The sequence below is a fragment of the Watersipora subatra genome, chromosome 3 (assembly GCF_963576615.1).
Source record: "Watersipora subatra chromosome 3, tzWatSuba1.1, whole genome shotgun sequence".
In the NCBI taxonomy this organism is placed as follows: domain Eukaryota; kingdom Metazoa; phylum Bryozoa; class Gymnolaemata; order Cheilostomatida; family Watersiporidae; genus Watersipora; species Watersipora subatra.
The window spans coordinates 23,674,569-23,746,657 of record NC_088710.1 but is presented as its reverse complement, the minus strand read 5'-3'; the positions used below and the strand labels follow the sequence as shown (position 1 = coordinate 23,746,657).

Sequence of the window (72,089 nt, the reverse complement as noted above, 5' to 3'; positions counted from 1 at the left end):
ACCAGTCCCTCTGACGTGTAGATCAGTTTTAGAATAAAATAATTACATGCATCTATTATTTCGCAACATTCTGCTATCACTTTCTACAAATTATATTAGTTACATCATTTATTCTATACGCAGTTATATTATTATTTTGTATAGTATGCATCATGATTATTATATTAATCATAAAAAATAATCATAGATAAGATAATAGATCAATAGAAAAATCAAATCAAAAGTTATCGTTTTCTTTTCTTACAGCAAGAGCAGCACGGTCAAGTTATTCTTTTTTAAGATTATGGCTGTAGTGAACTTACAGTCTGTTAATAGTGACGATAATCATAAAAATCAACTAAATGCTGCAGTAGATACACAATAGAAAAATGATGAATGAACAAAAATTCACATTCTCATTTCTTATTCTAAACGAACTGCAATCGCGGATGTCGCATATAGACTATACACGCGCCGTTCGTTGAACAGAGGATCTTCGGAGCATATCCATGGAGATCGAGTTAAAATTTGAAGCACAATAGTCAAAATCTGCTCTTCTGTTTTGAAAAATCACGGCGAGGGGTTGTGGGCGAATGCCTTTACCACACAATGTTTGCTTGATTTTCCTGAGAAACCAGAGCTAGTCTGTAAATTATTTACTATCGCGAGAAGCGTTTCACATCTCGTAGCCAAAACAATCATTATACGTAATGGCAGTAAGAGTGCACAACTCCGGCACATGAACATTAAGTCGATTTTATACGTCAGTTTTCGGGATTTTCGAAGGGTTTTCTTCTGATTCTTCATTAGGTAGACCTGTGTTTGGCTGGCTATACCTCAGCTTCTATAGAGGGTCAATCTTCTTGATTCTTTTTTTAGAGCATCAGTCAACACCTCAAGACAACTAATAAAACATAATAATATTATGCTTCCTCTATTCTTTAAAAAAGAAAATACAACATAAAATCAAAATGAAATAAATAAGACATAAAATGTATTGAATAAAGCATGAACAAAATGCCACACAAAGAAGATAAATTATGATATGCATTGTACAGTAATGTTTTTATGTAACAGTTCACATCGGTAAATTAACAATTAACACTTTTATGCCACTGTAGGTTTTTATGTCTCTTCTACATCCCGTGTATCGTTTTCAACTCATTCAAGTCGTCAGTCGTAAGTTTCTCCTTGTGCTTGCTTTAAAGAATGTCTTATTTTTAATAATTGGAGTTTTGTTGATTGGTGGCGAACATATTCCTTAGCAATATTAACAATACAGGCGTCTTCTTCCTATTTATTTACGACCTCCAACTCTGTTGTCATGGAAATCATTTTTCCTTTGTCTTGTAGAGGGATTATAACGCTGAAATCGAATACTCGCCCTCGATTATGTGCTTTTCACAAAATTTCGTGTGGTGAGTTAGTGCTATTTTTTATCTTTCCCTGTTGGCTGAGCTCATTCATCATTTGCTCTCAAAATGAGTTTACCTAGTCAGTTTAGATCTGCTCAGGTGAACCCAGGTATAGTAAAACGCCTGAGTGTATCCAGTGCTTTTACCATCACTGAGGTCATGATATCTGGCATGGATAGGGCATCTTGTCATCTCATGACAAGGTCAGAGAGTATCAGCACCCACCACCTCTCGGAGTGGTGAGAATGAGTCAGACTCAGTGAACGGCTGCTTTTTGCCAGGGCTGTCCAGCATGTAGCCTTTACTTTTCAACAGCTGTCCTGGTTCCATCATGCTTAGCAGCCTGGATCACTTTCCAACTCTTTACTAGCCACCTATTCATTGGTTGCTGTCAGGCCGGGCCAGAACCACAAGAGTTGGAGGCGACTCCTTGTTCTTATCACTCAAGAGTGGGGCAGGATGTGTGTCGGCCATGTGGTAAACTCCTTATAGCATTTTTAGTGACAGCGCACCATCTTGGCTAATTTTGAGGGCCGCCTGGTCTTCCAACATGTTGGCAAGCCTATTGCTCAGAAAATTCTGCATCTTGGACAGTATCCTGATCTCTTAGCCGCCCAGCTCCAGCTGCTCCAGAGTTACCTTCGTCTCATTGCTAACCGCTTCCTTATATAGTGGAAATGAGTCTACCCAACTGCCTGTAGTTAGGCAAGCTCTCCTTTCTTTGCATCTCACATAGTTACTTGAGCAAGGTCAAAAGGTGCCAGGGTGGCTTTGGCTCGTCCTGGTTCAATATCTACATCTGCCACTTTTAAGTCAGGGAGTTTACCTGAATAGCGCACTATCTCGTGCAGTTCTGGTGAGTCTGCTAGCTGAGCCTATCTGCATCTTTGTGCCTTTAACCGGCATGGTGCTTCAGATTGTAGCAGAACCTGGCCAGGATCTCCAGCCAATGTGTCAGCTGGTGGAAGAGTTCTTTTGATTTTTTCAAAGACTGGCTGAAGGAACTCGTAGCCATAAAGGTGGGGCCTAAAGTGAGTTGCCGCTTTTATGACTACCAGCAGTTCTTTTCACATAAGCAGTAGTTTTTTTGGCGAGTGTTCCACTATGGTACACGAATACCTATTCTCTCCACCTCGCTTACTGTTCTCACATCTTGTTTGCAAGCATGCGAGTCTAGAATTACAGTCTAGAATTATCGTCTCTGGAATTACAGATATTCCAATGCAGGGGTTATGTGACAGGTCATGAGCTGGTTGAATGCTGACTGCTCTTCCTAGTACCACATCCATGATTTTTTCTTTCTGACCAACCTATGGTGAGAGCTTGCCATGGTGGTGACCTCCGAGTTGTACTGCTGGTGATAATCGACTGTACCCAGAAATTCTTGCGGTTCCCAAACTCTGTTTTTGCTAAATTGGTGGTTTTTGCTTTCCTTTTTGACCATGTTGTCCGAGTAACTGACCTTGATCTCAGCAGTTTTTCCTTGGATAGCTTTGACTTCAATGTGGCTCTTGCCATCTCTCGAAAACCTTTTCTAGATCCTGAAAGCGCATCTCAGGATTCGTCGCGATAAAGAGTCATATAGGCACAACAGGAGTGTTTACCAATGGTGGCAGTCAGCCTCTTAAAATTCTTCGACGTGAAAGTCACCCCAAAAGAAAGGACTTTCCACTTCTAGAGAAAATAATGGGTAGCAAATACAAACTTCTTTTGAACGTGGTCATCCAGGAGGGTCTGAAAGTAGCCACTGACCAGGATTAGGTTCATGCTGAAAAACAGATCCAATATGTTGTTGATTTAGGGAAGTAAGTAGTCATCCTGTTGGGTAACTGTTTTGAGTCTGCTGTAGTCTACATCAAATGCCACTTTCTTGCCTAGCAGGTCACATACTTTCTTTCAGTCTCCGCCTTCTTTTCGATTCCGAGGTGATGTGGGGTATAGGGAGGAGATAGGGGTAACAAATGAGCTTAGTACATTCCTCACTGGAATGGATGCTCTACCACGAAACTCATCCTATATTGCTTGCACCTGCACTTGAGATGGTGACGCACTGGTGCAACAGCTCTGCCACTCTTCCTGCTCGACTGAACTTGACCTAGACAGTTTTACTATGTTGTCTTGAACAATATGTCAAGATGTTCGGTACCCTACCTTATTTCCATTCGCAACACTGGGACCATGGCATCCTCGTCAGACAAAGGCTGCATGGAGTTCAGCTGGTTATCTTTCATACCAGTGTGTGAACCGATTGTTGTACTGGACTTCAGCAACAGGGGTTTCATCATCAGATTGATGTACTTTGCCAACACTTGTCCTTCTGATTCTGTGCTGCCTAATACAGTCAAACATGGATAACTCGAACTTTACGGGACCGAGCAAAAGTGTTCGAATTATCAGAGCGTTCAAGTTATCAGAGCACTGTCACAAGTCCATGTATTTACTTATTTATTAGTAGATACATATGTACATATACAAACTATAATATAAATCAAAAGCACAAATGGCTTGTTTCAAATTAAATGCTTCTAATGTAAAGTTTAAAACGTTTTTATCAAAAAGTATAGAGATTTTTCTATCACTTGAGATTGGTTCATTGTTTGAGGTGATGTTATTGCCAGGACGTTTTTAGATTGACATTGGCAAAACTTGCTCGTTGTTGAAATGCTCAAAAGAAAAGACATTTTTTTCTTTTGGGGGTTTATCCACGATCAATTTTGCCGTTTTTTCTTGAATTTTATGCAAAGATTATTTTACTTTACCTGGGATTCGTTAAGAGCAACACTACGAGGCAGTTCAATTAGAAGTTTTACGAGGTTTTACGTACATTCTATATCACTCACGCTTTTTTAATAGATACTTATTGAATGTACACACGTATTCTGTGTTTAGGTCAAACGATGAATAGTGTTTTGTAGCTAAGACAACGTATAATTTTAATTACAACAATTTTTAAGACGTTTTAAACATTCAATATTCCAACGTTCATTCAACATGGAATCAACGTAGGAAAACTATTCATCACGGGCTAGCTGGGTTACGCCATGCACTCAAGGATTTTCGCCACGCACATACAAAACAACATGCGATTTTTGTTTTGTATGTGCGTGGCGAAAATCCTTGCACGCGTGACCCGGCTAGCCCGTGCTATTCATCGTATAGCAGTATAAATCAAATTTCACCAAACCTTTAGAAAAGTCGTTGACAAAAATATTTTGCCGATGGTGGTAATAACGACGATCATGAGTTACGAAAAGATGAGGTTTAGCTCTATGGCTTTGAATAAAGTGATTTTCTAAAGCGATAACAACCGTTTCGGTAGCCGTTGGGCAAAAAAACAGTTCGAATTAACAGTGTTGAGTTCGAGTTATATATAGCAATTTATCATTACGTGGGAACGGACCAAAGAAACCGTTCGAATTAACCATGTGTTCGAGCTACTCGTGGGCGAGTTATCCATGTTTGACTGTAGTATGGTTTCTCGCCGTTCCTGTATTAGCCACAGTGGGCAGTGGTTCTTGTATATTAAATGACAAAGTCAGGACAACCAGCTACTAGAATTCCAAGGAGCACTGCTGCGTTTCCAAATACAGCAACACAGAGTGGCTTCTTCGATGATACAACTCACCACAAAACATTTTGTTGTGATAAATCTTAGCATCATTAGGATTACCTCATAAAAAAACAGTTAGGTTCTATTGAGCAACATCTTATCCACATCACTTTTGTCAAGTTGGTCATACAACCCCAGAAAGTTGATTGACCACTTGCTTACTTAACATCTTAGTGTTGCAACCCCGTATCCAGCAGGAACTGCACACACCAACCCTCCAGCTTTCTGGAAAAAATGGCTTAAATTGGCCCAGCTGACAGTTTGTGCCTAGATCGAACCATACTCCTGCTCCAGTGGTGACTGAATAGATGGCTATATTATCTTGTCCAACTTTTCTGTTGGTCTGGCCAGATCTCTTGAACTGGGGTAGAGTCCGCCACTTGGAAGCAGAATCTTGAGGTGTTCATGCTTCAGCTTGGCTATTGTAAGTGGAGATTGGTTCTGCGACTTTTATAGCAGGTACCATCACCCTCTCCAAATTCTCATTGATGCTCTTGAAGACCCGGAAACAGGGCCCTCAGTTTCCTTTTTGCGCTTTCAGCCTCACTTGAAGAAAAGGACTCGGGTGTGTCAATGTGTTTGTTCTCTTGTGCCGGCTCAGGTGCTACTTTCTCTACAGGTAAAAAGAAGTGATTGAGCCTTTGGTTTTGCTGTCTTGCGAGGTGATTTTCAGGGATGACTGCTTGGGTAGGTTCTTCCCAGTCCACTGCTGCAGCCCCACTGATTTACAAAACTGGGCTTTTTATAGCTGGGGCTGCTTCAGCAGACATGCCTCTTCTAAATCCTAAAAAAATTGTCTTTGGCTTTGCCATATACCAGTGTGGGCGTGAGCACCGCCTTGGCAAAAGTTGTAAGTTTTTCTGCTGCTTAAGACAAAGGAAAGTCAACCAGCCAGAGCATGTGTCAGAACTGGTTGAGAGGAACTGAGCTTGGTCAGAACTTGTCTCTTGCTGTTTGGTGACTGGGCCAGTCTTGAGTCTGCTCGATTAGTTCGGCCAACTGCTTCACAATCAGAGTAAGCGAGTAAGCTGATGACTACCGTTGGAACCTCTCAACCAGTTTTGACACAGGCTCTGGCCGGTTGTCTTTCCTTTGTCTTAAGCAGCAGAAAACTGGTTACTTTTGCAAAGGAGGTGCCTACGTCCGCACTGGCAACATTATATCAGTTTGCTAGTGATGGCGTGAGCACGGCCAAAACGTGTCTCTGCAGAATGAGGTGGTTCAAGGAATTGCAAAACATCTTGGCCATTGTTGGCTGGTATTGTGCCAGCAGGTCTGCATATATGATACATATTAGTCGTTCTACCTTTACAGCGTGTCTTTGCATTAAGGTCTGGTTGCTTTTCAGGGCATTCAGGTTGATTTTGGTTTGCCTTGCGCACAGTTCGAATTCAGCCCACACAACATCAAATACAGCTTTCATTTAATTGGTTTTCATTGGTATACCTAGTTAGAATCTCGAGGTCTCGTCATCGGCAACTAGAGAGCTTTAAGGTTTGATCAATACACTAGTTGAATTGTCAAACATAACCTTATTCAATATATAGAGACCATTTTCATTGCTTTTTATATAATTTTTAAAAAAGCATTTCATATATTTTAATGCACTAGTTTGGCAACAATCACTAATTCTTGAAAACAGCTGCTTCATCTAATCATCATTGTAATTAAATTTTTTTTACTGTCAAATATTTACAGACACAAACATTTACTTCCACATCAACGTCCCCATGCATAATTTTACCAACGCTCAATTGCTTATGCATACTTTTACCGATGCACAAGCACTTATGCATACATGCACAAATGCATAAACATACTCATGGATATTTGCAATATATAATGGACACTCATGTGTGAAGAAAGTCTGAACAACTCCTTTACAGCACCACACCAAAATGGTGGTAAAATATATATGTATACATTTGTAAATATAAGTATACAATGAAGCCATATGTAGAGAAGGCACAAAAGTGCTCAGCTCATTGCTTGCATTGCTTCTTTTTATAGACGCTCTGGTACAACAAGGTTAACCTTGCTTTACCAGAGTGCCTCTAAAAATAAGCTGACTCAGGCAAAAGCTGACACAAGCTGACTAACATTTAAACACCTAGTTTAACTGAGTCAAACTTAATCAAGAGTATCCAAGTCAAGAGCTAGCCTGTATACAGGGCCTGATGGATCTCACATCGGAAGTACCATTCTCCAATTAGACTTTAGATGGGAGAGCCAGCAGAACCCAGGCTCCAAACAGCTGATTTCCTCAGCCCTTGCTTGGTGAAGTTAGTGTCACTGTTAGCAGCAATACCGGGCATAGCCAAATCTGTGTCACCTCAGGCATCTCCATGCTGGTGAAGTCGCCTAATTATTCTGATGGAAATGGTTAGGTATCGACTGGAAAATCGCACCCAGGATCTTGCTTGCTGATCAATACCCTGGTTAAAACCCCTTGTCTAAGAAAGCTGTCAGCCACCAATCCTTTTTATTTCTTCTTTTGTTTATTTTATGGCTACTCTTGTGAGTATATGATACCACCTACAGCTTCTTTGTTGTTTTTGTTAGTTGAACCAGCTGGTCTCTTTTTGCATTAGACCTTCTGGGTTGATAACTGCAGCATAATTCAATTCCTCTGGACATGCTTGAAAAGGTTTTCACACTTTTACACATGGTGGAGGACTGTCCTTGTTTTTTCACCAAGTACATATGATTGGTCCAGGATCTTTATGACCAATTATAGCCCTATGTATTTGGTGAGCAGTTTTGGTTGTTCCCTTTTCCGTTGTTATTATAATTGTCTTACTAAATTCAAACACCTTTCATGTTGTTTCATTTTCTCTCAAATTTGGCTTGAACTGTACAAAACACTTTTATAATATAAAGTTTTAGGGCATTCATATTTTTTATTTTTATATAACAAAATTTGTGTACAGCAATCAAATTCTTCAGATATTACAAATAATATAAATTTTTAGTGGTTGATATACCTACTGGGTATAACAACACCCTAAAAATGGGCAATGCCCCAACTGTCTATTTTCTAGGTTGTGCGGAAATGACAAAAGTAGGTCAGCAAAAGTAAGTGTCAGCCAGCTCCAACATGGTAGTCAAATACAAAAATCAAATATATAAATAAAACACTTGAAATGACATACACTTTATTGTATTTATTTAGACTAAACTTAGTTAGTCAAATACTCTGATAATCATTCAATATATTCAGTAAAGTCAATAGCTTTAAATACCTTAACACTACAAACAGCAGGTGATGAATGTTATATAGCACTAGTGAAGTATCAATCATTGAACTTTCATCTCCTAATTGTTTTTACAGCACTTCCACTACCCATACAGTAACTTTATGATGAAACCTAACTTTCACCAGCTGTTCGTAAAGAAGGAAAATGGGCAACGATTATAGTCGAAAATTTGGAGCTTCCCATAGCAAGGCTAATGCCCCCAGTGAAAAGAGTGCAGGATGTGATTATTTTGAGGAGCATTCAGATTTCAAGAAATCTAGTGAGTAAAGTAGTTAACTTTTAATGTAATATAAACAAATGAAAACAAAAACCTCAAATATTTGTTATTCAATAAATTAGAAGCTGAAATTAAATATCTGACATACTAATTTGAAATCACAATGAATGAAATATCGATAGGATTACCAAAAAATTTACATGTTCAAATACACCGTCAGTTTGTTATTTCATCGATGAGTATTTGGTAAATGGATGTCTATTGTTAGTATATAGATGGTTTTTCTTTTATGAAAGCCAGCATTGATTTCATAATTTGACCAAGTTAACACAACTTATTGTTCATTATGCATAATTAATCAAAATTGAATCATGATGACCACATCTTTCAAAAATACACATTAAAATGTTTCCTAAAAATTAATGCAGAAAAAATAAAGTCGAGTGACTTTTAACTGATATGTGTTTATTCATGAGAAGCTCAGTTAAATTTCTTTGAAATTTGTTTTTAAGTGTCATTTTTACTAAAAAAGGAAGTTACTTAACATTCATATAGATTGAGTTCATTATTTGTTCAATTATCGAGCTCATATGCCAATTCACTCTCTAAAATCAAATTTTCCCTTTTAAATTGACAAATTAAAAAGTCATCTGTTCTCATCTGAAAAGAAACTACCTACAAACAGGACAATACAACAGATAAACATGTTTTAACTGTTCTTATTCACCACCAACGCTCACATACTAAAAATCATCCATTTATCTGATGTGATCTGCAATGAATTGTCACATTATCACGTATAGTAATGTAGTGAGTATCTTCGAGAGACTGTGTGAGAGAGACATGGGGACAAAACAATCTGTTACAATACCCTTTTGTGACACTATTTAACATAAACTTTTAATATTATGTGAATAAACTTACTTTACACAGAATTTAGTCGCAAGTTTATTTCTATTTATAATTTTCCACATTTCCTTTTTTGGCTGCTTAGTTTTTAACTCGTTTATTTTACACTTTTAGCCGACTTTTAAAATTTCAAAGACCAAAGATGTGTTTTTTTGTAAACAATCTTTTGGATACTTGGTCACATAGATGCCTCATTAAAGAATAGAGAAAGCATAATATTATTATGCTTTATTATTTATCTTGAGGTGTTGACTGATGTTCTAAAACAAGAATCAAGAAGATTGACAAACCGGAAGCTGAGATATAGCCAGCCAAACACAGGTCTACCAAAAAACATAAGTGTTTTGGTAATCATCAATATATGACGTATGAAATCGACTTGTGTGTCATTGGTCAATCAAGCCAACAAATGCGCTCTCCTATAACAATCACAGCGTTTTAATTGGTTTAATCCCTGGAAGTATAGAACAATCAAATTGGGCCTAACAATCATTGCTCTGAGAATTCCGAACCAGTCCCTTTGACGTGCAGATTAGTTTTAGCATAAAATAATTACACGCATCTATTATTTCGCAACATTCCGCTATCTTGCTAGTTCAGCTCAGTTTTGTTGTTCCCCTACTTAGTTTCCCTATTCAGACTCATCTTTAGCGTTGTTCTGATTTTTTTAACTAATATCAATGAACTAACCCAATAATTTTTTAACTAACTTTTAGCTAATAAATGGAATCAATTACATCAATCATCAATCTCGGTTATCATTAGGAATTTTCTACAAATTATATTAGTTATATAATTTATTTTATACGCAGTTATATTATTATTTTGTATAATTGCATTATGATTATTATATTAATCATAAAAAATAATCATAGAAAAGATAATAGATAAATAGAAAAATCAAATCAAAAGTGTTCGTTTTCATTTCTTACAGCAAGAGCAGCACGGTCAAGTTATTCTTTTTAAAACTATGGCTGTAGTGAACTTACAGTCTGTTAATAGTGACGATAATCATGAAAATCAACTGAATGCTGCAGTAGATACACAGTAGAAAAATGATGAATGAACAAAAATTCACATTCTCATTTCTTATTCTAAACGAACTGCAATTGCGGATGTCACATATAGACTATACAAGCGCCGTTCGTTGAACAGAGGATCTTCGGAGCATATTCGTGAAGATCGAGTTAAAATTTGAAGCACAATAGTCAAAATCTGCTCTTCTGTTTTGAAAAGTCATGGCGAGGGGTTGTGGGCAAATGCCTTTATCACACAATGTTTGCTTGATTTTCCTGAGAAACCAGAACTAGTCTGTAAATCATTTACTATCGCGAGAAGCGTTTCACATCTCGTAGCCAAAACAATCATTATACGTAACGGCGGTAAGGGTGCGCAACTCCGGCACATGAACATTAAGTCGATTTCATACGTCACAGTTTTTGGGATTTTCGATGGGTTTTCCTCTGATTCTTTATTAGGTAGACCTGTGTTTGGCTGGCTATATCTCAGCTTCTAGTGGGTCAATCTCCTTGATTATTTTTTTAGAACATCAGTCAATACTTCAAGATAAGTAATAAAGCATATTAATATTATGCTTTCTCTATTCTTTAAGAACCATCTCACACTCTTGCATTTCAACTCCGCCATATCATACCGGTTTCCCTATCTCAAAGGCCAAAGTTTGCTAATAATTTGTATACTTGGTAAACATTTCAGTCATTTTACAAATTAACTGAATTTCAACAATGGGTGTAAAAGATAAATCAGAGAGTTTTTAATGGCCCTAGGAGCATGGTATTGCAAATATTTCAAAACCTTTTGCAAAATTGCTTATCATAATAAAATAGGTCTTTCTCTGCAAATCAACAAAAGTAGCAACAAATCTGTGAGAACATTACATGGACAGTATTTTAACAACTTACCAGTATTATTATAATACCAACTGTTCTCTGGACTGAATGTAAAAATTGTGTAATTTTTTAATATATTTTTGTCATGACACTTTTAGAGATGTAGTTGCCCCAAATTTTAGTTTATTCTATCAGAAGAAATAGGTGTTATTCTATCATTTGTGGTTGTTTTTGATGTTTGAGGTGGCCTTGTTGCTAAGATGTTTCAAAACTAAAAAATATATTGCTGTTAAAACACTCAGCAGAAAAAGATGTGCCCAGATTTGCCTGTTACAGCTGCGAGACTACCTGTCTCTCACATGTACTTACATTGGCTATTGCTATTAAAATCGAGTGCTTCAGGGCTCTACTGGCATATATTTTAATTTGTATTTGCTCATAAATTTCAACATAAAATAAATAATTTAGTTACATGTATATTGCTATAGGTGTGTCAAACGTCTCAATTAAGGTAATTAAAATTTTGTTCCATTAGTTTCCTCTAAATGCTGTGTAAACATTTGAGTACCGACTACGATTCTGCTAGTGTAATGATGTAGTGATGTCATCGATTAAACTTAGTTCATCAGGGCCTTTGTATCAGCGAAATTTTCAATTGCTACCAACACTAGAAAGTAGCTACTAGATAAAAATAAGCAACCCACATCTTCAAAAAGAATATGTTCAAATATAAGGTGAAACCAACTGTATCCCTATTAAGTACGTTATCAGTATCAATTTGTAGGAAAAAGTTTCCTGGTCACATGTGGTTAGTTGATTAAAGTTCAGAACAAATGGTTTTTGTGAGTTGACCAAAATGGCGAACGCAAAACAATATCGATTTCCTTTGAATGAATTAACCTATTGATTCTAGCAAAGGGTTAATAAAGCTCTTCCTGTACCTGATTTTTGGTGTGGACTCACCTGTTCTCACTTAGTAACATTGAGCATAAAATCTTTTGAGTAACTCTTAATATTTAATCTGTCTGAATTGAGTTGAGCTGTGCAAAATTACCTGCCGATACAGCTCTGATTAAACTTCACAATTCCATCAATCAGAGAAGACTTTAGCACAGGTGGCAATGGGGCTATGATGTATTCAATATGTTGTGCAAATAATTTTTGCTTTATCTTTAGCATTACTATTTTTTGTATAGTTTTCACAAGCCAAAAAAGTTTCATCTCAGCAAAAAGTTTCATGAAGTAGAATCGACCAAGTTGTGGCCACTCACATAGTTTTAATTCATAATAGGAAAAGTTACTCTACTGCAGTAAACTCAAACTCTGTATGCATTGTAACCGGATATTCCTCTTCATATTTTGTCCTAAGATATGTAGCTTTCACTATGTTGCATTCGTGGGTTGGCAGTGATCACCACTCTGTTTTTGTAATTCTTTCTGGGTATGTCCAAGATTCCCATGATCTGTAGGGGAAACTCCCTCTGTGTTTACATACCATGCTGTACATATCATGTTTCGTCAGCCTTTCAGATAATTTCAATCACTTCACATCAGAATCTTTAGGTACTAACAAAATATTAAACCTTCATTATCTTTGGATAACTTATTGAATGTCGCATGGAAGTGAAAATGGAATCTAGTAAAATTATCAGCAACAAAAATCCAATAGGGACCAGTCTGAGGAACAGAATGCCACATATCATTTTTTGTGCAGCAAACATTCATGTCTAGCAGTTTCCACATTAGCACAACTGCTCTACTGGTGGCGCCACCTAAACATCATGTAATTAATAAAACAAATTTATTAAATAAATGTCATTCTTAGATATGTCCTGCTAATGGGTATCTACTCTAAGCTTTCAGTTTGGGAGTTAGATAGATCGAGAGCATAAAATTACAAAATGAACATACGTTTAACAAAAGCATAAGTATGCCAAGCCAACAATTCAAAGCTTTATGTCTGGAAGTTAAAGATGAGCATTGATCAATTGATTTTCTTCAGTCGCTACAGATGATAAGTGGAGGAATTAGATTTAAGATTAGAACTTAAATTCTAATCCTAAATCTAATTGTCTATCTTAAACCACCAAAAAAAAATTGAAGCAAATTTTATAGTTAGGTGAACCCATAAAAAGTATATGAAACAAGGATTGGTAATAGCAAAAAAGTTATTATTTTATTAGCTAGTATATGTATTCATGACTAGTAAACTTATTACTATTACTTCAGTATATATTAGAGACTCAAAGTTAAAAATAGATTCACTTCTCTTCTCATATCGTCCTCTGCCCCATAATGCTGCTGATGCCAGTTAACTCTATAGGCTGTCTGCCATAATCTTTAATCACCTGATGCTCAGAAAACTCTGAGTCACCTTCGCTGGAACTTGGACCATTGTTAAAATTCTGCTGTTCATCAATAAAATGTGTAGATTCAGCATGTGTGATTCAATAATTAAGTAATTTCCCTAATGATGAGAACCTTCAAGATCACAGACAATGAGTATGTTAGCCATAACGTCTATTATGACCTATATAAAATTTTTGTGTTGATGATTTGCTAAAGAAAAGATCGTTTATTTGTTGTTCCCGTACTCTTTTTATTTATGCTGACTATATGTGTCACGAATAAAGCACTCGCTTGAATCTGAGCTTTCTAAAATATGATCCCATTCGAACGCTGATATCTCTGGACAGGGGTAGTTTACAAAGACAAAAATGACATCAAATTGTAGCTGAACTTTTAGCCTTATATTTGTCTTAATTTCATTTAAATGTCTTCAATGATGCAATTACCTCTGTGAAAATATTTTATAATTACTTTTTTATTACTTTTAGCAACTAAATTAGGCTACAGACACTCTGGGGAGCCAGAATGGAATGGTGAGCTTAAAGACCTTGTGTGTAAACATAGCGATGACGAGCAAGAAATTAAAACAGATATTGGAGAGCATCATATAACTCACCTAACAATTGATGGAGATGGCCACCTGTCACTAGTTGAAATTACCCCTCACGTGACACATTTACGTTTCCAAAACACTTCTACAAAAAGGGGGTAGGATCTGAGAGTTGTGCAATAAAAGGCATATATACATTTCGGTATAGCTTATGCTCACAGTGTTTTCACCGGTTTAAATGGGTGTTTGCAATGTATTTTAGTCTGGAAACATTTACCAGCCTCAAGAAGTTGGAACTTTGTCGGATTAACCTCTCACTAGCATGGCCAGTTTTCTTTGCAAACTCTCTTGAAGAGCTTCATATTATTGACTGCGAACGGGATCCTATTTTTGGCTGGTAACTACGTTAATTAATTTAATATGATTCCACTACAACGCATTAGATACTCATTAACGGTAAACACTGCATTATTATGTTTAAGAATATTATTGACTAAAAGTTTGATATTAGTAATATTCTGCCAGAAAGTTGTGACAGATGTGAGTTTACCTTATCATAATTAATTCATATATATATATATATATATATATATATATACATACATATATATATAAAAAATAAAAAAATTGTTTCCTCAGCCCGAATACCCCGTATGGGTGGTAAATGCTGCTCTAACTCGGGTCTCCTACCAGCGACCTGGGAGTTTGAGCACTCGCCTCAAGATCTTAGCTGTTCTCAAAAGCGCACTTTTCTGCAACTCACCTGAGTTGATTGTTGTTGGTATTTGGGCAAGCCACATTTTATGCGCCGGTGTTATTGCGCCCAGTGCTCCCAGAGACCTGGGAGTCTCCTACCAGAGACTGTAGGAGGTCTGTGGTAGGAGACCCAAGTTAGAGCAGAAACTACCACCCATACGGGTTAATGGGGTGAGGAAACAATTTAATATATATATATATATATATATATACATACATTTATTTCTCATAGCTTGTCTGCGTGTTTGTCCGGCTATAGCTTGTTAAAGTCTAAAATAAATAAATTGTATGGTTCGTAAATTAAATAAAATTGGGGTCGAGGATATGAATGTTTTATGATAGCTAAATTTGTTCATCATATTTTATTTGTAGGTGGAGCTTTCCGAAGTCGCTGAGAAAATTAATTCTCTCTGGTAGCCGTATCTGGGAGATTCCTGAGGATATCACTGCATTGAGTTCACTAGAAGAGCTGAACCTGTCAGGTTGCAATATAAGCCAATTCCCTAAGAAGTAATTATGCTTATAGTTTATATGAATTCCTTACGAGAACAATGTTTACTACCTATTGATGAACAATTACTTTAACTTGCTGGTGCATGGTTGTAAAAAAAGAAATGCAATATTGGCCAATATTAGAAGTAAAATGCACTGATATTATTAGAATAACCAATATTATTTATATAGTAATAATAAAAAACCAATGCACAATTTTGTTTACATTTCAAAACGACATAGCTAACAATATCACGAAGTTGTGATATTTATATAGATTTTTAGAAAGTCTGTACTACGTAGTCATTGTTCTGTAGTCATCCAAACTTATAATCAATTATTGTAATAATCTCATAAGAAACGTTAAAAAATATCATCGTCATTTGCTTTATTTATACTGCTTTGGACATCAGTTAGAATGGGAAAGTATTCAAATGTGTCGGCAAATGAAAATGAAAAAATTGAAATCAACAAAAATGAAACGATTTCTGTACTCCTATGTTAATTGCCAAAACCTTCGGCAATTCGACAATATTAGACTGGTGAAAAGTGCACGTTATTTTTTTGTGAAATGCGCAAGACTTCATCGTTCTATTATCTGTCCCTCGGCGTTTCAATTTTTGGTCTTAAAGGTTGACTTGCAACAAAATTCACATTACAGTTATTTGGTATCAAAAGATTCGCCATGTCTTACTCTGTAGTGTGGTAGGTGCCAAATATGTGGAAATGTGATTAAAAGCTCTTAAAAGCTCAAAAACAAAAAGCCGCCGTAGATTGGAATCTCTTGATTTCGATGACGTATCCACGCTGTATGGTTATTGTCTTGTCACGTGATGTTCTCGCGTGAATTGAAAGGCCAATAAAAAGCTCAATATCAAACTTATCGTAGCAATAGTTTATGATAAACACTTCGGGTTTTACCTAAGACTCCGTATCAAATATAGATGCTCGCTACTTTACAGTTTCGGCTTGGCCATTCCGTTCGACTATTCATGTCTGAGTTGCGTTCATAAAAAATGTCAAATTCTGAAAAGTTAAGACCCTGGCGTTTCGAGCCTGACGCTCTATCTGAAGAAGATCCTCAACAGAATCAAACCTCCCAGCAAGTAAGCACCGCCATTAGCCAGCTCTTATTTGCCGAGCTAGCTAGTAGTAATAGTTTTAGCTTGAGAGTGATAGAACGAATATTATTATATATGATTTTAATGATGATAATTATCGCTTCAATATTGCGAAAAAATAATTACAGATTTTTCTCGAATGACAACATTAACAATTTTAATATTTAAATCTAGTGCTGCACTGATATACTGTTGGATAACATCGACCTGATGTATTAGCTATGGTTGCATAGACATATCTGTTCATTTCTTTAGGAGCTAATACCACCGGCTACAGAGTGGTGTGCCTGCAAGCGTTGTCAAGACATGCCATCTCTTCCTGAATGTTTGTGCTGCCATTATGCTGAGTTTGCGCATTGTCTCCTTGACCGAGGGGAGCATGAATGCCTGTGTATGCATCCTGGTGTAAACGAATTTGTGGCGTCTGCACCCCTTGAGTTGAGGTGGAATAATTACCTGCGATATCATAGTGAGTTGGATATTCATTTAATGCCAACAACACCAAGGCTATGCTAATGTGTCAAGCATTATCTAAAATTCTTGTGTTACACATTTAATGCATCAGTTGAACACACATATTCTGAACTCGTGGAACACAAGGAGAACTGGTATATTTGGTTTGTACACTTACTACAGTAGAGAGTGTATTAGTTTTATGATTTTATTATATAAAGATCGAGATTATTTTGATGATCAGCAATTATTGTTTTTCAATAATTATTTTGGTAGATAATCTATTCCCATTTGGAGAGCCATCGCCAAATGCTCGGAAAAGGTTGTGTGCATACCGCAATCTTGTGTTTTGGTTTATGCCGCAAATCTTGTTTGCATGTCTGCAAACTCTTCTTCATCATCCGTTGGTGGGAAAAGAGCCCGAATCTTAGACACCAAGCAGGCAGGTAGAGGCCGTCACTCACGGCGACAAATTTGCGGCATAAGCCAAAACACAAGCTTGCAGTATGCACACAACCTTTGTAACAACATCCGTTGTAATGGACCTCACTCTCAGGCCGTGGGAAATTAGATCGGACTGGCATCGCTTGAAGCCTTCCAGCTCCATGGTGTTAGAGCTGGTGGTCTCTGTTGACTGCAAAATATAGAAAGTTACGACCAACAATTACTTTCACATTATTTGAATGAACTATTTAGCTAAATGAGCAACTTCATGTTTATGTATTGATAACTACTAAAAAATTTGGGTTTTTGTCAGGCTGTGAAGTAAAAACTGTCAAAGTTTTACCTTGACAAGATGGCTGCTGACTATTAAACCGCAGCTCTGATCCATCATAGTGTAGGCTCTGTATAGTGCGCAATGCCCCGGACTATCGCATCTACCGTCACCTGCCAAATCAAGCTCCCAATCGATTGCTGCCATCAATCCCTCGTTATACAGGGTGTACTGCTCAGCAATACACTGTAAAATATTGTAAAACTTCATTATACAAGATTAATTTGTATCATTATCATTAGTCTAAGAATGTAGAATCCTCTTCCCCTTTTTGTGCTATATTATGATGAAGAATCAGAATTTTGAATTATAATATATTTTGCTTGAAGGATGACATATTTTCATTTCAAGAAAAAAATTGTTTCTAAATGTCGTTATTCAATTAGTGTGCCAAGCTTTTACTCACATTTTCCAAGTTTATGAGTAAATATTAACACTCACACCATGTAAGTATTCTCTTTGTTGGTAGAGGCAAACGCTGTGGCTTGGTATTGCGATGTTCAGGAGCGACAGAAAACGGAGGTTCTGCGTAAGGCATCCGCCAGAAAAGAGTGATGCAGCTGCCAGCAGGGGGTTGATGACGTGAGCTCTGTTCACCCTGGCAGTTGTTTCCCAAGTGTACGATCGGTGACAGGAGGCACATGTAACCTTGAACTCTACCCATCCGCCTTCTCGCCCCATCGTGAATGAGCAGGGGAGGGCGCAGGTGTGACAGTGAAATAGTCGCTGGGAGTGCTGTCACACTTACTATTATTTTCTCCTCTTTGAAGGAGGATTCGGGTCTGAAATCACGACACAATAGTTGACTTGCAATAAGATTTGTACAACATCATTTCCTGTTATTATATCATATTTGCTTGATCAGAAAAAGAATAAATATATAGCCATGCAATCATGACACAGATTTTACAAAACCCTATCAGAATCCATGATATTGTAAACATAAAATGTGAGTAATAACTCTATGGATATTTTTTATATTTTGTCAAGTTTGGTTTAGTTCAGCTCTATCTTACATGTAATTGGAGAGCGTTTGACGCTGGCCAACATAGCGCTCAAACTCTTCCCAGTCTTCAGTGGTTGGCACAAATTATTCATCTAATACTAATAATAATCAACTAATAATATTAATATGCTATTAACGATGATACCAGAAAATGACAATAACTATTTTATATAACATATCTATAAGTGAGTGGGGTTAAGAAATTTGGCGAAATTAATCGTGAAACAACATTATTTTATCAATTATATATTAATATATTACGTTTTACAGATAGATATGCAGTATGAATTAGTTTTGTTATTATAATAAGGGTAATACACGTAATTAAAAAGATAAAATACTAATAATATAATATTACAATTAAATGACATTAATATTGTTATATTAAATATAGATTAATACAGTACTATTAGGAGAATACTAGAAAATAACCCGAGTTACTACTACTAATACAAGTAGTTCATAAAATAAATTACTCACGTGCTTTGGTGACATGTGGAGTGTGCAAACAGGTTAGAAAACATGTCGTCTTTGAACTGGCGAAAACAAAGGTAAGAGTAAGCAGGCGAATAAATAAAGTTTGTCACATCCAGCTTCACCCAGTTGTTCCACGCCCGGTGGAGGTCTGGTCTTTTCTCAACTCTTGGCCAAAAAAAGGTGCTTCTCAGCTTGGCAGCTGCACAAACACGATGTGGCGCGTTAGACATTATGACGAATTGAAATAAACAAGTTTAATATGAGAAAGCGTGTTTGCTATTTGCGATAGATCAAACTTGAACTGAAACTAACATTATCTGGTCATGTGACTTACAATTCCCGCTATATGGCGCGAAAATTTTCTACAGCATTTTTCAACCATCATAGCGGACCAAAAGGCTCATCATTTTTATCAGAGAATGATATGCAATCGTTCAAGCTAAGCTTAAAAAATTAAACATATTTTTATGCTATGTTTTGAGATATCAGTGCTCAAAGTTGCAGCATTACGATGCCGATAAAATAGACGCGTAAGAACAATAGACATGGTTTTTATCGCAAGCGTGAAGTATATTTGTGAAAATAGTTCGACGAATAAGGATGCATGAAAGTGTAAACATAAACTATCTCGCACACATTTTAGCCGTTTTAGCACACATACGTCACATTTTAGACGTTTTGGAAAACGAATCCAAACTAGGGCGGTCTCGTGTGGCTGCGATTTTCTGTTCGTTTTTTAGCTTTTACGAGCTTTTAATCACATTCCCACATATTTGGCACCTACAACACAATAGAGTAAGACATGGCGAATCTTTTGATACCAAATAACTGTAATGTGAATTTTGTTGCAAGTCAACCTTTAACTTTTATTAAACCAAGCTTTTCAAGTGTTTTGTGGCGATTTTCGTTGAAATTAATCTGTCTATTAGTGTATAATCCGATCAGATGGGTAAGTTTTAAGATAATACCGTCGGTTTACAAAGACTTGGTAACATATTTAAATAGTTTTAAATGTGTTTTGTATCGTTATTATACTTTAACGACTTTACATAACGATGCTTAAATTTGTTGATGAAATTTCTTGATGAGGGTTCGTCTCATCGTTGATGAATAATTTTCGTAAGTTGTGTGCACATGCATTTATCATAAAAACTCCCACACTTCGCTCCGCTCGTTTGGTCGTGGGAATATAAAGTATTAATATTGTTGTTACTGTATTGTTCAGGATACTTAAACCTTAAGTAGTCTGAACCAATTTTAACCTGCACTGAGTTTTCATCAAAACCGCTGTTAGTGATTAAAGATGGACTTCTCTAAACTGATCAAACTGTAACTGGCAGCCACATATATGTGCTAAATTTTTTTTATAAATATCTAATTATGGTCGATAATATTGAATATTTTAATGCTCACCATAAAACTTTCTGATAGCAGCAGACCAAATTCTTTCAAACTTATCACACCGCTGAGTTCTTTATACATACTAAAGGTAGAGCCGACTAACAGAACTCATAAATGTTTTTAAAACTCTCACTGCTTTGAGTTCACTAGAAGAGCTGAACCTGTCATATTGCAAGATAAGCCAACTCCCTAAGAAGTAATTATGCTCATAGTTTATATGAATTTCTTATGAGAACAATGTTTACTACCTATTGATGAACAATTACTTTAACTTGCCGGTGCATGGTTGTACATTAAATATCATACGAGCTCGTGAGTTTTTTTACTTTCAAACTGCCCTAAAATGCAGAATACATGTTAGTATAAAATGCTAGTATAGATAACTTTAAATCAGGTTCTATTATTTTCCTAGTTAACACATTCTTCAATTTAAAATAAGTATTATTCTATTATTAAAATTATTTGAACCTTTAGTTATTTGAACCAATTTTAATCTGCAGTAAGTTTTCATCTAAACTGCTGTTAGGGACCAGAAGCGGTTTCTTCTAAACTGATCAAAACAAAACTGACAGTAGTTGTTAATTGCGTAATTTTGTTATAAAGATTTAATTCGTGTTAATAAAAAATATTAAATATGATAATGTTTACTAAATAGCTTTATGATCGCGGCGGACAAGCTTTTTGTTTAATTTCTTACAGCGGTGGTCAATTTTTTTTAAATCTTTCACTGCAGTCTTCAACCTTTTTCTAAACCTGTCATATAATTGAGCTCTCTATATTAATTGAAGATGTCTCAGAGCAAGGATAATAGAAAGTTGGTAGGAAGGAGAATAGTAACAATAGTGTAATGGCAAAATTGATTAAAACTACAATTTTAATGAATGATCAAATATAAACAATGAAACGTAAAATTGCGTAGTTGAAATCTAGCATTTTCAAAGTTCGCTGCTATCTCTAAATGGTGTTCTTTTTTAAAATAGATGAGGTGCCCAACTTTCGATGCCTAGTATACATTGAAATTTAAACTTTCTAAAGTTTTTACTTTTTTAAAGGTGGCTGAACGTGGCGTGGCAGAACTAATAGTGCCATTTCATCCTTTGAAAAAATCGTATGTAAATTAATGAACAATTTTGAAGAACATTTTGATAGAGGCATCAATCAATCATTTTCTTTGTTTTGTATTGACATATGGGCTTGTGCATAAATACAGCCAAAAATGCCTCAATATTTAAAATTTTTTCTGCACATACAGACCATGTTTGTTTTGTTTAGAACAATCGAAGGGCTAAAAAATATATAGCTCATCATTATGCGAGCTATACTTTAGTTGTACCATACAATTGAAGTTAAGGGTTCTCACATCACCCTCAAACATCACTTTTAGTGGTAATATTATATTTGCTAATATTGGGGGAGCTAAAATACCAATTTACCAAATACCAATTTACAATATCAATTCAGTATGTTTGTTACACTGTAAAACATAATAGGAAATGATGAAACAATCAAATATGTGAAACTTCTCTGTATACTACATGTTTACAACTACTAGCTTTAAAACTGTCACATGACTAACCAAAAGCATTGACAAGTTACTCTTACACCCACACTGTTCAAATCTCAGTATTTTTATTTTAAGTTGTCTTAACAATCACCATGGACACATCATAGAATGAAGTTTGGCCTTTTAGGTCCAAATGGATAGCTGTGGGATGGTTAGTCGCATGACGGGTCAGTCGCGAGACATCCCCTATACTGTTGTTTTTGCCTTCATGACCTTTATTATGTATTAGTATATAAACTAATACATAATACATAAACCTATCTACACATGTAGAATATTTTTACCCTTTCTGACCTTAAAAAACAACGATAGCTTTGCTAAAACGACAACTGTCTGTCAGTTAAAACTTCCTTACAAGTAAATCATATCACATTTTTCTTATGCTATATGTTATTAACACATAATTTTAAAGAAATGGCTGTCTAAACTCTAAATGTTATTTTTCTACTTTAAAATGTTTCTTTATTCATTTTCAGTGTAAGAAACTGTTTGTGCTATTTTAATCTATAAATATTATAACTTTAGGAATATTTTTTGTCCTTCTGTTTTTGATCGGCAAATGCTTTTAACTACTTTCAAATATTTTTTAGTCATATCTTTTAGTTTTTTAATTAGTTGTTTTATTGGTTAATCAATACCGAGTAAATGCTATGACTCGCATTTTAGAATTCTTAATATTTTCCAAATTAGCTTTATCAGTTGTATCAGCTGGTATGTGCTGATAACACACGGCATTTGTTAGCTTTATCATAAATAAAAAAAGCTTTGTGTCACTAGATATGTCTTCAGTAGTTAAACTTCCCTTGTCACTCCACTCTGGCATGTTCATACGATATCACAGAGTAAGTTTTTGTTTAACAATGCACTTGAAAACATGCAAAGCTTCTGCTAATGAAACAGCATAATTGAACTTTCAATGATTAAATGCACCAGAAAATAGGCAGAATTAAGGAGTGACATCTCTGGAAGACAGCACCTATATCTAGCTTTGCTGACTGGCCATTGTGTCAGACATTCATTGATTTAGTGGAGGGTCAACTAGCTAACCGGACTATTAAGAATCTAACAGAGAAGGAAATCTTGGCACCTGGTTTAATGATGGAGATGATTGGGCCATGGCCAGTTCAAGCCTTGCAAGATATTGCATACCTTGGGCCGTTATCTTGCTACTAAGCAATGGCTGTTGATGGAAAAGTTTAGCTATTTGTAGTGTGGGGCTCAGAGGCACGAGGCTTCGTCTCAGCAATTGCTCCACTACCTGAGCTCTAATTGAACAATTTTGCTACTAATGAAAGAAGGTTGGGTGAAAGTCAGCTGCCAGTGTTGTTTAAACAGTTATCGATAAGCTCCAGCTAAACTAAGCCTAAGTTGGCCAAGTTACCCACAAACAAGAACTAAGAAATCGATTTAGTGCTCAGAAATTAGGGTCGAAGCCTACTCCGCCAGAAGACATTTAAAAGAAAAAACCTTGCAAGACAGAAGCATAGTATTTATGCGCTTTCTCAATAGGTTTACTTTGGTTCATATTCTGACATACAAATACCTTCTTTATATATTTACCTAGCAATGATTGCAGGGTTGATTTGAGATAGTTATGAAGCAGGTGTCTCAGACTTCCTTTACGTTTAGGTAATTATTTGAATAATTTTCTAGTTGGTTCTTTTTTGCATATTTTTATTGTAGACTTGACAAACTAAAAAGGCTAAGAGTTTTGATGATCACCGGTCAAGGTGAATCCCAGTTGAGCAACATAGGTTTTGGTCGGGGTCCTCTTCGGTCAATTCCAAAGGCAGTGACAAAATTGACTTCACTAGAAGTACTTGACATGAACTACAACAACATCAACCAGTTCCCTGACAGGTGACGGATAAGAGCTACTTTGAAGTGCTGTGATTGTGCCTTTTCTTGTATAAAAGTCATCATTTGTATTTAAGTTTAATGACATGAAAAGATTTACATATGATAGATCCTAGTTCAAAGCCTGGAAAGATTGTATTTTGTTGATGGTAACCACAACATGCCTTTTAATTGTGTATTTTTTATCCTTCAGTGTAAACCCCTTTTAAATTTGCAAACCACACTTGTAGCTAACTTGAAATCTGTTTAACTTGTATTTTTCCTAATACTATAACCACTGCTAATACTACTCTGCTTAAATAAATAAATCAGTTTTTAAATAGTTTTAGCAAGGACTTTATTGTGTGTTGTTTATCAGTCAAGTAAATTCCGTAATAATAGTAGGCTAGGCGGCAGATCAACCACAAATTTGTGTACATATATCCATACAGAATCTATATTCAGTAGTTAGCGCTCGCTCGTTTGATCACTTGGCTAATGAGTTTGACAGACCCGCTGCCTCGGACCACGATCAATGGGGGGCGGGGACTTGTTTACCGTTTAGACTAAGGGAAAGATCGTTGCGTTAGCAACCGTCTGCAGCCACTAAAAGCTGAATGGAACTTATTATGCTTAGCTTTGAAACGCAAATGAAGTGTTGAATACATAGAATTTTATTATCAGAAACTATGGCAAGCTAATGTGACAGAAAGCCAAAGGTTCGTTTTGTTTAAGCCACTATTATAATCTTTTATTTTGTGTTTAAGCTACTATTATAATCTTTTATTTTAAGCTTTCAAATGACATTCATTCAGCAACTGTTGATATCTATTTTACTGGAATTTAAACTTCCTTGTGTTTATTCGTAATTAACATGTTATTGTAGATTTCACGATGTTACTTATTAGCCAGCGTTGATGGAAGTTTGAATATATATATAAATAAACACCAGTGAAATCGAACGCTCACCACAAACACTTCGCTACAGCACTCAAGTGCAATTACATAACAATTAGCTTGTCGGGTGTACACGTATGTACATAGCAGACCGCGTGAACTGCTACAGTGAAATCTTTGTGGTTATCTACCAGACCGAAACAAAGCCAACGAGCCAGATCGAATATCGTAAACTAAAGACAGAGCCAACGAGCCAGATTGAATACTGTAAACTATAGACAGAGCCAATGAGCCAGATTGAATATTGTAAACTACAGACAGGGAAACGAGCTAGACTGATTATTGCAAACTATAGACAGAGCCAACGAGCCAGATTGAATATCGTGAACTACAGAGAGGACTATATAGGACTACATCACCAAACTCTGTAACGGACTCCAAGACATTCAACTGTTGGATAAGTTTCACTTGATTAAAATAGTTATTTAGTAAATGTCATAAACTTCATAAATTAGCATTGACAGTGATTGTATTTTTTCTTAAATTTTAACTTGTATTTCTTCTAATATTATTGGTGTTTAAATTAACCTAGAATCAACGTTCTTTCCCTGACTACCTGTGTGACCTCGTTCCCTTTGCTCTATCGTGGTCTGGGTCGTTTAGCCTATCGTGATCAGACCCATTCAAAACTGGTCCAGAGTACGGTTCATGAAAATAATTCGGCTTTGTGACTCGAGCAGCGTATGCTCAATTTAGTTAACTCAGATTGTATACGAACTTGTGGTTGATCTAATCTGTCTTTCATTATAAAGCTAAGTAATTGTCTTCTTAAATCAATTAGATCATATTATGGCTGGAGTTAACAACAGCTTACTTGACCTGGACGACAATCCTAAAAATCAATTAGCAGATCCAATTATGCCTACAACCAGTGCTGACTCATTAAGTGAAGTAAAAATCATAGCTAAGACCAGGCCTACTCGTACCTTCAAAGCTTCTGCAATTGGCAAAGAAAGCCAGAAAAATGAGTTAGCATTTTCATTGTATGCTTCCATAAATAGAGAGCTAAGAGCGGTCGATGTTATTTTTAAGAGCTGTCTTAAAGGTGTTGTTTTGTCAGAAACTTTCAATGCATGCGTAACTGATATTGAAGCGAAGGCTTCAGCTATTACCTCTGATTACGCTAAATTGTCTCAGCTATCTGATAATAGAGTGGAAATGAAAATAAAACAACACTTTGAATTCTTTATTGGTGAAACCAGTAAGATTACACAAAGAATCCTGGAACAACAGCAGAGTATGGCATCTGAAGAAGAAGAAACTAGAGAACAGGAACAGCTGGAAGTCAAAGAGAGGCTACTTGAAGAGCAGCGGAAACTTGAAGAATACCTTGCAGAAAGGAATATAGAAGAAGAGTTGTGACTGAAACCTAAACAGCAACAGCGACTGGGAGCAACATCCACACTCACAACACCAATCAGTTTGAATGCGCAGCCACCACTAAGAGCGTCCTTACTTAAATCAACGCCTTACCAACAGAGTATGCCACTGTATGAAGAGCCTATAAGAACTGAACCTGTGAACCTAGAGTCGCCTCCAGAAACTCCAACAAGAAAAACGGGCATATGGAGCCGACTCGACGCACTTTCAGTAAAAGAAAAGATCAATCAGGCATTTCATGCTCACAGTGAGATATCAGAGAGCGATTCCATTCGCATTTTAGCGAACGAAATTACGCAAGGAATAAAAAGATCTAGAAAGGTTGACATCGAACCTGAAATCTTTAGCGGCAATGCACTAGAGTTCGACGACTGGGAGTGTGATTTTGACGGTTATCTTTCTTCAATGGGCATCGAAGACGGCTCTGAAAAGATCAGATACCTTAAAAATATGTTGAAGGAACTGCTAGGGAATGCATAAATGGCCAATTTATGATTTGTACGGAGCTGAGCTATCGACATGCACGAGAGAAACTCACCTCTCGATTCGGGAACAAATTGGACTTGACCCGTTCAATGAAAAACAAACTCGATACTTGGCCAAAGATCTCTGCTAACGACACGCCAGCCCTCCAGAGATACGCCGACTACCTGGAGAGCTGTAGTAACGCCATGAAATCGATTCCAGGCCTAGCGAGCTTAGACGAGGAACTCAACAACGAACGATTTGCAAGAGTGCTTCCTGACTGGGCGCATCAAAAGTGGGGTGCAACGACACACCGTATACGGAAGAAGGAAATGCGTTACCCTAAATTTGCAGAGTTCGCTTCATTTGTTGACGACTTAGCAGAAATGCGCTCACAGCCTCTAATGCAAAATCTTGAGAAGGCACATGACAAACGGCCAAGACCCAATAACACCAGATCTTTAGCCACAAACAGCGTCGACCATACACCAGAGAGAAGTTGCCTATACTGCGAAGACCCCGCCACAAAGTGGCAGAATGTTTCAAAATTTTGGAAAAGCCCTACAGTCAGCGTATGAGGTTTATTGCTAACAACATGCTGTGCTACATCTGCGTTAAACCTGGTCACGGGGCTGCCAGATGCAGCAGTAAAGGAAAAAAACATCTGCTCCAAATGCAGAAGACTAGGGCATGCCACATGTCTACATAAAACAAAAGAAGACTGGGATGAAGAGCAACAAAATGCGGACCACCGAAACTACAAATCAGGACACATGTGGCCCAGAAACGCCACGCCTCACCAACAAACAGCTTCAGCTCACTTAAATTATCGACAAACTCCGGGTAATGCAGCTAAAAACACCGACTCACCACAAGTGGCGCAGACACTGAACTCCAACAAAACCAGTAGCACGGAGCATTGTCCTCTCATTTCTCCGGTGGAATACCAAGATCTACAGGGTGCGGATTTAATTAAGTTGTCAAATAAAAACACAAGAACGACATCCCAAAACAAGCTGTTCAATATGGGTATGCCAGTGTATGTATCCTCAGCCTCAAACCCGATCAATGAAGTTCTGATCTATGCATTCCTTGATTCAGCGTCAGACCATTCTTATATAACCAAAGATCTCACGACACAACTAGGACTGAGGAGTCTAGGAACAAAACCCATCGAAATCGAAACAATGACTGGCGAAATACAACTGAGTAGGATAAACATGGTCGGAGACATCATCATTCAAGGTTATAACGGCGGAGAAGTTAAATTACCATCAGCATATGAGTGGGAAACTATCCCAAACTCGACCGGTGAGTTTGCGAATCACACCAACGTATTGGATCACCCTCACCTGCAAAAGATAGCGGACAAATTGCCACCACCAATGAACCTCCCCGTGAGCCTGTTGATTGGTGCCAACTGTACTTCTGCCTTCTTCCCTCTGGAAGCTATCAAAGGTGGAGACAATAAGCCCTATGCACTCAGGTCAGAACTCGGGTGGGCCGTTTTCGGTGTAGAGGAGACCTGCCGAACTAAACACAAGGTATGCACAACCTATCAAACCAATACCAGCGAGGTCGAGAATGATATGCTGTCTCAAGATGACTACCAATTTATGAACTTCTTAGAGGCGCATACAACAACTACGGAGGCTGGAAATTACATGATGCCGCTCCCGTTTAAACAACGACCGATACTCCCAAACAACATAGAGCAAGCCAAGAGTCGGCAAGAAAGTCTAAGCAAAAAGTTTCAGAAACAACCTCAATTCAGGGCAGATTATCATAAGTTTATGAATGAACTGATAGAGGAAAAACTAGCGGAGCCAGTGCAGGAAGAAGATGCAAAACCAGGAAAACGATGGTATCTGCCACACTTTGCAGTAAAACACCCTCAAAAACAAAAGCTAAGAGTGGTTTTTGATTGTAAAGCTGTGTACAAAGGAACATCGCTAAACGATCACCTACTTCCAGGCCCTGACCTTATGAACTCCCTCTTTGGGATACTCTGCAGGTTTAGGAGGGAGCAAGTGGCTATTAGCTGCGATATTCAAAAAATGTTTTATAATTTTTTGGTAGCGCCTAACGACAGAGATTATCTAAGGTTCCTGTGGTACAACGAAGAAGGCCAACCCAAAACCTACAGAATGAAGGTGCACCTATTTGGTGCCAAGTCGTCGCCTGCTGTGGCCACATACGGATTACGCAAGATTGCAACAGATCATAGCAGCATTTCCAAGAGAGCGGCAGCATTTATCAATCGCAACTTTTATGTCGATGATGGCATCACCAGTGTAGCTTCAGAGACAGAAGCCGTTAGCCTTATTGCAGAATCTCGAGAAATTTTTAAAAAGGGTAACATAAGACTACATAAATTTTCATCCAATAGTGTGGAAGTTCTCTCATCTCTCCCCGAATCTGAAAGATCAGTACACGACAAAGACCTACTTGCAAACTCACTTCCCGAACAAAGAACTCTGGGCCTACAGTGGTCGATGGAGTCCGACACATTCAAGTTCGTGAACAAGATCCAGGAAAAACCAAGCACACGAAGAGGAATCCTCTCGATCGTTGGCCAATTGTACGATCCCCTTGGTTTTATAGCTCCGTACACTTTAATTGGCAAAAACATCCTGCAAGAGATAAACAAAGCCAATGTTAGCTGGGACGAGCAAATACCCGAAGAGATATCTCTTAAATGGAACAAATGGACCTCCCAACTGCCAGCATTAGAACGAATCAACATACCACGATGCTTCAAGCCAAAAGATTTCGGTAAAGTCGTCAGAGCTGAACTGCATCACTTCTGTGATGCAAGTGATGTTGGAATTGGAGCATGCTCTTATATCCGCCAAGTTAACGACAATGGTCATGTACACGTGGCATTTCTTGTAGGAAAATCAAGAGTGATACCATCGAAAGGCTTATTTACAACACCACGTCTGGAACTTGTGGCCGCCGTCATGGCAACCCAACTTAGCAAAACGCTTCGTGAGCAGTTAGATATGAAATACGATAAGTTCTTCTGGTTGGACTCAAAAATTGTTATAGGCTGGATATCTAACGCCTCTAGACGATTCAACACATTCGTTCACAATCAGATCAGGATCATAACTTCTGAAACAAAAATCAAACAATGGAATCACACACCGGGACACTGCAACCCAGCAGACATTGCATCGAGAGGAAAACCATGTGATCAATTGGCAGATTCGGCGTGGTTCTCTGGACCCGACTTCCTGAAGGCTGCAACCATTGATCAGTACAAGCTAAATCAGCAACATTCTGAAGTTCTAGACCCAAAAGATCCCGAGCTAAAAAAACTAAAAGTGTCAAAAACTGCAAACGTCAGGCAACCTACTACAGTTGTCACTAGGTTTGCTAAATTCTCAACATGGACCAGACTCGTGCGCTCTATTAGCACAATTAGGAACATTAAAAAAAATTGTACTAAATCATGGTCCATAAAACCAATTTCTGTAGAAGACGGCCGCACCTCCGAAATCAAGATCATCTGCGAAGTTCAAAAGCATCACTTCAAAGATTCTTACACCTTGATAAAGAGTGGGCAGCGACTGAGCAAAAAACACACTCTGTCTAAACTAAACCCATTCGTCGATGAAACAGGAATTCTGAGAGTAGGTGGAAGGCTACAGAATTCGCAGAGCCTAAATTACCAAGAAAAACACCCAATAATCTTGCCACGTGACGCCCACATAGCATCCTTGATCGTACGCCACTATCACGACAGCACGCATCATCAAGGTAGAACATATACCCTGAGTGCCATCAGAAATGCTGGATATTGGATTATAGGTGTAACCAGACTGACGAAGTCCGTTCTGAGTAACTGCATTGCCTGCAAAAGATTACGGGGTAAACCCATGGAGCAAATAATGTCAATCCTACCGTTAAAAAGAGTCGAGCCTGCACCACCCTTCTTGAATATTGGGATAGATTGCTTCGGACCATTTGTTGTAAAAGAAAGATGATCAGAAATAAAAAGATGGGGACTGCTTATCACATGTCTTTATTCAAGAGCCATACACATCGAGCTGTTAAATGACATGACAACCGACTCCTTCATTAATGCCCTTCGTACCTTTATCTGCCTCAGAGGAGCAGTAAACACTATATACTGCGATCAAGGGACCAACTTCCTCGGAGCGAGCAATGAATTTTCAAAAGAACTACAGTCTCTAAATAAGAGGACATCTGCCCTAGGAACTTTCCTCTTAGATAAACAAATAACTTTCAAGTTTACTGCACCCCAGGCAAGCCACGCCGGTGGCGTATGGGAGCGTCAAATTCGTAGCGTGAAAGCTGTCTTAGACGGAATGCTCATCGGAAGATACCACAATAGACTAGACACAACAGGACTTCGAACAGCTTTCTATGAATCGATGGCCATTGTTAATAGCCAACCAATAGCAGTCAACCACATGGATGACCCAGAGGTGCCAATTCTAACGCCAAACCACCTAATCACATCGAAAGCAAAGGAGGTGACTTCACCACCAGGAAACTTTGGAAGTACAGACATTTATAGCAGGAATATGTGGCGAAAAGTTCAGCAGTTTGCTGAAGAGTTTTGGACATTGTGGAAAACCGGGTACATGAATAGAATCATGAAAAGACAAAGGTGGCAGAACCCAAAACCCAATATTCAGAAAGGTGACATAGTTATGTTAACAGACGAAAACACTCCGAGGAATCAGTGGCTTTATGGAATGGTTGAGGAGACGATTGCCAGCACAGATAGCAAAATAAGAAAAGTGAAGATAAAGATGTCCAACCGAGGCATCGACAGCAAGGGGAAGATCATCACGAAAGGCTCCACCTTAGAAAGACCCATTCAAAAGTTAGTACTGCTCCAAAGAGACGAGTGAGACGACCATCACCTCCATCCAACTTCCACAGCATGCAGATCCTGTAATGCTATAAAATGCTATAAATTACATTAGAACCACTTTAAAATAAAACTAAAACTTTTGATAAATTTTGCAAAGGAAAAATTAAGGTGGGAGTGTAGCTAACTTGAAATCTGTTTAACTTGTATTTTTCCTAATACTATAACCACTGCTATACTACTCTGCTTAAATAAATAAATCAGTTTTTAAATAGTTTTAGCAAGGACTTTATTGTGTGTTGTTTATCAGTCAAGTAAATTCCGTAATAATAGTAGGCTAGGCGGCTGATCAACCACAAATTTGTGTACATATATCCATACAGAATCTATATTCAGTAGTTAGCGCTCGCTCGTTTGATCACTTGGCTAATGAGTTTGACAGACCCGCTGCCTCGGACCACGATCAATGGGGGGCGGGGACTTGTTTACCGTTTAGACTAAGGGAAAGATCGTTGCGTTAGCAACCGTCTGCAGCCACTAAAAGCTGAATGGAACTTATTATGCTTAGCTTTGAAACGCAAATGAAGTGTTGAATACATAGAATTTTATTATCAGAAACTATGGCAAGCTAATGTGACAGAAAGCCAAAGGTTCGTTTTGTTTAAGCCACTATTATAATCTTTTATTTTGTGTTTAAGCTACTATTATAATCTTTTATTTTAAGCTTTCAAATGACATTCATTCAGCAACTGTTGATATCTATTTTACTGGAATTTAAACTTCCTTGTGTTTATTCGTAATTAACATGTTATTGTAGATTTCACGATGTTACTTATTAGCCAGCGTTGATGGAAGTTTGAATATATATATAAATAAACACCAGTGAAATCGAACGCTCACCACAAACACTTCGCTACAGCACTCAAGTGCAATTACATAACAATTAGCTTGTCGGGTGTACACGTATGTACATAGCAGACCGCGTGAACTGCTACAACACTAGTTGCTTACCTGGGTAATTATTATCATAATTTTGGTTTGTTTCAAAATTTTAAAGTTTGTATGTCTAAAAAAATTAGAATGCTGCAAAGATTTTAAAATCACCTTTTAACCAAAATAGTTTATGATTGAATATAGTACACTAATTTTAGTATATTAGAGTAGCCTTCAGATTGATGTGTGGTATATAAAGCCAGTGATACAATTACTTAATTTCAAGTTTGGACTGATAGTATGAAAAAGCATAAAAAATCATACCCTCGTTTTTTCATGAGCAAAGCTACCACAAATGCATATAACTTCATAATTATAGTTCTGTAAGTAGTTATAATACATGTACGTGGGGATAATTTAAAACATACTGACGCTACACATTTTTATATGCGGAATATGGAACGTTACTAACTTTACAGTTGGAATTTGGGCCCTGACCTTCGTTATATTTATTGTGAATATCTAAGATTAAGGTTTGGTTATCTCATACTGACACACATTTACTTGCAATCCCTTCAACCTACAAATCCTACAAAACACGAAGCAACACTAAGAAATAATTTTTCCTCAAACAAAGTAATTTTGATTATGCTCTGCTCAAAACCTAGCATTTAGTTGAGTTTTCAAATGAAAGAGTTATATAATAGTACTAATAAAGATTACGAAGAATAGTTTTGGAATGATAGACAAATTTACTTAAGAAAATTATTGACAAAATGTGGATGCAAAAATCTTTGAAAACACTGAAATAAAAGTTTTAAGTCAACCAAAATTATTTTTTTGGAGATTACAGAATAAATTTTGATCTTGAAAACTCGCTAAAAACTTCCTAAACAGTTAGCAACTATTATACTAAACATGAAACTCTATTGAGAATATATTTACAGCTTAGTACAAATCTCTTGAATGTAAAAAAACTATTATGTAGTTATATACAAAAATATTGATAAACTGTGAATACAAAAACCTGAAGTAGTACCAAAACTAAATTCATAACTTCGAAAACTCTGCATCTACTAACCATTTTTTGCTGAGACAATAATGGCTTTGATTAATGATTATAAACCCTCATAGCTTTTTGTAATTATTGTAGTCACTATAGAAACTTTGTTAAACATAACATACCAAACTGATAAAAAGATTATAGTTTCTGTGAACACAAATTGTGATAATGTAAGGACATAAACAGGTTGCATATAAAAAATATTTGGTTATTAAGTTGACTGGAAATTATTTATATATTATTTATCATTTATTTATGCACAATGTCTTGACATATTTTATAACTTCGACACACTTTTGAAAACTTTAGATCGCATGTTAGCATGTTACTCTACAGATAGTGAGTAAGAAGGAAAAAAAGAAAAATAAAGCGAGAATGAAAGATATAGAGATATAAAACCATAAACAAAATCTACAGAATAACATTTGTGAGACACGATAGTAGCAAATGTCGTTTAAACTAATTCATCGCACAATCTGTGTAGAAACTGTTTCTGTTTGTCAAACCAACGTTTGCTAGAAATGTGCTCTTGCGACGTTATTGAGAAGTTTTGGACTGAGTATAATGTTTGAGGAAAGACGTTTTTGGTCAGAAATTCCATTTGCTCACTGACTCTCTATCAGACAGTTTCAATTAAAACTATACTTTTAAGGGATTCACAGAGGTAACTTACTTTTTTGATTGTGCAAAAATATGGTGGAATTTTTTTCTATTTAATGAACATTCTTTGATAACTAGATTTCATATTCTGTTGAAGTTAGATTATTAAACAATGTTTTGAATTGTTTGACTAATTGGTTATTTTCCATCTCAGAGGGTTGACATCGAAGAGATTTTAAAAACCTGGCCTAAAAATAGTAAAACTTTTTTACACAGGCTGTGGTAAACTAGTTTATACAAGTCCATACAAAATGATGTACAAAGATTTTTAAATACTCTGGATTACACAAAAATATTCATCAACATTTGAAATATTCTTTTGTCAATTTTAAGGTGTTGAACATTTAAATATTGCCCTAGTTTTTGGCTCTTTCACATCTCTTCTCAAACCGGGCACATTAAGAAGAGAGGTAACAAAACTCATGTGTAATTATGAAGTTACTGAGGAAGGAAAAATAATAAAATGACAACACTTATTCTCACATTATGCTAGGCTGTGTAAAAGAAATTGAGATTGATCAAGAATTTCACTGATTGTCAGCTAGAACTCTTTGAGCTTAGAAGAATAATGTATCACAGTTTATATTGTATTTAAAAATTACATGATTTACACCTAGTTAACTGTAAGGAACTTAAAAGTTACTCTTTTATTTTTTTAAATGAATAATTAATAATCTTTAGCTTTATAAACTCTTTTTGTTATTATGATATATATATATATATCATTTTATTTTACTTATAATTTATTTAGATTATTTGAGCTGTCCTACAATCTCCTGGCCACAATTTAAAACCTCATCTTTCTTGAGTTTTGAAATTTGAAAAAGCAATGAAATTTTATATTAGCTAAATTGTTTATTGTAGGAACATGTTCATAAAGGAGAATGACTAATGGCATTTGAGTTGTTGCCATAGTTTAAAGGTTGATTTGCAAAAAAGTTCACATTGCAATTATTTGGTATCAAAAGACTCACCATGTTTTACCCTGCTGTGTTGTAGGTGCAAAATATGTGGAAATATGATTACAAGCTCTTAAAAGCTCAAAAACGAACAGTTATTCGCAGCTATCACGAAAGCGGTGTATGTTGGGATCTCTTTATTTCAATGACGTACTCAAACGTTAAGGTTATTGTTTTGACACGTGATGTTATCATGTAAATTAAAATGCCAATAAAAAGCTCAATATAACACGTCTCGTAGCACTACTTTAAGACAAACACTTGGGTTTTACCAAAAAGCCCTTATCAAATATAGATGCTTGCTACTTTAAAGTTTAGTTCCAGTTTAGTCTAATCATCTAGTCATAATCTGATCATGCTTCTTGCTTCATGATCCATACTTCTTGCCAAATGGCGTGAGCAAGTTCCACAGCATTTTTCGACCATCACAGGCCCCTCATGATTATCAGAGGATGATATGCACTCCTTCGAGCTAAGGTTAACAAATTAAACAAATTTTTACGGTAAGTTTTGAGATATCAGGGCTAAAAAGGACAGCATTACAATGATGATGAAATAGATGTGTAAGTACTAAAGACACAGTTTTATTGAATGCGTAAAGGTTGCATGAAAGTGTAAACAGAAGCCATTATGTTCAACTACATAGCATTTGAGCCGTTTTGGAAAATGATTCCAACCTACCGCATTTTTGTGATGGCAGCAATTAACTGTTTGTTTTTGAGCTTTAACGAGATTGTGATCACATTTCCACATATTGTGCACCTACAACACAGCAGAGTAAAACATGGCAAATTTTTTGATACCAAATAACGGTAATATGAATTTGGTTGCAAGTCAACCCTTGAGCGAATAAACATTAAGAAAGACACCGATTGCTGGTATGATGAAAAATGGCATCTGAAAATATTATCAAAGCTATCTAAATTATTGTGAAAAAATTCAACAAATTACTTTTGATTACTCCCACTGCTTAGGAAAATCAAAGCATCACTTTCGAAGACAGCTTCCTTAGGATTATTGAATGTTATCATATGATTAAAATAAGATTGGGTTAAGCCAAAAATAACGGAAGAAAAATAAGCTGTACATCAAAACAGATAAGTATTACTCGCAGTGTGGATTGTAATTAATGGTTCTCAGCTAAGTGTTCGTAAAAGTTAAATATGTGTTACTCATTGTCATAGATACTTTATTATTTTTATACGCTTTAGCCGTTTATGTCTGTGGTCATTAATTTGGCAGGCAGTAGTAATTTTTTGATAGCCTAGTTACATGTGTTATTGAATTTACTCTTCAATAGTTTTTATATATATATAATTTTTATTTGTACCTCACTTGTCATCTCTATTTCTTTTAACTTTGCGTTATGTGAAGCTAGATCTCGGTATCTCAGTCTGGGTGTCATTTCTCTTCCTTCTATAGTAGCGTGAATATGCTGTAATACATGTAAGGATTCATGTATTCATTCATGACTCATCTTGTGGTTATCTCTCATCCATCTTAAGCTTATGTCTATGAAGATTGTTTCAGTAGATATGAATCTAACTTACATGTAGTTTAAGATTTTGGTATTCATGACTTTAGTTTTTAAGGTAAAATCTATTATGCTGCATAGTTGTTTCATCATGATGGCGTTCAGTCTCTTGAGTTCTGCTTGCTACACGGTTTGGGTTCCAGATCTATTGAATAATGCTTTTAGGACTACAGCTCTGTATATTTTACACTTGGCTTGAATATGTACACACATGTTCTTTCCAAAATAAGTCTGAAGTTTTTCTAAAGGAAAAATGAGCAGTTCTACTTTTACCAAGTTGTTTATCAGTTTTTGAATATTGAGTATGACACTAGCCAGCTATCTAAAATCTGTACAGTGTATGAGAAAAAAAGTTCTTCCGATGTTGTTATTAGAATTGGCAAAAAGAATGACAAAAAATATAAAAAAAAAACAGTGTCTTTCAGCCCTCAACTACAACTTAAAGCAAGCTCAACGTTGGATCTTCGCAAAACGCAAACTCTCAGACCATGATTTGGCAAAAATGCTGAAATATTGCTGTTTTTCATTATTTGGAAAATGAACACCAGTTTTTTTTGTTTTGTTCTCTACAAAACATAAAATTTGCTTTTTCGAACAAACTTATAGTTTTTTCTGGCAGTCAACACTGTTTGAACAAAAACTTGAATGATGTTCATCAGTGTTTTCCTGAGCTAGGTTTTATCGTAATATTCTCAAAATAAATTAAAGGTTAGTAAGATAGATAGGGCCAACAATTTTTTGTAAACAAAAAAACGCATACCTACATGAAACAGTTACATAAGAAGGCTGTATCTTTCCTTCCCTAACTTATATACAGCGTAATAACATGACATGATCAATTTCTCGCAATTGCTGTGGAAACATTCAACTGACATGGCCTCAGATGGCAATGTAGCATTGACCGTACAATCGTATCACACAAAATTATTTCTCTTATTTTCTTTTTATGGAAAATGTTTAAACTTTTTTTGTTGGTACTAAAATTACGAAGGAGCTCAATGAACTGTGCATAGCTGCAAAGCTTTACACAATGATTTTCATTACTTTTGATGATTCACTCAAATTGTCAGGTTACCTGACTTGGATAAAGTTGTTTTATGGGTTGTATTATTAGCTCTTGCAATCATGTGCCACTGCCAAAATCACCTTCTGTTTTATTGGTGTTGCCACCATTGGTATTTCTGAAACCTTATGTCGATTACTGTAACCACCAACAAGCTAAACCAACCACCAAAAGCTACCGACATTGGTACCGTGACCCTGTCATCGTTGCTATAATTACTACTGACTAGTCCAGAGTCTGATCTTTGAGTTAGTAATTACCTATCCACCATAGCTACTGCTGCTGCCATATTTGCTGCTTTCTCACTAAGACATGCAGGTATGACAGGCCGACCATTATAATAACATTTCAGGGCATTTCAGACAGCATCAAAAGTGGCACCACAAGCATTGGTATCAAATTAAGCCTAGACCTATTTATTTCAGCCTGTCTCTGATAGAGTGCGGGCCTACTCCCAGCAATCATTTGAGTTTTGCCCAAGTGTTCTAGTACACTCTGAGCCACTCTGAGTACATTGACATTCTGCAACTCTGTTATATGTGCCTTAAACTTGCCTTTCATTCTAACATATCAATCTCAATGTCCTTTCATACAGTTTCCTTATCTTACAATCTCACCCAACTTTGTCTAATTACCAGCTCTGTGCAAAGTTCCTCCGATGATATCTTCTGCTGAAAAAAACATTGTTTTTTATATTAAGTATAATTGTGAGCTACTCTAGTAGGACCCCCACTTGCCTATGCATGATTACTCAACTCAACTCAACATAGCATTAGTTGCAACCTCATATGACGTGGATTGCGCTTTCTCATCTAAAAAATTGTGTGTGTGTGGTTCTTGTAAAGAGCATTACCAGCTGCATGATAGACTGGTTAAAAAAACACTATGTGGCCCTTCAACCATGCAGTACTAAGACCAGGACCAGTCATGAACTGAACATTGTTTTTGTGTCATAGGCCTATCCAATAAATTATTTCATTTCACCAGCACACTATTTTATCATTTTTGGAATACTATTTTTCTACCACTTTCCTTTAACTGGTTTCTACCATAGTCTTCAATTGCTTAACTTTTATTGCTCATCACTCAACTTTCATCAACCTCTATTTCCAACAACTCTCAACATGCATGGTCTTTTTTAACATATTCCGTCAATAGTGAATGCAAAATGCCAAAGTTTAGAGTTATTTCAGAGTTATGTGTATGCGTTTGAGAGCTGACAGTCTTTCAAACTTAGCGACTTAACCCAGCATTAATTTGCTACATCAAAAACGATCAAACTAGTTTTTGCTGTTGTTTTTAATCTTGATTTTGTTCAGCACATGTACAACAGCCAATAATTATAGCTGCTTCAGCTCAGTCATTCCCAAAAACTCATTCTCCATGTTTGTTACTATGTAGTCCTTAGCATCATTAGTGTCGTAATAACATATCATTTGATCTATGCCATTTGTGTCACAAAAGCCTCTCCCTTTTCTAGCGCTCTACAAAACCTTTCATTTTGCCTTCCCGACTCCTAAACTTCACGTAATTGCTTCCACCGCTAGCCTCGTTGCGTAATGTTGCTGTAACTTCTATCTTGGATTGTACTTATTCCACTATCTCTGTGAAGAGTCTCTATAGAAACCATTGAACTCTCAGCTGGTGAGAAAAACTCTCAATGGCAGCTGCAACTCTAGTACACTTGCAATCGCAGCAAGCTCAAATCCTACATTATTCTCTGCTTTCTGCTCAATATCTAAAGACATTGCCATCCTTACCATTGTCTCCAAACCTTTCACAATTTTTTTTACTATACCCTTGAATCTATGCTCACTACATAGAATCATTTCCTATAGCACAACCACATGTACCCTCCATAGTTCTTTCCACAATATTTAGGAATATTTCTAGCATAGATATTAACACCTCTAACATCAGACCCTTTGTCACTCACTATTTCTAGGGTCCTTTGCTTGAGTACTTTTCATTGATACTTTAGTCTTTCTTACCCAATTTTTTTACTTTCTTTTCTAAAAAACTTTTTTTTTGCATTCTTATGAGACCGAATGTTAAATTAGCAGATTTTGTCAATTTTCTAATTGCTTCTCTATTTTTAAGACATTGACTGTTATGATTAAAGCAAGCCTTGCCAATTTTAATAACCTCAGCATTTCTACTTAAACTTTTAACCCATTGTAAAAATTATTCATCACTTTTATACCCTGCCTTTCTAGTGATAGGGAGTTTATGTATCTTCACAAACATGCTCTCTTGTCTGAAACGATGTTATAGTAAATATTGCAAAGGAGAATCCTGAATAAAATGGCAACGATTATTGGCTGTTATTAAACCAATGAACTTTATCATAATTAAAGCAAACCTATTTTTCAAAGTCCTATATTTAACACATAACTTTTGTTAACAAGAAATAATTCCAGCATTACACCCAACTCTCATGAGACATCTTAAAGATTGCAATTAGATCTGAACTTCCCTCTTTAAACTGACTACCAACAATCATTTTTAACTAGCACGACTCAAGCCGTACAACTTGACTTAATAGATATTTTGTGTTCAGCACTTCTTAGAGTTATTAGCTTGTTGACTGTTCGTCTCTATTAATAAAATGACTCTACCAGATATTATTGAGACAAATCATTAGCTACACCAGTAGCTTTAGTTTTTGTTGTAAGAATTGTTTTTTGCAAATCAACCAATCTCTTTGTTCTTGTTCGATTTATTTTAATGTATCAAGAACTTTCATGGTTTGATAGAGGCCAGACAACTTCTAAAAAAGATAAGCACAGTGATAAACAGTCAAAGTAGAAATGTTTTCCTCATATGTTTTCTCTTTCAGGATTTTTGGCTTTTTCTAAAGCAATGTTAAAACTTACTGATTTACCAGGAAGAATATATTGTTAGTCTCATTATTCGGAATGCTTTCATAACTAGAGATACAGATTATGTCTTGTTCAGATTATTAAAGGAACTAAAACGATTTATTGTATGTTTTATTCTTATTTTATTTGTAAATGTAATCAATATTTTTATTGATGCAGTTATTTTTATTGTCTCAGAATAAGTAGGTAAACGATAATGAGGATTTATTTGGGAACTATTTCTTGTGCAAAATATTTTAGCGTGGGTAATTTTTAGCTTTACTATACTGAGAGCTGTGTCCGTCGCCTCGCTAAAAGCTTTAGGAAGAAGGTTTGCCCCACACAGGAATGAAATCTAAATAATTGGAGTCCAGCTAAGCATGATACCATCTGCAACACACAACCATCTCTCCACATCTAGGGATATTTGTAGGAATAGTTATTACACATAACAAACTCTTAAGGTTACAAGGGACTGCCAGTGTGTACTATTACCATAACTTTGAGAGATCACTTTTGTTTCATGGTTCACACGCTAATTTAATTCAGCATCCTTTAATAATATAAGAGCTGTGTCTGTCGCCTCGCTAAAAGCTTTAGGAAGAAGGTTTGCCTCCCACAGGAATGAAATCTAAATATTTGATTTAATATTTAATTAAGTTTAATTAAATATTAATTAAAATATTTAATTTTAATTAATACTTAAATTTAATTTAAATGTTATGTTAATTTAATTTTAATTCCCACATTTAATTTTGAGACATCACTTTTGTTTCATGATTCACATACTAATTTAATTTAACTTTCTTTAGCACTCAAACACAGTTGAAAATTAAAGCAAAATGTCTAAAACCTTTGATAGTTTAGAAATTAGTAGACATTTGTAGCTCATTTATATGATCTTTTAGATAAAAATAGATGATAATGAATTGATAGGTTAATAAAATGTTCTTGCTGTATAGCTGGATATTTCTGCTGTGTTTATAGCAAATTTGTATCTTTCAGCAACTTTAATAAAACCGAGGTTAAGGATATGAACATTTCATTAGAGATGAATATGTTTATAATATTTTATTTGCAGCTTGAGCTCTCTGAAATCGCTGAAAAAGTTGAATCTCTGTAATAACCTTATCAAAGAGGTTCCTGAGCTTGTCACTGCATTGAGGTCACTAGAAGAGCTGAACCTGTCAAGCTGTGATATAAGGCAACTCCCAAAAAGGTAAATATACACATAGTTTGTATGAACTCTTTCTAAGAAATTTTTTTACTTCCTATTGATGAGCAGCCATGTTAACTTGCTGGCTATTCAGCATTGAATATTATAAGTGGATTACTTTACCCTAAAACTGTGTTAAAGTAGAATTAAAGTCTAATAATTATCCAAAATTTTATTAAGTTTTATCATTTTTCTGATAAATACCTTTATTAATCTAAAGTAATAGATTATTACTATTATTAATCTAAAATATTAATGTTGTTATTACTGTATGATTCAGATTACTTAAACTTTGAGTATTCTGAAACAATTTTAATATGCACTAAGCTTTCATCAAAATTGCTGTTATTGATTAAAGATGGACTTCTCTAAACTTGTCAAACTGTAATTGACATCCATAAAAAGTGCTATTTTTTCTTAAGAAGATTTAATTTTTGTTAGTTAATAATATTAAATATGTTAATGCTCACCATAAAACTTGCTAATAGTTGTAGGCAGACATTTGTTTACTTTTCTACAGTAGTGGTCCAACTTGTTTCTAAACTTCTGCCAGCAGTATTTATTCTCCTTCCAAACCTATCAAACAGCTGAGTTCTTAATATTTACTAAAGATAGAGTGGCGTAACCAAACCCATTAGTATTAATAACAAAATTTTTTGCCAACTTTCAAGGAAGCTAGAAAATTGATAGGGATAGGAAATTGCGAAAAATTTTAATGACAAAGTTCTCAACCCTCTCGATACGGCTCACTTATGGCTGAGAAAGTACTAGCGTACGGATGAAATTACTAGGGCGATTTGAACCTATGACATGATTGCATGAAAACTGCAGTAACTTACATCCCAATTGTGGTAATTACATGTACATGCATGGGACTGCCGGGGTTTATGCACAACTCCTACAGCGAGTCCACTTATATGCCTCACATCTCTAATTGGCGGGAAAATAGAAAGCAAATGGAAGATCCATTCGATATAGAGTGAACAAAACAATGTGATTCCAAGTTTATGCACACCACTGTACATAAATTACCAAGCGTAAGAAGGCTGAGAAATTTTTCTACAAGCCGATATTGTTTTATGCAGATAACTTGCAAATGCTTTCCAGCACAAGTCTCAATTTGTTGAAGCAATGATTTTTTTATTTTTATATGCCATTTTCTATTGCATTTTTCTAATTGATAAAGGTAATTGACAATGCTGTATAAATAATACTTGCACAGATTCTTAGGTTCACAACAATTTGGTTGTTGAAGAGCATTGAAAGTGGAGTTATGGAGCTCTGATGCATTACGGTAGCGTCACACGAAATTCTCAGAGCGTGACTCAAAAGACCAACAAAAAATGAAGGCCTGACATGGTCACCTAAACTTTGCTATAACTTACATGCAAATTGGCATGGAGCTATAAATGAATATGCATTGGAAAGCTTCAAAATTTCTCAACAGGCAGCCATATATTTCCTGCAAAGACTCAAAGAATATTTCAGTCGAAGTTCTGACTTGTCAAAGTTATCACCTTTCTATCACAAAATATCGATAACAAATACATTTTTAGAAACAACAACTCTGTTAAAATAGTTTATGATAAGCATCCGCAGCGTGAGAGATAGCATCGGAGAAGAAATAACTTCATTTTAAATTTAGATGTGTTAGAAGGAATATACTGCCTGAAACTGAGCCGTCATTTCTAAGCCAGCAAGCTTTCATCTATGGATATAAATTTACCAGGCAGCAAAACAGAACATAACTGGTTGCATATCATGGCAATAACATTTTCTAACTTGAACAATTTATTGCCAGCAGGGTCTTCAAAATAGTCAGTAAAATGCTTGGTAAAAAGTAAACTTGCTTGTATTTTTCTTTGTATTTTTACTTTTATTAAAAATGAGCGTAGATAATAAAAGTTTGTGGACCAGTAAGACCACGGAGTAGGCTTTTGGAGAATACCTATATGCAAACTAAACCAATAACTCGCCAAATACGTTTATCATCAACAGGCTCCAAAGCATCGCAATTTTTTTGAAGGTTATATTTATTCATTTTGTTAAGTATAACATTTATAATGGCCGATGCTAAAAAAAGCTTTAAATAATAAAAAACACTTAGCTGTTTGAGAATTCGAACTTTTACTCCTGCCAAGTTGTCATCAAAATGTAATTCCTTTGGTTTTAAATCATCTCCTCTTTGATATCCGTCATTATTCTCTGTTTCAACGCCAGTCATTTCACTCTCCCTTTTGCAATTCGATTCACTCTGTTGATCTTCTTTTTCAATTCCATTGTCTTCACCAAATTCTTCTGACCTGAAATTCTCTTCTTCATTTCTAAACCAAACAATTTTTTCAGATTTTTTTAGCAGAGCTCAAAAAATTGTGTGCGTTCATGATGAATAGCTTTCCATAAAGGAAGATCAAATCTTTGCAACATGTACTGTTTGCACATGCGCATCAAATATTATTTATAGCCTCAAAACAGTTGTACAAAGCCTACTGAAATTGATCAAATTATTAATTTTAATGCTATTTTTTAAATAAGATTTAAAAAAATTTCTATTGAAGACTGAATTATTTTGGGATTTCTGGGATCTGCACGCTGAGACAATGCTCGTATAACAATGTTGATGGATGTATAAATATGAACACTAAACATTAAGTTACCTATTGAAATCTGGCGAGTTCTAAGCACGCTGTTATCTCTATATCTTGTTCATTTTCAAAATAGCGAGAAACTCAACATTTTATGCCTATTGCATGCTCAAATTAAAATATTTTTGATCTATATACTTTTTTAAAATTACTTGAATATTGGATCAGAGAACTAATGATGCTCTGCTGTTCATTTAAAAAATTAAAGGTAAACAATTGAATAATTATCTTAAGCACTTTCATGGAGGCGCCAATCAGTAATTGCCTTATATTGTATTGACACATACTAATTCATAATACATATTTATAAATGTAGAATTTATTTGCTTTTGGCTGACCTAAAAACAAATCATTGTCAAACCACAGCTATCTGTTGATCTATTTATTCCATAATTTTCAAAAGATGACTGAATGAAAATTAAACGTCGTTCTTGAACTTTTGAAATTTTACTTCTTTATTTTTCAGTTCAAGAAGCTGTTTGTGCTGATTTAATCTGTAAATATTATTTGTGAACTCATACAAAACAATATTTTTTAAATTTCATTCCAAACTAATTATGTGCAGTAGCCTCTGCAAGCATTGCAGTCAATGCATAATAAGTTGAAGCACACCGTAAAACCCTATGTTATATTATCATCTGATTAAGTGAATATACCATACAGCTTCACTAATGTTTACTTTTTAATACCACCTATATTTAGTCAAGCAACCACAATAAAATATGAATCATTTTTAATATAAATTTTGAATAGAGGTAGGTAGGATCTCAGTTGGCGCAGAGTATAATTTCATTTGTGGTTCACTTAAAAATAATGTCTTTGTGATAGGTCAAAACCATAGAAACATGGAAGTTCCATTCTTAACTAAAACTTCATCAACCATATTTAATAATGACTCTACTTGTATACTGCTAGACCACTGAATACTCTTGTCTCATCACTTGAATTTGACCAATAAATTGTATTAAACTGGTGGATACATGTTATTTTACATACAATATTTTTAAAATCAATTTTTTATGCTATAAGAAGCATCACAATGTTGAAAACAAAATTAATAATGTAAAAAATTGAAAAAAGATTGTATGAAAGACCATCGAATGATGTATAAGCTCCAGTTGCTCAGATGTTGTGTAGTTTATCTTAGAGTTAATTATAATATGTATTTCTAATACCTCTATCAGAGAGATACCAGTTTACATCTACATATCCATGTATTTTATTATATACTTTCAATAATACAAGTGTGATGTATTGCTGTATTATTGTACCTAATGATGTATGAGCTCTAGTAGTTCATATATTGTGTAGTTTATCTTAAAGTTAATTATAATATGTATTTCTATTGCCTCTATTAGAGAGATACCAGTTTACATCTACATTTCCATGTATTTTATTATATACTTTCAATAATACAAGTATGATGTAGTGTTGTATTATTGTACATAATGATGTATGAGCTCTAGTAGTTCATATATTGTGTAGTTTATCTTAGAGTTAATTATAATATGTATTTGTATAGCCTCTATCAGAGAGATACCTGTTTACATCTACATCTCCATGTATATTTTATATATTTCAATGGGTCTTTTAGCCCATCTGTGGTGGTTTTTGAACGTATCAGTCACCTGCGGTTACTACATTTACTTGACAGATCACACAGAAGAAGGGTCTTTAAACAGAGCTAACATCTATGGTCAAATTATCTGAGATGTTCTAAAATATAGGGAAAATAAAGATATCAAATGCGGATTTAGTAGTTAAAATTGTTTGACAACAGTATTTTAATAAATAACTATATATACAAATTTAACTTTTAAATTTAAATTTGCGGTCGCTAGCTTTATTCTTTTACGCTGTTCATCTTCCAAAGCAATCAATAACTGGTTCAATACTGAGTGAAAACCAAAACTCCGAGCTTGTCTCACAATTATGTTTTGTCACCCAACTACCAATTGATGATGTTATTTTATCCTAAGGTTTCACTTCGCCATGAAGTGGTAATACATTATACACATATTTGTAATAAAAAGTTACAATAACCTAATAAATTAGACTTTGACCTTATGATAAATGTAGGAATATTTTCAGTCGCTTTACGGCAGATCGCAGTGGCAAAGGCTGTAGGAATCGATTTCTTATCCACCATGGTCACTTGGCCAAGCCTTCCAGTCACAAGAAAAGGCTCAGTTACAACTGAGGACACCCGGATGACGGAGGAGACTGTACTAAAAGACTGAAAATGAAACAGAGAGAAAACCTGGTTGAGCCTAAAAGGAGAAAATATATAAAGGTAGCAGAGCACGATCATTTGAACAGAGTTGTACGCTTACGCTCTCGGCAGGTTTGCATCTGGTTTACTGCCTATCTTACATGTATGCTGATGTATACTTAATTATTTAAATATACAGACATGCATACATTGTTGGAGTTTACTACTCGGTGTTATTGCTTGACTGTCTTGTGGAGAGTGAATGGACTTAGCATTTTCCTTTACACTGGTGGCTAGGGTGAAATCAAGGATCCGGCTCAACAAGACCGAGTCTAGAAACAGGAGCATTTCTAATCCTATGCTAGAGACAGCATAACCAGCATTGCTGGCGTGAGGGGTGGAATCAGATTTCTCTGAACTCGCTTGGCTGTGTCACATGAGCAACGCCGCCCGGAGTTTGGTGAGCTTTTTTAGTGGGAAAAATATTTCTTTTAACTCGGTAGGCCGAGTTACGGCAGCAACGCTGCCCCAGAGTTGAGTGGTTTTAGCAATGAACGAGAGATTTTTTTGAGATCGGTAAGCTGTGCTGCATAAAAAGGGCTGCTCTGGGTTTGGAAATTTTTTAAAACTAAAATATGCATGGCTGACGCTTTAGGGGCTCGAACCAAGGAATGGGCCAGCTAGCAGAAGTCCTTGAACAAATGGCAATGGCCCCGTCAGGCCCAGGCTCTGCTTTATCATTTCACTGCACCTCAATACTCAGGACCTGGAGATGTGAAGTATTTCAACAGGTGGTTGCTAGAGGTAGCCTGAGTCAATGTGTGGACAAAGGAAGCTGGCCTGCTACACCTCTGATCGGCCTAAAAGGAAGTGACAGAGGACTGTGAACAGGCCAATTACGTGAAAGCTATCTTTTGATGCGCTTGGCGCCCGGGTCAGCCTCTTGCCAAGGCAGGCTTGCAAAAGCTAAGCTGAGCACTCTTAGGCGGGTTGTAGTAAGCTTCCTTCGGGAGACATCTGCCAGGCAGAGGGCTGGTCCAAGGGGCATATGGCGACCTTTCAAAACCCTATTAGACTGACATGGCCAAAGAGCTTTCTTGCAGCTTGGTCAACCATTGTGGCTTGCAGACACCTTTTGACTGCGCCTGCCGCTACTCTAACCGTGCGCGCTAGAACGGAGTTCCTGTGAATTAATGTTGCGGGCAGGGGGACTACCAACTTCTAGGATGTGGAGGAAGCCCCGGAAAAAAGACAACCATGGTGCATGACCATGCAGTCAGTCAGCTGGGGCAAAAGGTGTAGTAGTTGCAACAGTAGAATAACAGTAGAAGGCTCTAAAAGAAAAAACAGACACAGCCTTGAGGCTGTGGTGCTTGTCTGGAGGCTGTTGTCTGGGGCTGTGGTGCTCAGAAGCACCACAGTCCCTGACAACAGCGCTGGGGCTGTGGTACTTTTTAGCACATCAGCTGGCACTTTCCCAAAAAGCCAGTGCACCAGGCAAACAACTACGAGTCTCACCAGTAGTTCCAACAATTAGTTGCAATAAGGTTTCAAACCAATTTTCCCACAACAAGATGAAACCAACCAGCCCTGTGTTGGACGTGCGTAGTAACAGCTTGCTGAAACAGGCAAAGGCTGAGGAAATCTGACTAGGAGAAACTGTAATCCAGAAGCGCTGGCGCCAAGGCAAGGAGCCAAGACAAGAAGAGGAGGTCTATCCCTGCCAGGTTGCTAGTAGAAGAGACCTCCACAATGACTCTCTTAAATTATTATCAGGCCCTGGAGGATCTGGAGCCTGAATCTCATAAGGATGGGTCTGACATGCCAGCATGTTCCTATGTCTGGCTGCATTAGGCTGCCCAGCTAAGAGCACACTCATGAACCAATGGGAGAGAAAGTGACCGGTACAGCGTCGGAAACCTGCTTATATGGCCTGACCTACATGTTTCCTATCACTTACCTCAACACAGCTAATCCAGCCCTTCTGAAGCCCGCTACATGTGTGTGGATTCCCGGGTCGAAGAACGAGGGTAAGGACGGTAAGGAGAACGACAGCCTGATACGCCATCCGAAGCTTTCCTTAAAAGCAGTAAGAGAGGCTTACGGTACACGGACAAGTCGGGCCTCACAACCCCCCAAAACATAGCTTTGACAACCCTTAGAGTGCCCCGATAAAATAAACCTGCTCGATTTAGCAGCAGTAGTACTAGGCCAACCCAGGCACAAACACTGCCAATCCTACTCTTCTAGGTCTTTTCTCCTCGAGAAGTTGGAAGGTTTGCTCGTTTAGTTCAAGCTTGACACCAGGTATATCGCAAACTTGCTGAGTAAGCATGTGTTTAGGACTTCTTAAGAGAAAAGTGACATTCATGGACACATAGTTGATGGGTCCAGGCTGCCCATTTATGGAGTACTACGACTAATCATACGGCTTGGGGATGTAAAAACCAAGGAAGTCTTTGTGGAGAGCCAAATTAGCAAAGATACTATATTAAGAATGTCCTTCCTAGGGACCCACCAGTGTGCCGTGGAGTTCAAGCAGCCTTCGGTATCTGTGAATTGATCTGTATGGACAGATTCAGTCGGTTGCAGCCCAATGAAGTCCAGGTGGTACGCGACTTGGAGGTGCCAGCCTGAACTGAGATGGCTGTTCCAAGCAGTGCAATGACTTGAATTACTGCTTGCTGAGAGTGATTGAAGATCGTTCAGATGGGCCACCATTGGTTACGAGTCTAAACCAGTCTGGGCTTAAAAAAACGTGGTGACAGTGGCAGTTGCTGGCGGTCCAGTAGGCATGGACACAAGGATAGAGAATCACCAGGTGGATGACGGATCATCTTTTTCTGGCTCGGGAAATGTGCCCCGAGTGCAGATGTGCCGAAGAAACAAGTGTCAGCCCCCTGACAGACCTTTATGGGGTGGTTCGATGCAACTGCACAAAGCCAAAACCTGCTGAGCTACCGGCGTTGCTGCTGACGCGCTACCGAATCATGTTCACTACCACAGATGGGAATATGGGCTGGGCTTTTGAGGTGCAACATTCCATTATGCTCAAGGAGTTAACCCATCTTATATGCCAGCCACCACATCAATTGATCTCACAAAAAGAAGCAAAGGGCTGAACGTCTAGTTCTAGAGCTATTAGACCCAAGGTTCATAAAGCTAGCTGGTGGCGCATGAAGCTCCTCGGTTGAACTCGTCTAGAAAATAGATGGAGAGTGATGCTTATACCTTGATTACTGGCAGCAGTATGCAGTCACCAAACAGGACGCCTTTTCTCTTCTCGTATCAATGACAACCTTAATGTGTTGTCTGGCAGCAGGTACTTCAGCACACCAGTTATGGTAAGTGGCTATGGTCAGGGATCCTTAGACATGGACACACTAGAGAAGTCAACATTTACTATTGCTCTGACCTCTTGAGGAGATCATTTCTGTCATTTGGCCATACCTCGGCACCAGCCACCTTCTAGGAATTAGAACTAGTGTTACATATCTTGCACTAAAAGACGTTGCAGCTCTACCTGAAAGAAAAAATTTTTATCATCTCCAATTTTGACACCCACTTGCAGCTAATAAAGAAGAGCCAGCCTGAAACTGGAGCTCTTCAAGTCAAACTTATCTAGTCCCAAATCCAGTGTCTAGGTCATGCACTTAGTACAGAAGGGGTAGCTACTGACCCAGAAAAGACTCAAGTGGTCTGTCAATGACAGACCCCTGGGAGACTCCGGAAGCTACATGGCTTCTTGGGAACGGTAGGGTATCACAGAAAAAAAACATTCGCAACTTTGCCACTTTAGCCTGGCCTCTTTACTCGCTTGCCAGCAAGGAAAAGGTGTGGATGTGAGGCCACAATAAGCAAGCAGCCTTTAACAAACTGAAGAGCACCTTGGCTCCTGTGTTGGATCATCCAGATCTGAGTTGAGTGTACATCCTGGATACAGATGCCAGAGGCTGTAGAATGGGAGCGGTACTATCCCAGGTGTAAGAAAGGGCTGAGAGGGTAATAGCTTTTTTCAGAAAAACAGTGACCCCGTGGAAAGGGAGCTGCTCACGGCAATATGGCCATGAAGCATTTTTGCTCGAACCTATATTGGATGCAGTTTGTCCTATGTATAGATCATGTCTCTTTGCAGTAGCCGTGTCACCATAAGGAGCCCTCCAACTACTAGGTGGCCAGATGATTAGAGATCCTGGCCAAATTCTAGTTTTCAGAAAAACACCCAACCGGTCTCCACTATAGGAACGCCGATGGACTCTGTCGACAGACCTATGAAGACTGTCGGAAATGCGAGCTTATCGAGCTGAGAGAAGGAAAACTTGCTCTAGAAAACCAGAGCCTTTCAGAAAGACTCAAGAAAAGCCTGTTTACCATGACAGTGGTTGTGACACTGACCACCAGAAAGCTAATGGAATTGTTATGGAATTTTTAATGGAATTGTTAATGCTTATTGTATGCACCGACAGACTGGTTCTGACTCTTTGATAATAGGAGAAAGCGAGGAACAAACCCTAAACTACAGACCAAATTTGTTGGGTTTTTTTAACTTAAAAGCTCTTGCTAAACCATACCTGTCTGGTAGACCGACAGGGCCAGTCCTCGGTGCAAAGTAAGAGCAGGCTGACACCTTTTCATGCCTTCCCAAAAGAGTTTGGATAGACACCGGCCACCATAGAGCCACAACGAGTGCTTATTATGAAAGGGGAAAGGACTAGGAGACAGTAAGAAGAAACCGAGTTAGAGTTGATTAGGCAGAGGACGGAGGCCTACACATGTCGCTAATATTCACAGAAGCTTTCCAGGACACAACAAGTTCATCCAGTGCTCTCATGAACCAATTGCTCCGTGAGTGATGAAAAAATATATTATTTATTTATTCGATGTTGACATGAAAGCTGTATGTTGAATTTAATAATATATTCAGAAATATCAAAGCACAGGGAGATGTGTAATATAATATTTTATATATCACTTAGAATGCCTTTGGTTTGTGATATAAGAATATATGTAGTCATTTTTTGCATAATAGTAAACAGAAATTGTACAAATGGTTAAATATTCTGCAGCTGGTTGACATTTGCATAAACAAATACTTTGCAGGTTTATAATATCTTGAAAAGTAACAACGAATAATTTGATGTTTACAGAGAAATGGAAAGAAAGGTGAAATGGTTAATTTCAGGAAGGGCAGGGCACAAAGTCCTTTGTGATGCGTTAGGACAAGGGAGACTGCTAAACACGTTGCGTCTGTTGAACTACGGTCAGCACACGGGTGCTTTAGAAAACTTCCACAGCCTCATTAGAAAACTTCCACAGCCTGTGCGACTTTCTGAAATTACTATGATGGTGTAATATACAAATATTTGAATTGCAGGACAGAGCAGCTCCACTTTCAAAATATCTTATAAAACCAGATGGTAACACAGCGAAAGAAATGCATAGGTCAAGATTTACATAAAAGTTAAACTCAATCCTTAGTTTTATGTGAGATATTTTTTGATAAAATTAATATAACAGGCTATTCAAATTATAAATATTATGCAGTTCTTTGTATAACACAATTTAGATTTATGTAACGTAACCTGTTAAATGTGGTGCTTTTATGTCATGGCGCAAGTCAAATGATTGAAATATAATTATTTCTTAAACCATACATTGTTCACTTATTCACTGTACAATTCATGAAAATCAGCTAAGTAACGTTGCTGTCATATTCAGTTAAAAGATTTATGAAAACCATATTTTGCTTAACTGAACTTACATTAATTTAGGCCACATTCACATTTAGGCCACGAAATCTATATAGTTTCTATAAGCATGGTATCTGTAGTTTAAATTAGTCATGTTAGTAAACAGAAAAGCATCCCCTCTGAAGCCAAGATATCTTTGATGCTTGAACCATGAGAGTTGTATGGCAACTTTCCCCAATATCTGATGTATTAGTAAATTACACTGCAAGATGCAGCTACATGTATTTATACCGAGAATATACTGATCATCCTGAAAGTTTGTATTAGCCAAATTTTCAGTGTAGCAACATACTTTTTCAATAGCTGTCGGCAAGTCAGAACAATTGCCACACCTGCAAAATTTATCTGGAGTTGGTAAGACGTCAGTCAAGGTAGTTGTAGGCAAAGCAATTGTAGTTGAAGCAGTGGTAGTAATAGTAGTGCTCGTGGTCGTTGCTATACTAATCGTTGTTGAACATGTCGATGATGAATCTGACTGTCTGTTTCTCTTGCGCTCATTGAACAGTTCACCACTGATATATTTATATCTTTGCCCATCTTCAACTTTGTCATCAATTGGGTAGCTTCTATAAGGTGTGGTTGTTTAGCTGTGAGTCTTTTTTGCCATTGTATTGTGAACGTAATAGGACAGCGAAAAAATAAAGAAAAGCGAAGAAATAAATTAAATTTGAAATATTTTAGCGATATGTGTATTAGCAATGACGGTCAAAGACGTGTTCTACATGTGCACTTGTTTCCGGATTGTCACAATTGCGAGAGACGTGCGATGTCCCTCACATTAGATCCCGATTCAAGTCAAACGCTACCCGTGTCTCGTGATTGGATGAATGATTAGGATTCAGTGTTCCCAGTGGCGAGTCCGTTTCACACTCATTTTCGCAATGGCGTTAAAAATATATGGCAATATAAATTATGGCAATGGCAATATGCGATTGAAAAAAGACTCCGTACTCAGTTGTATGTGAATTCACTGGCATTTTTTGTTTTTAATATATTATTCTGAATATTTATCTGCTGTAACAAATAATTTATATTTTGCTAAACGTAGTAAATAACACAAAACAAATAGGGTGAAAGTTGGCCTTCATCAGTAAATTGTGTTTACTTTCCCTATAAGGTAAAATATATTATGCTGCATAGTTGTTTCATGATCACGGCGTTCAGTCTCTTCCGTTCTGCTTGCTACATGGTTTGGGTTTCAGATATATTGAATAGTGCCTTTAGGACAACAGCTCTGTATATCTTACACTTAGCTCAGATGGTCACATGCTAGTCTTTCAGATACAATTAAGAAGTTTGAAGGAAAAACTGACGGTTTTAATTTTACTAAAGTTCTATATCAGTTTTGACATTTTGTGTGCAACACTACTCATGTATCTAAAGTCTGTATAGTTAGTGAAAAGCTTGCTTACTATCAGGATATCTACTCGATCTGGTAATAGGTGTAGAAACTTTACAGGTTGATACATACATTCCGCTTTTTGCATGTTTATTGTTTGTGTGATATTTGATGCTGCTCTGACAAATTCAATCTGTATACAATTATGTAGCTGCCCAACTAACAATTTTACGTTCCCAGAACGTTCCAGGGATGTTCAAAAAGTCCCAGAAACATTTCATCGTAACGTTGTCACAAGATTATTTGTAGACACATTTTCAACGTTCCAGCAACGTTGTGGGAAATACATTGCTGGAACGTAACTCTCACAACATTCCAGCAATGTTGTGGGAAATACTTTGCTGGAACGTATTTCCCATAATGCCCCTACAACGTTGTGGGAAATACGTTGCTGGAATGTATTTCCCACAACGTCCCAGCAACGTTGTGGGAAATACGTTGCTGGAATGTTAGCAAATGATCTCGCATAACATTCCCACAATATTGGGAGAACATTGCGTAATATGCCACGAACATTTTTTCCATTATATTCTCAAGGCTATTAGCTAACATCCCAGGAAGGTTACGCCTAGAACATTGATGGGACATTAATGCGTAGGGATTTTCCAACTTTATTATATAGTAGTATTCCTAGCTATCACGCATTGCTTTCCTTTCCGCGGTAGTTTCGTTGAGCTTGACGAACCAAGCACCACTTGACGAACCAAGTGGCAACAGCAGACATGTCTGCTGTTGCCATTTGTTTCGTTGAAAAAAGTTTTTTCAGATTTTATTCTTAAAATTGGCTTTTTAGTGCCAACAAAAAATTAAAAGACCAGTGTCGTTCAGCTTTCTACTACGACTTAAAATAAGTTCAGCATTAGATCTCTTCAAACCGCAACGTATTCAGCTCATCTTCCAAAGTTGAAGATGTGGTTGCGTCAAATTTGAGTTGATCTTAAAAGAAATCTTTTTTTTTTCTCTATCAGTTGATATGTTGTTTGTTGTGTTACGCGATCTCATTGCCAAGATATTTGAAGATTAAAATCGAAAAAGTCTGATTGCCGTGAAAACGCTCAGGCCACAAAAACGTGCCCAGACTTGCCCAAAATGATGTCACGCATTATACAACCCGTCTCTATCTCTTGTATTCACATCGGCTATTTGCGATAAAAGTCTAGTCTTACGCGGCTCTATTGGCATATATCTTATTTTGTATTTGCTCATGTTGGCTAGAATAAAATTTTAAATCCAGCTACAGATGCATTATTATGAATGTTTCAAAGGCCTCAAATAACGAAAATTGAAAATTTGTTCTACTCACTTTCTCCAAATGTTGTGTAAAAATTTGGGTACCGACTACCAATTCTACCAGTATACGGTAATTCTGTCAAGCTAACTATGTAGAACGAGGTCTATGTATCAGCACAGTTCCGCAGCTACCCATACTAACGATATACAGCCTCTCAAAAGCCCCGCCCACATTATGTCTGTCGCCTAACCTGGGGGCTCAGCTGTATATCATTGCCTACACCGTCTACATACTAGTTTCTTACTAGTAGTATTCTTACCGAAAACTACCGAAGTGAAATAAGCAAGCCGCGTCTTTGAAAAGAATATAGTTAGGAAAGAGTTTTAAGGATGAGAAATCTGCTGCAAACTGGATTTAAACTCACATTCTCCAGTTCTGCGGACATCCATATACCATATCCAATTCACTACAATATTCTGCAAATCATGTTTTGCATAATCTTCAACAATATTATTTTGTTATATAATTTTTACAAGCAAAATATTTTCATCTTGGCATAAAGCCTTATTAAAAATATTCATCAAGTCGTGGCCACTCACATAGTTTTAGCTGATACAATAAGACAAATTCATGTACTGCAACAAACTCAAACAAAACATCATGGTTTATGCACCACACATTCAAGTCTCTCTTTTCCCTTTATGGCAGTTTCCACACTGACAAAGCTTCTTCGGCTGGTGGGACGACATAAACATTCTGTAATCAGTAAAACAAATGCAATAAATATATGTCATTCATAGATATGTCATTCTAAAGCGTATCTATTGACAGCTTCTAAATTGGGAGTTAAATAGATTGCGAGTGTAATTTTAAAAACGAATAAATGTTTAACAAAGGCACAAGTACGCCAAGCCAATGATTCAATGCTTTGGTTCTGGAAATTAAAGATTTGCATTGATCAATCGATTTTCTTCACTTTCTACCGGTGAAAAGTGAACATATAATATCAAATCAAAAATCTAATTTACTAGATAGATGCCACAGAAAATTTGAAGCAAATGTAGCTAAGTGAACCAATAAAAAATTATAAAACGATGATTAGTGATAGCAAAAAGTTACAATTTTATCAATTAGTACATGTATTAATGAGTACTAAAATATTACCTTTAGTATATTCATCAATCTAAGCCATTGTATAGCTAGATGCTGATGATTAAAAAGCAGCCGCCAAGAACTTACTGAACATACGTATCTGGCACAGGCAGGAAATTACATTTTACCCTCAAACAGGGAAATATAATCTGAATGTAAACTCAACAGGAAACTCTATAGGAGACTCAAAGTAAAAGATAAATTTACCTCCGTTCTCCGAGCTTCCTCCGTAGAACTTTAACTACCTGATGCTAAGAAAACTCGGAGTCACCTTCGCAGTAACTTTACAGCAATTTTACAATGCCATTATTACATGTATGTTGTTCGCCAATAAAACGTGTCGATCGAGTAATTCATTAAAGTAACGATGTTAATTAATTTAGTAAATATCGATGTCCATGCGATTTAATAATAGAGTAAAATCCCTAAATTTGAGATCACAGACAACACGTTTTACAAGTGATAACATTTATTACGGCCTATATAAAAATTTCGCGCTGATGATTGGCTAAGGGAGCGACCTCATATTTATCACTCGTGGTTTCTTTTCAGATATATTGCTTGTGACGTCACGAAAGAAGCATCCGCTGGAACGTGAGCATTTTAAAAGAGGGCCTCATTCAAACGCATATATCTCTGGACAGGGTTGGTCTACAAAGACAAAAATGGCATCAAATTGTAGCTAATGTTTTAGCTTTTTATGGGTCTTAATTTCATTAAATCAATTTTTTTGACGCAACCACATCTTTAAATAAAAAGTTGCAGAGTGATGATCGCATCAAGCTTTTGAAGTTCAGAGCTTGCTCACTTCAACTTTGAATTAACAGAATATTGAAAGCATGTTGTGACTCACCTATTTCGAGTAGCTTTGTATGTAGCATAGACGGATCTTTAGTTGTATATTTAAACTCTCAAAACAAGATTTGGCAAAAACGTTGAAATATTGATATTTTTCTTAATTTAAAGAATTAACAACTTCAAAAGGAATAAAAATTGTTGTAATAACATTGATCAGACAATTTCAGTACAAAAATAAATGATTACACCAGTTTTTGAGTTTCGTTTTTGTTCAGCGAGTAAATATACAAAAAGCACATTTTGTTTTTGTGAACAAGCTTATAGTTTTTTCCGGTGGTCCACAATGTTTAAACCAAAACTTGGATGATGTTAATCAGTGTTTTTATGAGCGAGGCGGTATAGAAATATTCTCTAAATAAATAAAAAGCAAGTACCATAGAAAGGGCTTACATTTGATTGTGAAAATGAAAAACACATGCTTACATGAACCAGTTACAGAAGAAGGCTGTATTATTTCTTCACTAACTTATATACAGGGTAATAACATGACAGCACCAATTTCTCCCAACTGCTGTTGCAATGTTCAGCTGACATGGCCTCAGATGTCAATGTTGCATTGGCAAATCATATCACACAATATTATTTATCTTATTTTCTTTTTCCTTTTATGAAAAAGGTGTAAACTTTTTTGTTGGTACCAGAAATATGAAGGAGCTCAATGAACTGTGCATATCTGTAAATCTGCATGGAATGATTTTCATTACTTTTGATGATTCACTCAAATTGTCAGGTTACCTGACTTAGATAAAACTGTTTTATGGGTTCAAAGCTACTGCTATCCATTACAGCTACTGCTACTTCCTTATTTGCTGCGCTCTCTTTTAAGACATGCGGGTATGACAGGCCCACCGTAACAATAACATTTCAGGGCAAGTCATACCACAGACATTGGTATCAAAGTAGGCCCTGACCTACTTATCTCAGCCTGTCTGGGATAGAGTGCGAGCCTACTCCCTGCAATAATTTGAGCTTTGCCCAAGTGCTTTACCGCCACCATGAGTACATTGACATTCTGCAACTATGTTGTATGTGCATTAAACTGGCCATTCACTGTCACATATCAGCTTCAATGTCTCTTCAAACTGTTTCCTTTTCTTTCAATCTCACGCAAATTTGTCTCAGTATTAGTTCTGTGCAAAGTTCTACCGCTTAGAACAGAATGCTTTTGGTTCTACTGCTATCAATAAAACAACTTTTGATTGCTTAGTTTTGTCGAGTTTTATTATATATTTTACTATATAATGAAATGTCTTCGAGGTATTGTCAAAAATTTTAATTAGTAATTCTTGTAAGAATCATTGCTGAATTGAGCAACGTCAATATTTTAGGTGGAAAATCTTATTCATCCACAAAGTCAGTCGAAAGCCCATATGCTAATTTATCATGGAAGCTTTATTTGAGTGGCCAGGTGCTCTATTTGCTAACCCTTCTTCAATAGTGGGGTGTAATTAGAAGTAGCATTTAATTAAATGATGCTGCTGTATTTTAATCGTTTTTATAGTGGCATTCTGTTAGAGGTGGCATTTAAATAGAAGTTTTACTGTATATCAAACTGTTGTAATACTTAAATAAGCATCTGAAATTAGCAGCAAAAATCTCCAAAACCTTGCAGCAGTTACAACTTGTTAATGGACTTTACAACTAACTGATGTATTGCTATATAGATATGTTGATTTAATGTTTGAAAAAAATTTAAGTTATAGGGCACAAACTTGCAACACAAAATTTTAAGGTACGTTGAAGGAATTTTAAGATGTCAGACAGCTCTGTGTCACTGTAGTGCCAAAAGTAAATTTTACTTTTCAGGACTTATAACCAAAACTGTGATAAAAAACCAAAACTGTTTCATGAGATTTCGTCCTGCTTATTATATTGTATTTCCAGGTTTGGCACTATGAAATCACTGAAAAAGTTGAATCTCTCCCAAAACCCCAACATAACAGTTCCTGAGGCTATCACAGTATTGAGTTCCCTAGAAGAGCTGGACCTGTCAAGCTGCGAGATAAGCCAACTCCCTGAGAGGTAAATATACACATAGTTTGTACAAATTCTTAGCAAGAACAGCTTTTACTGCTTATTGATGAGCAGCAATGTTGACTTGCAAGTAATTCTACATTGAGTATTATAAGAGCTCATGTGTAGTGTCCTAACACGGTAATTTAATAAAGAAAGTTGTTGTTATATGTTACTTTTTATAAAATGATATTCTTTCTCTAGCAGGTTCATGACCTTTTACTGATCTGCACTGTTTTAATCAAAACTTTTTGTAGTGTTTACAAGCAGTCTCCTTTAAACTGATCAAATTACAACTGGCTGCAATGTAAAAGAATAAACTTATTTTATCAAATTATGCTCATATTTACTTAAATATGATTGTATCATGTATTGAACTTGTTTGTGCTCATATTGCAACTTTCTGTCAGCAATATTCAAACTTTTCCTCGAATAGTCCCACGACTGAGTTCAATACTTGCTTAAAAATTTGCAGCGCATCCAAACCCAATAGAATTAAAAGTGGTGCTGTTTGCCAACTTTTAAGAATTTTAAAGCTTTCTTCTAAAACTTAAAGCTGTCCTCACGCTTGCATACTGTTAGATCTCTCCACGCTTTTGCCTCATATTTTAAATTACGCAAATAAGTTATGTAAAACTTGTACATTTACATTATTCTACTTAGAATTAATTATAACATGGAAGGCTGTAATTATTAAGAATCATCACAGAGTTGAAAGTGAAAGCAACGAAACTTATAAATATAAATCAGTTGCCAGGGAAATGAAGTAGCAAAAGCTGCTGCATGATAGAATAGCCCAAATGTTGCACCGTTTAAGTTAGAGCACATTTTGTTGTGCATCTCAATAGCTTCTATAAGCTAGATACCTATCTACTTCTAGATCTCCATGCTTTTTATTTTATAATTTTAGTTAGTTGTGTAGTCTTTTTTACAACTCTCCGTAATGCATCGATGAGATTGCTACTGTATGTTGTTATCTCAAGCTGCATTGTGGAGTTTTTTATGAGGAGTTTTGTTGTGGCCAGCAATTATAAAGTGAATACTGTGTATTCTGAAAAAAGTATTCAATTCAGCCTAGGGATTCAAACCCCATGTGTTTGAATTGCTGTTTATTATCAGTACCGTAGGGGCCTCAACACTTTAGGGGATTTCAGTCAAAAATGTGAACTGCATGTACTCACATCTTGCTTAATGAGTTATTATCTTCAACATCCACTGAAACACCCTCATTCAGTATTATATAGTTAATAATGTCATTGAACTAACAAATGACGTTTTGCAAAACTAGAGCCTTGTATAATCTAAACAGTGTATAGTGCTTAAATTACAAAAACTTATACTGAAATGAATGCAATTTTCTTCCCCAGTTTTAGTAATAGTACCAACGCTTTTACAAGTTAGAGAATTTGGCTTGAAGTTTTATCACTCATGTTTGAATTATGTTAAACTGTTAAAAAGGATCATGATCGGCAATTTTTAATACGTATTGCGATTATTTTATGACACTTTAGAGTTTGGTCAAACAAGATCCTCAAGTATTTTCTACTTTGCCCCACAATAAAGTTCAAAGTTGCCCTGAGGCTGCTACTCAGCTGAGTTCACTACATTTACTCAACGCAGCACACAGAAAAAGTTATCAATACAGCACTAAATATGATGGCCAAGATATATGTAATATTTTAGAATATAAGCTATACAAATTTAGCAAATGCAAATCTAGTAGTTACTGTAAAATTAGTTGAAATTATCATTTGAATGTAATCGAGAACACAGAAATCTATTTGTAGTAATTTCATAATTTCCTATTGCTAGTTTTATCCATATATGATGTTAAGCTTCCGAAGCAATCAAGAACCATCTAATCAATTTAGGAAACCGAAACCTAAAGGTTCACTTGCAGCAAAATTCACATTACAGTTATTTGGTATCAAAAGATTGACCATGCCTTACATGCTGTGTTGTAGGTGTAAAATAATTTTGTGGAAATGTGATTACAAGCTCATGAAATCTCAAAACCGAACAGTTAATCGCAGCTATCAAGAAAACCCATAGGTTGAAATCCTTTTTTGTTTCGATGAAGGATTCAAACATTGTGGTTATTTTTTTGACACGTGATGTGATTATGTGAACTGAAAGGCCAATAAAAGTTTCAATATAAAATGTCTCGTAGCACTAGTTTATGACAAACACTTTGGGTTCTACAGAAAAGCCCTTTTCAAATATAGATGCTCGCGACGTTACAGTTTCGTTTCAGCTTAGTCCAATCATCTAGTTGTAATCTAATCATGTGACCCATACTTCCTTCTAAATGGTGTGGACAATTTCTACAGCCTTTTCCGACCATCAAAGGTGACCAACAGGCTCCTCGTGTTTATCAGGGTATGATATGCACTCCTTCAAGCCAAGGGAAAAAAGCAAGCAAATTTTTACGGTAGGTTTTGAGATATCAGTGCTCAAAGTGACAGCACCACGATGATGATGAAATAGAGGCGTAAGGATATTAGACATGGTTTATTGAATGCATGAAGTATAATTATGGAACTATTTCGACTAATGAACTTAAATGAAAGTGTAAACAAAAGCCATCGTATTCTGCTATGTACCATTTGAACAATTTTGGAAAAGGATTCAAACCTACAGCGTTTTTGTCATGGCTGCAATTAACTGTTAGTTTTTGAGCCTTTAAGAGCTTGTGATCACATTTTCACATATTTTGCACCTACAACACAACAAAGTAAGACATGTTGAACTTTTTCATACCAAATAACTGTAATGTTAATTTGGTTGCAAGTCAACCTTTGAAGATATTCAGACAGTTGGTTATGTTTTTTTTTAAAGCCATTTATTAAAAATATTAAAAAAAAATATAGCTTTAATGTAAAAAGGTAATATTTGACACATATATTTGTAACAATAACTCACAATGTCTATATAAATAGTTATTAGCCTTATTATAAAAATAGGAAAGTTGTTACAGTTAGTCAATTGGTCAACTTAACCAACTATTACTATTTCTAAAAAGTTATAGGAAATAGAAATATCAAAAGAAAATGCAATGGCCAAATTTATTCTAACAGCATTTGTAATTGTTATGTTAAAGCACATAAATTCCATAATTTTTTTATTGTTTATTTCAATACATCAGAGTCTTGGCTTTCGAATGAGCTATTGTTTGCCATGGTGAGACAGACATTGGTTGGTGTTTATAGGATTTCCCCAGAGCTCTACCGCAAAAAAGTTTACTGTCATAGTCTCGAAAATTGTGACCTCACAATTCTCATATTCGTTGTTGTGTGCTCTTACCGTTTATTTATCAACTGCGAAAGTGACGATAATGACGCTAGTGGCAGGAGAAGGTAGGACAACTCCAGAGAACGAATGAAGATGACAGAGGAATCAGTGTCATTAGTTTTCCATGTACATATTATTTCTATGATAAGCACCTCAGACTCCAAGAACCATACTATATTTTCCCGATGATATTATGCACTAGCTCTTTATTTTTAATGCGATGTTGAGGGTGACAAATGAGACTAATTAATTTCAAGCATTGCATGATATCGCGGAAGTGCAATGGACATTTAGTCCTAGGGCCACGCAACCGCAGGTCATAATTTAATCGATGTGATTTCATTACCTTTTTCAACGACAGTACATTTATTGAAGCATAATCAATTAACCCAAAACATGTGTTTGTATTGGTCAGGCGTTAGCACGATCGCGAGCATTGTTGATTATCTAGAATCTTAGTTTATTATTAGCGCTCTTCGGGTTCAACAGCACCGAATGTCACAGAAAAACGCAGCCTCAATGGTAACGGAAGGGATCGAAAACCTAAGGCTAAATGAGAATTATGCCGCCACAATTTGAGTACCTGAACCAAGTGGTTTTTTTTGCAGGACGTACTTTTGACACCCCATTTGTCATAGTTCTATTATTCTTTGTGTATTGAATATAGGCTCAGTTGAAAGCCAAGACTCTGATGTATTGAAATATATAATAAAAAAATTATGTACATTTATGTGCTTTAAAAGGAACATTATACGAAATTGACTTTTGGAAAACAGGCACCGTTTGATTTCCGCCTTGTTATACGTACATGTATGTGGTTCTCTTTAAAATATTTTATACCTTGCGCTTATCTTGCGTTCCAAAGATGGTTATCAAGACTTATAATATTATAGTGAAAGGGCAGCGGCGCTTGTTTATACCCATAGTGAAGAAAAAATGTCTTAAATTCTTCTATTCAACTGTGCACTTTTAAAAGTTTATTTATTATTGATATACAAGAAAGTGTCTCAAAATAATGAAGTTCAACCATATAATTTTATATGTATAACATCTTACATCTCTAGCTGATTTTACTACCGACTCTTTCCTCCTCTAAAATTGATGCCTCTTTATGTATGACAAAGGTAGCAGATACTGGTTGAGATTGGCAGATGCCAGCTTAGGTTGGCAGATACCAGTCAAGACTGGCAGACACCAGCCGGGATTGGCAGATCCAGGCTAATACACCCGAGACGGCTAATGCGGTTTACACAGCTGATATTGCTGATACGACTGATGCAACCGATAGGGCTTATTCGACTGATACGGCTGATACAACTGATAGGGCTGATACCGTTGATACGGCTGATACAGTTGATTCCGCTGAGGCAGTTGATCAAGCAAAGTTTGCAGAATTATATTGACCAATTGAAACTAGAAATATCAGTATCAATGTGGTGTAGAGTAAATAACCTGAAATCTAGCACAAGACTACAGAATTACTTGCAAAAATTTAGACTCAATAGACAGTACTCTCCAGTTTATGGTTATCTAGAAAAAAAACTAATTTTGATGTTCAATTTTTTGCTGCTACTTGGTACAGTGAGTTTCAAAGAATCTTCCATAGAATTTTTATTCAAAAACGTTGTACTATCCTTAGCTGTAGCCTAGATAGCTGTAAAGAGCAGTGTTAACTATAGGGCTTTATTAAAATTTTCAAAATAAAGAGAATTTGAAATGGCTCACGCGAGTTCTTAAACAAAATAAATGTGTCAATAATCACAGATCTGTGATTATTGACTTATTTTGACCTTATATAGTGATCTTATATTTTATCTTATATATCATCTTTTCTCAGTCTTGTATCGCTATAACAAAATCATTTAAATTTTGGCAATATAAATTTGGTATATTGGGTATCATTTGCAAAAATGAGCAAGCTATCACGGGTATCATGAGCAAGCTAGTTTTCTTTTATTCAGAATTTACATCATAAGATTGATGTTTTACACCTTATATTTTTATTTTAGGATGAATGAATAGGAAAATATATTATAGTGACCTAAATGCATTTTTCATCATTAAATTTTTTAAATTCTGCCTCAGAAAGTTTTGATGACTGCTTGTTTATCAGATAATTGGGGTCTGTGCTCTAGACAACCTGCTAAAATGACAAAGATTTTTTGAAGCGCATATCATTAAACTTCGGAATTTTAGATATTGGTTTTATTTGTCAAATGCAGTGATTCTTGGACAGAATTCTTTGCTGACATATAAAACTTCGGATGAAAACTCCATCACAGAAACTGTAGCCTTTGCAACCAAAATACTGAATGTTTTTGGCATGAAATTTTAGGCATGAACAACTTCTGATTGAACAACAAAAAAATGAGTGGCAAAAAATCAACTGATAAGAAGCATTACGTAGTTAATTTTCACCAGTAGCATGATTTGCTGAAACAAACTTATTTTGCATTAAAAATGTTCGTGAACATAAGTATACTCAGAGATGAAGATATTTCTTCATTGGTAGTTCTTTAAGGAGTTGCTGGCTTTGAGCTAAAAGAGTCATTTTATTCTAAAACTCAAGACCCGACTATTTTGTCAGAGCCTCAAAAATGGATTGAACAAAATATAACAATAACAGGTTTTGAAGATGAACTCTTCATATCATAACACCCATACTGTAAAAGTTTATTTTTCTGTTCACCAAACATATGTTCGATGTGAGAATGTACTATGGATATGTTTTTGTAACATTTCTTGCAAGACCAATGTTAACTATATTTTGATACACAGCCATGTTAACTTGTAAGTATTTCTTTATTTAGTAGCATCGTCTAAAATAGAATTGTCTAAAATATGAACAATTTATAAAAGTTTGAGCTGTCTATTATGTTATATTTTTAGTTTGGGCAACATGAAATCACTGAGAGAATTGGATCTCTCCGGTAACCCCATCGTAAAGGTTCCTGACCCTATAACTGCACTGAGTTCACTAGAAGAGCTGAACCTGTCATACTGCCAGATAAGCCAACTCCCAGAGAGGTAAATAAATATATAGTTTGTATGAACTCCTTCTATGAACAACTTTTACTACCTAGTAGTAAACAGTCATATTACATTGCTGGTAATAAAACATGAAATATATTACAAGCTTGTGAGTGTATTGTTCTATCACACTGACCTAATATAGAAGCTTGTTGCAATATATGTTTTTATTAAACTGTATTATTCTTCTAGTAGGTTCACGAGCTTTTACTGATTTGCACCAAGTTTTTATTTAAACTGTTGTTAGTGATTACAAGCAGACTTCTCTAATCTGCTCAAATCACAACTTGCAGCAACAGAAAATCGCAAGGCTTATATATGAAATATCTCTCCATAGTTGCATGAATTTAAATTTTTTTAAATAATTCCTATTTACGATGCAGCTTTATCAAAGCAATATTCCAACTTTACCTAAAGTGGTCCCTCAACCGATTTTTCTGTATTTGCTGAAAATGTTTCAGACCAACCAAACCTATTACAGTTAAAGTGACAATATTTGCCAATTTTAGGAATGATAGAAAATTTTAAAAAACTAGTAGCAGTAAAAATTCAATGTCATGGCCAAATTTATTAAACAGTAGTTGTAAATGATATTTTCAAAGGAGAACTAATGTATGAAATTGAATATTAGAAAACTGGCACAGTTTAGTTTTAGCTTTATTACATGTTTTCTTTAAATGGATCTGGAGCTCAATATTTTTATACCTATCACATACCGTGCATTCCAAAGATAGTTATCAAAACTCGCTAAATTATAGTGAAAGGGTACTGGCACTTGTTTAGGTCCATATTAAGACAACACCGTTTGACATCTTCTATTTAACTGTGCACTTGCACAGGTTTGGTTATAGCTGATATAAACATCATGAAATTTTAAAATTACCTTAACTTACCTTAAAATATTGTTTCTTGTCTGTGCCCCATAACTTTAAATTTCTTAAAACAAAAATATACATGTATATAAATTGATTCAACTGTTTATCAAATAACTGTAGCTGTTAGTGGCCTTTTTGAGATTATTGCTGCAAATTTCAAATTTCTTTAATAAGTGTTACAATAGCTTGATCTACCGAAAAACCTCTATTTGACTGCCACCTTTAATAGAACGCCACTATAAAAAGTCTGTTGTAAAATACAGTCCCATCATTTTATTGATGGCTAACTCTAATTAAACGCCACTATTAAACAAGGTCGAGAAATAAAATGCCATGGCATTCAAATAAAGCTTTCATAATAAATCAGATAATGTGCTTTAAAACCAAATTATCTTGGTGAATAAAGTTTACAGCCTAAATACATCCATGCTACTCAATCAAATATATATTCCCTACTAGAAGTGTTTGTTAAAAGTTCCAGCAAATATTTTACAGAAAATTGTAAAGAATTTTTAATTGCTTATTCTCAACTAGACCGAGAATAAGCTATTAACAGTTTTTAGTTGTTTTAGCTGTTTAAACCAAAGGTAATCTTTATCCTAAGTTTTACAAACATCCTGTGTAATGAGAGTAACAGTTGCCTACAACCTAGTTGACAAGGTCTCAAGATAGTTTGTGTACAAGAAAAAAATTCTAAAGCACCTAATGTCAACAAATCTGATTGTCTGATCTTTAATAACCCCTGAGAATTTTTATTACACGTAATAATTTTAAGCTGGAAAAGCACAGAGCATAATTTACAAAAAAATAATTTTAGACAGAGTTTGCTGAAAAAGATAATAATTAGCCCATTGAAATCTGTGAGATTATTTTTATTCCAAAAAATAATAATTTAAGTAGTATTGATTGAACATTTTAAAAGCATTGGTGATATTTAGTTTGCTAACGCAAAACAATTTAATTTCAAGTGCAAATGTAACCAACTGGAAGCCTCACTAGAGTTGTTTCAAAGTTGGTATGATTCGTTCGCTAACCTAAGTAATACAGTCATACTTCAACTTACGAGCTTAATACGTTCCGGGACTGAGCTCGTATGTCAATTTACTCGCATGTTTGTGCAATTTATTTATATATAAAATAGTTAAATATATATTGATTGGTTTCCATACTCTAAAAAGACACAAATAAACCACTCAAAACAAGATATTGTAACAGAAAGAACAAGTTGGTTATTGTCCCAACTTACCACATGCTTTCAAAAAGCAAACAATAAAAATAATGCAAGGAAATTTGATTAATTAAAATGTAAAATTAAATACCTACAATAGCAGCTAATGCTAGCATTTGCCAAAGAGGGAGATACAAGTTATCGTTCATTACAACAGTTGACTTTGATAAATTTGGATTTAATCAGTCTTAAAAAAGAAACTTAAAAGCAAACTTTCTTTTTTAGCTTAACATAATTAAAATTTTTTTGGCGTTCATAGTTTTAAGTTTCTCTCTGGTTAGCTAATTTTTCTTTTGTTTCGTTTTCACGACTAGCCGGTCGTTATAAAATAAAGCTATCTAAGGACGTTTGCCATTGTTGCCCTTTCAACATGTTGCGATTAGGACGAACACAGGTGTCGTCACAAAGGGTTAATGCACGACCACTAGCCAACTTGTCCGAATTTCTATTTTCATAGCTTTGATAGATAGCACTGGTCTTTCACATAGCATCGTTTCAGCTATGCTGTTACCAGCCAATTGTTTATCTTTTATCCAATGCCTGAGCAGTCTCTCCATCAGCGGTAGTGAAGATCGCTGCGCCATTTAGAAACTAGGGTTAGTCCTTTTGCGAACTAAATGCTTGGAATATAATCCTTCTGTTTAATAATTGTGGATGTATTTTGGTCATATTGCTGAGCTAGCTCAATCACGCATACACATTTAGAATATTTTTCAATAATTGTCCGTTCAATATCAATTGTTATCATTTGCTTTTTGTTTGCATTATCTTTCATTTTACTTTTTGTATTGATTCATTTTGGTCTACGCACAGTACTTTTAATTCACATAATTCTGCACTGACAATCGCGCACAAAAACACGGTACAAAATTATAACAAGAGCAATTTAAAAATACAGAGTGATGATGTTCTCATAAAACACTTCCGGCATACTTGACAACTGACTCACGTGCTCATATCTCAAACATGGCTTGTATGTTAAGGCCAAAACTTGCTTAAAAGCTGGCTCGTATCTCAAGTTACGCTGGAGCACTCGTAAGTGGAAGTATTACTGTACACCAAATGTAGCAATTTGAAAAGTATACCTGTTTTAATCATTCAAAACTTTTTATTTGTCTAATCACAGTTCAAAAATTCTTATTTTTCACAGTTACACATTCAACAAGATCATTTAGTCTGATTACATTGGACAAAACTATTGCAAAAAAATTATGACACATTTTGGCAAACGTCGCAGTTTTGAGTTGACAATCAAACATGTTTATATATGCTAATTTTAAACACTTTCGCTCAAAAAGGAACAAAAAGCATGCAGATTTTCTTTTTAAAAACAATTAAAATTCTTGAATAACGCTGTATCAAATAACTCAGTTGCAATAACAAGCAATTGCAATATGTCAAGTGTAAGACTCAGGGTCATAATGCGTGAAGTAGGTTCAGCTCAGCATTAATTAAAGAGGCGTTCGTTGATCTACAGTTGGTTTTTACTTTTTGCCTCCTAAAAATAATATGAACCAATTAAATTTTGTTCAATTACCCTTCTATTCTCAACAATTTACGCTAGCACAGGTTTATTTCTAAGCCTACTTCACCAACGCTATGTAATACCTAGTTGCTTACTTTTTAGAAAGTGTCAGAGTGACCAGGAGCTACACAAATGAAAAAAGTCATGAATATATAGATTTAATATCAATTTTTTGTTTTCATTAGGCTGACTACTAGAAAGATTTTTGACCTATGGTAAAATTTGCCTTTGTATTTTTTTCTGTAAAAATGCTGATAAAATATTATAATATAATTTCATCTATTGTGATAACTACCGGTAAAACTATTGTTGCTAAGAAAGCTAGTACACAGACTCAATAAAAATCAGCAAGAACAATTTCGTTAAATGATATAACAGCATAACATACTATTATATAATTAAATGAAATTATTTTTGATAATTTTCTATATTATAGAGAATATTCTGAACCAGGAGCCAATATTAGTTTTGCCGTGCTATATCTAAACAGAATTAATGCGTCAATGAACTAACACCAATAGAAGTTCGGTAAACATGAATCAACAGGAAAGTCACAAGGTTTAAGTTTTGAGAGTTGAAGGAAACATTTCATTTACTGTCATAAGTTTTAATCTATAGAGTTAACTTTAATACAAATGTACATTTTTGGTAGTAAGTATTATAGTGCCAGATTTTTTTTTATATATTAACATGCTAAACACTTGTTTTCATTACAACTGCTGTCCATGATATTAGTTATTAAGACTTTTTAACGTTTTTAAAATACTTCTGATTGGTTAACTAAAGTTCAGTTTCACTGCTATGACTCCTATTTTTGGAATCCCTAATAATTGCCAAATCAGTCATAACAGCAGTATCAACAATACCAGCCTTATCAGTGGTATCAGCAGTATGAGTCGTATCTGTCGTATCGGCTGTATCAGTTGTATCAATCGTCTCAGTCGTATCAGTCATATCAGCCGTATCAGTTGTATCAGCCGTATCAGTTGTATCAGCCGTGTCAGCCATATCAATCGTATCAGCTGTATCAGTCGTATAAACTGTATCAGCCGTAGCAGCGGTACCACTCGTATCAGCCCTTTTATTCGTATCAGCCGTAGCTGTCGTATCAGCCGTGTTAGTGGTATCAGTCATATTACCCGTATCAGTAGTATCAGTCGTATCAACTGTATAAGATGTATCAGCCATATCAGTCGTATCAGCCATATTAGTAGTATCAGCCGTATCAGTTGTATCAGCCGTATTTATTTACGTTAACTTATGGAAAAAAATTGGCAGTAGGCTATAGGCTACTTACTGCCTAAACATATATAAAAGTAAACTCTATCGGCTAAAAACTATGACTTAATGAACTTTCCCTTCTATACATACAAGTTAAACTTGGTAAATTTACTGTTGATTAATTTCTACAAAAGCTCTATTTGCATTAGTTCATGACTCATCAATTTTCTATAAAGCATGGCTTGGCAAGACTTATATTGGCTCTTGATTCAGAATATTTTCTATCTACTGTTATATAACTCTGTGAAAAATTTTGCTGTTTTTCAGAGAGTCAATTGATCTGCCTTTTTAGCAACAATAGCTATGCTGATGGTAATCAAATTAAATAAAATAATATTATCATATTTTTCAGTACTCCTTTACCAATGAAAATGTAAAGGCAAATTTCACCATAGATAAAGAAAATTTCCTAGTGGTTAACTCATTACAAAAAGTAAAATTTGAAGATAAACTTGTTCATGATTTCCTTAATTTGTGTAGCTCTTAGGTAATCTGATACTTTCTACAAAATAATCAAATAAGTATAACATATTGTTGGTCAAGTAGGCTTAGAAATAAACTTTTACTGGTGAATTGTGTTGATAATAGATTATTATTTGAATAGAATTATAGTTTTTCCATATTATTTTTTGTTTTCTGTAGTTGAAATAAATTAAGAGAAAAAATAAAACAATTGTAAAGGTCTATAAACCACTATAACTTTCAAACTTCATATCATGTGGAAAAGTTTTTGTGCAGGACAACTGATTTAATATAAATAAAACAACTGTAAAGGTTTTCAAACCAATGTAAATTAAAAATTTTATAACTTTGAATGGCCTGTATATTTTCATAATGTATAGTGAAACCTTGGTTCTTTAACATAATCTGTTACAGAAGGTTGTTTGAAGACCGAATTCTTTAAGATACGAAACAATTTTTATCATTAAACTAAAGTTATGTAAGTTTTAATCCGCTCCAAGGCAAGAAAACAATTTTGGCAAGATCTTTTTTCAACATTTTACAACATAAGCTGTACTTGCTAAGCTTGTAGTTGCTATTTTACACCATAAGCTGTACTTGTACCTGGGCGTTGCCCAGGTAATAAAAAAGTCTATGCACAGAAAACTTTTTTTCTATTTAACATATATAGCAACATTTGCCAATTTAACTTTCAAACTACATATCATGAAAAAAGTGTTTTGTGTAGTTGAATTAATTTCAGGGAAAATAAAAGCAACTGTAAAGTTTTTCAAACTTTGTCAAACGACTGTAACCTTCAAACTAGATATCATGAGGAAAAGGTTTTGTGCCGTTCAAATAAATTGAAAACATTAAAACAATTGTAAAAGGGATTAGCTGTAAATGTGAAATAATTAGCAATTAATCGCTAAATTAATTCGATTTTGCTACAATTACAATAAGATATGATTCAGTAATGATACAATTAACCCTTTAGCGCCGGCCGGCTTACGGCTGGGAAAGTACCAGCAGATGGGGGCAATTACCATAGGGCGATTTGAGCTTTCGACATGGCTGCATAAAAACTGCAACAACTTTCATCACAATTGTGGTAATTACATAAATTATCATGCATAAAAAAGCTGAGAAATTTTTCTACAAGCAGATACTTTTTCTATGCAGATAGCTTGCAAATGCTCAC

At 35.8% G+C, this 72,089-nt stretch overlaps 3 protein-coding genes, 1 long non-coding RNA gene and 2 pseudogenes across 4 annotated transcripts; 4 read left to right on the top strand and 2 right to left on the bottom strand.

Annotated features, from left to right (window-relative positions):
- The first annotated feature begins 16,369 nt into the window (after window positions 1-16,369).
- On the top strand, window positions 16,370-18,403 carry LOC137391776 (uncharacterized). The gene is made up of 3 exons (XM_068078306.1): window positions 16,370-16,490; window positions 16,761-16,974; window positions 18,203-18,403. The coding sequence occupies exons 1-3, from the start codon at window positions 16,401-16,403 to the stop codon at window positions 18,286-18,288; spliced, it is 390 nt and encodes a 129-aa protein (XP_067934407.1). The 5' UTR covers window positions 16,370-16,400; the 3' UTR covers window positions 18,289-18,403.
- On the bottom strand, window positions 17,434-18,307 carry LOC137391777 (uncharacterized). Its single transcript, XR_010978172.1, has 3 exons — window positions 18,175-18,307; window positions 17,746-17,919; window positions 17,434-17,592 (listed from the first exon to the last, which is right to left on the bottom strand). It is a non-coding gene; the product is annotated as an uncharacterized lncRNA (long non-coding RNA).
- A 7,360-nt stretch (window positions 18,404-25,763) lies between the features above and the next one.
- LOC137390449 (uncharacterized) lies at window positions 25,764-27,397 on the top strand (annotated as a pseudogene).
- A 441-nt stretch (window positions 27,398-27,838) lies between these two features.
- On the top strand, window positions 27,839-29,714 carry LOC137390447 (uncharacterized). The gene is made up of 3 exons (XM_068076779.1): window positions 27,839-28,544; window positions 29,040-29,134; window positions 29,655-29,714. Exons 1-3 carry the CDS (start codon window positions 27,845-27,847, stop codon window positions 29,712-29,714), a joined length of 855 nt encoding a protein of 284 aa, XP_067932880.1. The 5' UTR covers window positions 27,839-27,844.
- A 68-nt stretch (window positions 29,715-29,782) lies between these two features.
- LOC137390446 (uncharacterized) lies at window positions 29,783-47,701 on the top strand (annotated as a pseudogene).
- A 22,245-nt stretch (window positions 47,702-69,946) lies between these two features.
- On the bottom strand, window positions 69,947-70,372 carry LOC137390445 (dentin sialophosphoprotein-like). The gene has a single exon (XM_068076778.1). It carries the CDS (start codon window positions 70,370-70,372, stop codon window positions 69,947-69,949), a length of 426 nt encoding a protein of 141 aa, XP_067932879.1.
- Window positions 70,373-72,089: the final 1,717 nt, after the last annotated feature.

Bases quoted from the DNA above. Each gene is read 5' to 3' on its own strand.
- LOC137391776 (XM_068078306.1), top strand. From the start codon at position 16,401: ATGTCAAATTCTGAAAAGTTAAGACCCTGGCGTTTCGAGCCTGACGCT. The intron at 16,491-16,760 runs GTAAGCACCGCC...TCATTTCTTTAG, and splicing joins AGAATCAAACCTCCCAGCAA to GAGCTAATACCACCGGCTAC. The intron at 16,975-18,202 runs GTGAGTTGGATA...CTTTGTTGGTAG, and splicing joins TAATTACCTGCGATATCATA to AGGCAAACGCTGTGGCTTGG.
- LOC137390447 (XM_068076779.1), top strand. From the start codon at position 27,845: ATGGGTATGCCAGTGTATGTATCCTCAGCCTCAAACCCGATCAATGAA. The intron at 28,545-29,039 runs GTCGGCAAGAAA...AGATTGCAACAG, and splicing joins CAACATAGAGCAAGCCAAGA to ATCATAGCAGCATTTCCAAG. The intron at 29,135-29,654 runs GTTAGCCTTATT...TTGGAATTGGAG, and splicing joins TAGCTTCAGAGACAGAAGCC to CATGCTCTTATATCCGCCAA.
- LOC137390445 (XM_068076778.1), bottom strand. From the start codon at position 70,372: ATGGCTGATACGACTGATATGGCTGATACATCTTATACAGTTGATACG.